The following is a 72,089-nucleotide window of genomic DNA, read 5'->3' on the forward strand; positions in this document are numbered from 1 at the left end:
ACGCCGCAGCGCTACCGCTCTGCTGCGGTCCGCTGTCCCAGGGGGTAGTGGAAGCGCAGGTTGGTCGCCTGGCTCCACGCTGCAGCCAGTCCCCAGGGAGCCCCCTGCCTGGGGACTCAGGACCATGTGATCAGCGGGGACCCACCGCGGGACCCCGCTGCTTACCTTTGTCCCCCTTGAATCCGGCCATGGTCCGGAACATCTGGGGTCACCGCTAGCTGTGACCCCAGATGCTCACCAGCATCCCCGGATCGGTACCGGCGTTCTGGTACCGGCGGGGGTGTAGGGAAGACAGCATGGCCGTCAGGACTGACTGTCCATGCTGTACATCCAGATGTGCAGCCACAGCTGCTTTGAAGAAAGCTTCAGGGGCTCTTCTAGCCCCCACTCCGACAGGTGCACCCGACTCCGGCCGGGCACCAAACTAAACTGAGGTGCCTTGGCTCGGGGGCGGGGTATAGGAGGGGGACCTAGTGCATCCTGGGAGGCTGAAAGCTTAACTCTTTGGTGCCCGATGACTGACGTCAAACCTATACCCCAAGGTATCCTGTGGATACCATATGGACCCTGAAGTAGAAATATAATTTTGGCAATTCGTTTTTCTGTTTCCCTTCAACCACAAGGTTCAAATGACTAATTCTGCCTGGGCTACAGCACTGGTGGATGGTGCAGTTTCTGGATGAGCACAGTCTGTGTGGAAAAAATAAATCAAACTTAAAACTTTTACAATCGATTAATAAGATATTAGGAGTTGCATCTGCAAAAATAAACACTAAAACACAAGCAGAGTATTTTGTATAGTCTCTCTCTCTACAAGTTCTGGGGCCAGATCTGCCTCAGTTCCTCCACATAGGAGATCTATTCCATCAGCAGACGTGGTCCCTCTCCAGTCTGCAAGGCTGCTTTGTGCTCCTCAGACATTTTCTCCTCACTTACCCCCTTTGTTTGAGAAGCACCTGTGGCAACCAGCATCTGTCCACAGCATTGACAGAATTTATGACTGCAGCCCACAACTGGTGCTTCCTGTGCACAGGTGTCTTTAAGGATTGTGCATTGGTGTCTGGAATTGTGCCTCATTGTGAGTTCTTACTTTGTGTTTCATTTCCCTCAAAGGAAAAATGGCCAATTTGATCTTCCGACCCTGGGTCCCCTCTTCTGTGGTATTGAGGACTGGATTTGACAGAAAAACTGCCACTTACTAAATACTACCAATTACACTGCTCTATTTCCTTCCAGTCTCTTATTTTCACCAATAGAACAAGATTTATCCACACTAGGTGTAGGTGAAGAATATCTACTTTGTAGTTTTATGTATGCCATTAAGCTCACTGCCCACCACTGTGGCACCTTACTAACCAACGTCAAACGAAACAGGATTTTGTTTTTCTTTGTACTCACACGTAAAGCAAAGCACTTTTTGATGATTATCGCCACAGATCTAGCAGAGGACTAGCAGCCTCAACTGAAAATATTTGTAAGAAATGTATATCTATGGCTACTTAATATAATATGTAAGGTGCAGCAATACGCCCTTCCTGTACTTGGGCTAAGAGCCTGATTCAGAGATGTACGTTTATCAGAGTTTGAATTTTGTTTGTGGTTCTGCAATCTCACTCGGAGACACACACCCCCCCCCCCCTCCCCCCCCCAAGCTGCAGCATGACTGACATGCTGCGTTTGTGGGGAGGAGCAGGGGTGTGCCTGATCACTGTTCCTGAAAACAGGGGGTGACGCCTTAAGGCCCCCCCCCCACCCACGGTGCGAAATAGCAGCCGATCCGACGGATTGGAACGATATCGCTACTATATCGTTCCGTGTGTGGGTATGATTTTAGTCAGAGCACCCTCCCGTGGGATCGTACATCGCTCCTCCAGATCTTTCTGCATGTTCTGTTGATCTGGGGGAGCGATATACAATCCCATGCAGTGCTATGCGGAAGGGGGGGGGGGGATGCCGGCATATCGGGTGGTCAGTCACCCACTCCACCTCATGTCAATCATCAGATCGGACGTCGCAAGGTGCATATGTATGGGGGCCTTTAGTTTTTTGGGAGGGACAAGGCAGGTGTGTGCGTTGGCGGATGCAGATTTCTGGCCTCTTGAACCAGCCAGGCCACGGGAAGCTTCAGCTAAAGAAGCATCCGATCGGTCCCAATGGCAGCGCTGATTATCCCAGCCTGTAACGTCAGGCACAGTGGTGGGATCACAAATGCAGTCAGGAGATGTCCGACATCTCATTCTGCATTTGCATCTGAGATACATGGCGCACATCCACTTGTGTGCAACTCTGCAAATTCGTCCATCTCTGAATCAGGCCCTAAGTGCGTAAATGAACTTCGCACATCACTGTTTTATGCCAAACTCTACATTAGCCCCTAAGACTTCAGGAGGATATCAGAACAGACAGATACTTTCTGGGATGTAGTGTTTCATTCCTAGGAAACAGTCTACCAACCAACAAACAAACAATTCTGAAAGGACTGTGTTTGCGCTTTTTGTCTCATCTCCACTGGCAGTGTATTACACAAGTGGTATGCAGCCTGTGGCACTCCATGTGCTGTGGAACTATAATTCTCAGCATGCCCTTCCACAGTGGAAAGGCATGCTGGGACATGTAGTTCCATAGCAGCTGGAGAGCCTACACCTGTATTACACTATTCCCATATTTGGGAAACTACATTGTGGATATCAAGACTTCCTTATGATATTCACAGATTTTATAAAAGGCTTCAAGTTAATAATTTGACACTGGTTTACAGCACTAGGCAAAGGTCTTTTTCGCACATGTTCACTAGTGTGTTGTGTATTCAACCTGCAGCAGGCTTCTCATCCAGAAACGCTTTGCAACTTGTTCACACAGTAAAGCATGTTTTTACCCAACACACAAGTCTAACATGAAGTGTCATCAATTACAAACAAGCCTCAGCATATGCAACTGCCTATTCTTCATGCAGTAATGCAACCACCTTCTCAAAGTATCATTTTATTATTACTTTTAGTTTCTACTATTTGTTATATGTGGCAGCCATTTACCAGATCACTTAATATTTTGATCCACATAAAAGGGTAAGAGAAAAAAGTAAAAAAAAAAACACCATCATAAATCATTTTACATGATAGAAAGTAAATAAAATATTTACTGACTTTAAACAATGCAGATCTGAAACCCCAGGATAACATAATTCCACCCAACCATGTGTTTGGCACAGGAGACAGTTAAAGTGTTTTGGTCTGCTATGTGGAGTAGCCCCCTATTAAATCACCATCCCATTTTAATAATCACCTTCTCATTATAAAAAAAAACAAAACAAAATAAAACAAAAAACACAGTAGAAACTTTGATCAAATGTCCGAATATAAAAAGAAAAGTGAAGAAAAAAATAATATATAAAAAAAAAAAAAAATTTTATCTTTTGTTAAATATTCCAGGTTATTTTTTAGAGGCAATGACCATTATAGGCTTAAAGACTTAGAATGCCAACACTTAAAAATACTTTTGTGGCAAACAATTGTACAGAATTTCATATTTAGACAAAATACATGAGATTGGATTGGATACCAGCGCGTTTTATGAATTTCATTCTTGCAGTAGTCTCCGTGAACATTCAAGTTTTGATGGCCATTAGCTCCCACTTTTCTCCATTCCAATAAAGAGGGGGAAAAATAAACTAAACAAAAACAAGCATTGGTGTATGAAGCCACAGACTTCCATCTCCCACGCAGAGACACCACAAAATTTCAGCATGTTCTGTTCTAGGTGCACTAGTCAAGTAACACTTTTCTTGCAGAACACTTTGAAGAATTCAAATATGCTGTAAGAATTTTTTTCCCTTCAGAGAAAGCGCCCATCTCTGGTTTTCCATGGTAAGACAGCATGTATTGGTGTAAAGTATATACAGATTCCATAATCACAGGGCACTTTAGTGAGGTCGGCTACTGCTAGACTCTGAAGGGTGCCTACTCCGGTGGTTGCTGTAACCGTTCGTATAGCTATTGCTCTGCCGCTTTGTTAAACCTCCATTTAAAATATCCTGGATGTGCTGAACAATCAAGTTGATGGCAACTGTTGAAAACAACAAATGTATGTTAATGAAATAAATGATTCCGTATAGCAATGTTCTATCTTTCGTCATAAAGTAGGTGTAAAAACGGTTTGACGCATTTGGTTTGAGATTTGAACTGGGACCAGTTCCTTGGAACATTACAAATCTGCTAATTAAACTTTACTATGGTAAGGGAGCAGAAAGGACCCCCAGAGACCACTCATGGCGGCCTTGTCATAGCAATGTGAGAAAACTCACCACAGAAGGGTCTTTACACAGTAAGAATAAACTATTTTTATGCGTTGAACACAATAAAAGTAAAGTATACTCTGAGAGCCTTCTGTGCTATACAAACCTTTTACAGAAACCCAGGATAAGCCACTACAAGACCTGTGCTGTACAGAAATTATCTGTAGACCTTAATAAGCATTACTTTAGGACAACAAAAACCCTGACTTTCAGGACACTAGTGAATGTGCCTATGGAAGTAAAGAGGTTAATATAAAAGTGTCGGGTGGAGGGGGTCATATATGCATTTCAGCGCATTCCACCAAACAAGCTGCTCCCACCCACCAACCTATTTATACAAGGCCACTTAGAGGATTAGTGTATTCAGCTCTGTGAGGACTGCCAAGGTCAGATCCAACACACAAGGCCCAACTATAATTTTTTTTTAATCAGGATGAATTGCAATCTTAGGGGTTATTGTGTCTTCCCAGCCTACAACCCATGGGCTCTGGACAGATGCCCAAAGAATGAACAATAACAAGGATGCCAAAAGTCAAAACAAGCTGGGAAATATGTCCTTGCACAGGACACTACCACGTCTCAATGTTTCTTCCATGAACAATATGCCCCATATTATAAAAGATGAAAAAAAAATTATTTTTGTTTACATGAACAGAACATCTTCATTTCCTTTTATTTATTTTTTTTAATAAAGACTACTGCTACTGTATATTCATCCCCCACTGGTAACTTACTTCTCCAAATATAAAATGATTGTGTAATATCCAAGTAAGACTGATTCTACACAAACAGGTTTTAATGTATAGTGCTGCATAAAACACTGGTGCATTATAAATAAAAGTTCATTGTAAGCACAAAACACAGGGGGCAAGTCCATATAGAAATAGGTTAAACATGAGGGATCTTGTACTTTTTAACCTTGCTAGTTGTACAACTATGAATACGACGCAGCAGCTCATCAAACCACCAGTGCTGAAAATATGCACTGTGGCCTATGTTAGTCTTTTATGCCTTGAGAAGCAACAATTAGCAATGTTAAGCTCCGAACCTTATACATGACACCCTTATTAGGAGTGGAGGTTAACGGTGTGCATGTCTGAGTTATAGCACTTTATTTTACCTGGGAGTTTATGATTTATGTCATGAGCTGAGAGAAAAGATAACTTTATGGAACTGAGCATTTCTACAGGAATCAGTTCATTTGAAAACTATTCCAAAAACTTCAGATTGTTTTGCCTCAAGACAAACATGAGGGTAACAGAAACTGTTACACAGCTGGCACATTAAAGTCTCCTCCGCTTCCTCTTGCTTTCTTTCGGGTGCAGTAAAACCATTGACGTAACCATTTATATTAACCATGTTAATTCTGATGCATCGAGAGGAAGAATTGAGGAAAGGAAGTTTAAATAATTTATGGTTGTAAAGAGACATTTCTACACGTGTTCCCACAATGTTAGCTACATGTACTGTATATTCCACCATGAATATCTTACCAACGGACAGCAGCCAGCTGCAGTTTAGATTGTTGTCCCTTTATCTGTTTTACACTTTTGTGAGGACTTCTTTACAAATAGTTGCACTTTCTAATTAACTAAGCATTAAACAGAAATGCAGGATGCAGATGACACAACCACTATACAAGGATATAATATTCATACAACATGGGCCATAAAACTTATGTAATATAGCTTTGCAGCTCACATGCAGGTTACAAAGTTAACACTAGTTCCACGAATGCTGGATGACTGCTATACTGTACTGTAATATTTAGGCCTGTTTTGCAACAAATAAAGTAGTGTTCACATACGGAGTCATCCACCAACAACAAGTAATGGATTGTCTGTCTGGTGAATAATTAACCTAAGTCTTTTTCTACTTCAGGGTCCATAGGGGGTCCACAGGGTTGACCTTGGGGTATAGGTTGGGAACCAAATCCGGGCACCACGCAGTTAAAGCTTTTAGCTCCCAGGATGCACTTGGGTCCACTCTCCCTATAACCCCACCCCCAGCCAGAGGCACCTCAGTTTAAGTTGTGCCTGGCCGGAGTCGGGTCACCGTTTAGTGCAGTGGGGAGCTGATTAGCAGCCCCTAAGCTTTATTTTTTCTAAGTACAGAGTTTTTTTTTATTTTTACTTTGGACTTTCAGAGCGGCAGCTGAGACGCCAGTACAGATCTGGGGATCTCAGCGGGACCCCAGAGTCTGTACTAGCCGGACTCTGCGGGCGCCCAGGACTGCTGCCGGATCTACGGGGAGCAGGTAAGGTCGCGGATCACCGCTTGCGGTGATCCGCGCATTTAATATGCAGTCCTGTGCCTCCGGTCTCCGGGGACAGACCGGAGGCGCCGGCAGTGGCGGCGGGCCCCCCATACCCCGTGTGTCCACTAGACCACCAGGGACTTACTGATCGGCGCTGGGAGCCGGCGTCTTGGGAGGTTAATAGCCGGCCAGGGGAGGAAGCTTTCCCTGTTACAGCGGCTCCTCCCCTCAGCTCAGCGCGCCTTTCAGTATGTATAGTCTGGCATCGCTGAGCTGCTTCCTCCGCGGGCCACGCTTCTTCTGAGGTCTCCAGCGGCCATTTTCTTGTGGTGCAGCAGCAGAGCTCCGGAGATGGCAGTGAGTCCAGTCCCCCTGCGTACCTCACCATCAGGTCAGTGTACACAGCGCTGTAGCCTTCCCAGACACTGAATCTGGGTAAGTTGAACGCAGTGTAATAGTGCAGTATATTATATGACATGTTTATGTATATATGTATATATCTGCATGGTATGTGACTTATGCTAGTGCTGACTGTCTGTATTCAATTCTCTCACCTGTCAGTGTATATCTATCCCTTTTCCTTATCTGCCCTAATACAGCTGTACTTAGGGTGGTTCTGAGACCTCACATTTATATACTCGTTGATATTTGTGAGGTTTGTCACATACTGTTGCGTGCTGCACGTTGCCACATTTTCGTTGGAACTGTGTGTTGCATACGCTGAAAATGGGTCCCTGCGGCTAATTTTAGCATCAGTCAGGACCAGTATAGCACTGCTTGATATTTCCGCCAAGATTGGTCAGATATGTTTGACCAGGAGATAGAGCGTTATACTGCACCCATTTTTGCTATCCTGCAAGTCATGTGCTGCAGGTGTTAGTGCGGAGGATTTGTTTCATAAAGGGTTCTGTGTGTGGCGTCATCTGGTGCCGGCCCCTTTCACGACCCCCTTGGGAGGTTTGTTTTCTCGGGATCCTCTCAATTGCGGATCGCCGGGTGGGCCCCATTGTTGTACCTCACTTGGGGTTACTTCACCATACTGCCCTTTTCATCTCAGGGTATCTCGCAGTTTCTTGCACTCTTCCCCTGTGACACAGACTATCGCTCCCTGCAGGGGGTTTTCGCAGTATATGAAATCCCCCTGGTGCCACCATAGTCTGTCATTCCCCTTGCAGGGATTCCCACGGCCACCCTGGGTGGATGTCGTTTTCTACGAAACGCAAATTGGCGTGGTTGACGCCCTGTAGTTACTTCCCAGTTGGCTCTGCGTGAACTGGATACTGTTTTGGGCTCTTTCCCTCTTACACAGGGGGAAGCCTATTTCAAGTATTATTATCCCTGCTTTGGGCTGGTGGCAGGTCCATTCTGGTTAGAGTGAATGTTGACCTGCACCTGTATCATACACCCTCAGTATTGCGTGCCTTCTGGTTCCCTGTTGCTGACTAGCGGGGGGATCGCATGGCGGGACTCTGGCTGTTGTCAGTTATGAGGTATTACAACAGTGTTTGGCCTCCTGTCCCAAATTCCCTGAGTGTCATCACGAGCCCCTCATGGGGTGGATGGGCGTGTTACTCGTCAGATTACAGACGTTACTATGCATCCCATTCCTGCGTGGTCGGATTCTTCTGATCCGTAGGTGCTATAGCATGGTTGGTTAATACTATTGCATACTGAGCTGATGCATTTGTAATGTTTTTTCCCCACCAACACGTCTGGGGTTCAAATGTATTTGGTCGCTCATGTAATATATGCAGTTGTCATAGGTGGACATGCCTATATTGGATACCAGTCTCCTAACTTTCAGAGTTCCGGCTGCGACAGTATCCTCCGTAATACCCTATGGCTGCGCTCTGGGAATGCAGAGGTGCAGATACCATCTATAGGGTAGATCTTGTTGGGTCCTGACCTTGACAGTGGCAGTACAAATTTCCCGCCTTCAGTTATGCCCACTACAGGGCCTCAGACTAAGTCTATTAAGTCTTTTTGTCCTCTGGGTCAGCCTAAAGGTCTGTTTCTTCAACCGAGCAGGCCTGGACTGCCAGCCGATCCTGCTTCTGAACCTACGGATATATCGTCAGCATGACGAGACAGGGCTACCACTGGGAGATGGCAATTTTCTCAGTTCGCCCGGTACTAGTGTCTAGTTGCGGCGGCTACGTGGGTAGGAGGGTACGCCCTCTCTTTGCTCAGGCGGCCTATTTCCATGTGATGGTACGCAGGCCCTTATTCGGACCCGAACAGGGCCTTACGAATCCAGAAAGCTATACAGTTGTTGGGGTAAGCGGAGCTAATTGGGCCATCCCCACTTTCTCAGCGAGGGACTGGTTGTTCTGCTTTCTTTCTGGTGCGGTGGCTGAATGGTACTCTTTGGCCTATTCTCTGTCTCAATTCCCTGAACCAGTTCCTAAAGCTACCTGGGCTCAGGAGGCAATCCCTATGCTCCATCATACTATGTTTGGAACCTGGGGACTTTATGGTATCACTGGATATACAGGACGCGTGCCTACGGGCACTTACAGAGACCTTGCCTCAGCATGGACTGAGGCTTGCTGTATCACAGCACTTACGGTTTTCGGGCTCTGCCTGTTGGGACTGTTCTCAGCCCCACAGGGGTTTACCAGCGTTTTGGATTTTCTGACAGTTCTTCTGTTCAGTATATCCCAATGCTCCTGTACCTGGATGGCCTCCTGCTCCTAGCAGGATCACCGGGGTACTTTACAGCCGGGTCAGGTTGACTGTGGCTTCTTCAGGGTGCAGAAGTTTAATCAATGGGCAAAAAGTCCTCCCTGCATCCCTCTCTGGGTATTCTTCACCTAGGAGCCCTTCTGGATTCTCAGAATCTGAGAATTCTTCTGGCGTAAGACGGCATCTCCACTCTTCCATTAGGAGTACATGGATGTCTGCACAGTCGACATATGTCTTTGCACTCTGGGAGGCATGGTCCGCTATTCAGTGTCTGCCTTTGGAAGGGTGGAATGGGCTTAGTTCCATTCCAGGCCTTTCCATAATTGGCTTATCTCCAGATGGAACAAGTTTTTTTCTGTCTGATCACTGTTCAAATGATGCTGCTCTCCCCGGAGGCAAGTCTGTCCCTTTTCGGGTGACTATGACCATCTCGTCCAGGGTATTCTTTGCTAAGGACAGTGTCTGGTTCGCATCCATTTCAGTGCAATTGGAGGTCTGTCGATTCCACCCTGTCAATTAACTTGTTGGAACTTTAGCCTGTCTTGGGCCTTCACTCTGGCATAGCCCTAGTTTCCCGGTGAACCTGAAAAAGTTCAGTCCGACAGGGTCAGAACAGTAGCTTCCTTTTTAGCAATACTGTTCGTTAGGTGGCAATGTCAGGTATGTCATACTTTCGGACATTGTCTGAGGGTCTCCTCCCGACCATCTCGACAGTGTTCATTTCAGGTGCTCTCCATTGGGAAGCGGGAGTCCTCAGCCGTTACGACGTGCATCCCGGGGACTAGTCTCTTCCCCAAGAGAGGTTTCATCTCCTGGTGAGCAGGGGGGGGGGCCCTCCTGAGGTGACACTCATGGCCTTCTGACTCTATCACACTATGGTGTTACAGTCCAACTCTGGGGATTCTGAAGCAACCTTCAGTGACTCTTTGTCGGTGAAGGTGTTCTTCCAATTTGCGTACCTGTGTTCTCCAGTCTCCATTATTCCTCGAGGGAAGTGTTTCAATCGAGACAGAGATGCTTTCCTGCTGGTGGCTCCTGATTGCCCCAGATGTCAGGGGTACTTGGTTTTTCGGAGTCTCTCCATCGATACTCCATTCCTGATGCTTCACTACCCAGACCTGTTGTCTCAGGGTCCTGGGGTTTGCCTTGGACCTGGGTCGTTTGTCTTTGACTACGTCCCTACAGTGGTCTTACGGCTTCCATGGCTTTGTCATCGTTGGAATGATTGGAGCACATGGATCAGCTTTTGCTGGGACCTACCACAAACTGTGGCAGCCATCATTCTTATGGTATTATACCTATCGATACGATCCTCTGGTGTCCAGGATTTCCAGATATTCTGGCATTCCTTCCGGCTGGCTTGGGTTTCACCCTCGGCCTGGCCTTCCTGACAGTGCAGATCTCTACACTGTCAGTATGATTAGGTTATGGAATTGCTCCGCTCTGATATCCAGTTCATCCTTTGGAGTGTTTTCTGGATTATGCCTCCATTTGTCCTCCCTAGGGACTCCTTGGGAGTTAGGAGTGGTTCTTTGTTAACTCCGGGGAAAGTTAATGGAACCGCTTGTTGTGATAGCCATTACATGGTCTATTGCTTTGGCTTTCTCTCTTTCTATCAGGGAGTTTATATCAACCAGGCGAGTGTCGGAATTGGGAGCGTTCTCATGTGGCTCCCTCTTCTGGAGGGCATCTTGTCAGGGTGTGAGTTGCTCTCACCCTGTGTTTCTTCTTAGTGATTTTCAGGTTCCATATTATTCTGGAACTTATGGTGCGGCCATTCAGTCCCCAGTCCTCTCGGCTGGTGTGGCCTCATTGACTGTGGTCCGGCCTCTGTGGATTTATGTGATCCATTCAAGTTCCTGACGGAAATCGGACTCCTTATTGGTGGTCTGAGATTTCTGGTTTTAACAGGAAAGGATGGCCGGCCTATGGCCATATGTTGGCTGGACGGCCTCGTATGTCTTCTTCAGGGGCCTACCCATGGGTAGGCCTTTCTGTTGTTGCTGCTTGTTTTTTCTCGGGCCATGTAACCCTCGTGGGTGGCTCGCTGTGGCGCCTTGGCTGCTTTGCCTTGCTAGGTGGCCACGTGGTCTTCTGTCCACACCTTTTTAAGGTTCTAGGCATTGTTTTCCTTTGCCTCTCAGGATGCTTCCTTTTTGGCGGCGGATTCTCCTCTCAGCACAGGAGCGTCCCCTCCCTTGGTTGAACTGCTTTGGGACATCCCCAAGGTCAACCCTGTGGACCCCCTATGGACCCTGAAGTAGAAAACAAGAGATATGGTAAGAACTTACCTTTGTTATCTCTGTTTCTACGAAGTCCATAGGGTCCACAGGGCGCACGCCCTGACGCACCTGGCTTCAAATGGGCTGTGTGACTGGTCACCGGTTTTCCGTCTCCCATTTCTGTGAGTATGGTTATCGAATGTTCCAGTTTTCTCTCTTTTTTTCTCCTCCTCCGGCCTTTGGCTACTTACAAACTGAGGTGCCTCTGGCTGGGGGTGGGGTTATAGGGAGAGTGGACCCAAGTGCATCCTGGGAGCTAAAAGCTTTAACTGCGTGGTGCCCGGATTTGGTTCCCAACCTATACCCCAAGGTCAACCCTGTGGACCCTATGGACTTCGTAGAAACAGAGATAACAAAGGTAAGTTCTTACCATATCTCTTGTTATTTTATATGATTTTACAGGCTAGCTGTAGTACATAAATGAAGAACCAGTGGCTTAGTTATCACTATAATTGTATTATAATACAAGTGATCTCTCTGCCTATAACCTTCCCCATGCTTACTCACCCAGGTTGTCAGCACCTCTGGGAATGATCACATCAGCATATTTCTTGGTCTGCCACAAGACAATTAGAGAAACACAAATTGGTGACTGATAAGTATTACATCCTAGCCAGTGTCTGGAAAAGTAGACAAATTATTTCTATAGAGCATTACTAGTCACTAAACAATGCACTTTAAAACCACTCAGCTAGTTAAGGTCTTTAGTTTCTATGGACATCTTTATTTTTACAATTTCTTTCACTGTAAGTGGGTAATGTTGGCAATTAATGGCATTAAAGCAATTCACATACATATAATAAGGCACAAGGACGTAAGGGACTTTAATAGCACGAGGTGATAATGCATCCACCTGTCATTAGATTGTGGCATAGAAGGGATGGGACACAGCTACAGATTTCTACAGCAGAAAAAATAAAGCAGGTTCTGTCACAGTTACAAACAAACAACTAACCGGCATATTAATGTACATTATACCTGTATTTATTAAGCAACATTTCTAAATAACCAACATGGCTGAGGACATTTTTTTTTTTTTTAATTTGTTAATTCAAAGTGGGATATAAATGTTGCACAAGAAATAAAAGAAACTATAAAACCCCAACACTGTAAAATCAAGGAGTCTGAAAAGGTTTTGCTCTTTGTTGTATACTCAGGGTTCTGTTTATAAAGTAATGATGATATATACTTTTACGATTAAAGCAATTCATGAACATGTGCCACCACTGAAATCACAGATTTCTTATGTACAGCTTTTAAAATCCGAGTTGACCGCATCCCACAAAGTATGTTATAGAGTGTGATCTATGTGCAATTAAGAAACATATGATAATCAATGGTTATCACAGGAAGAAAACTAATGCCATCTCAGGATGGCATTACTGTAGGTCCACTTACTTTAGCAGTGGCGTATGCACTACTCTTGCGGTTAAAAATATGAGATATGGTAAGAACTTACCCTTGTTATCTCTATTTCTACGAAGTCCATAGGGTTCCACAGGATACCTTGGGGTATAGGCGATGGCGGCAGACATCCAGGCACCACAGAGTTAAATCTTCAGCCTCCCAGGATGCACTGGGGTCCCTCTCCTATACCCCGCCCCCGAGCCTCAGGCCACTCAGTTTCGTAACAAGCCATAGGCCGGAGCAGGAGCAAAAAAGAGAGAGAAGACAGTCTGGAACACACAAGAATCACATTCTCACCAGAAGGAGAAACCGTTGACCAGATCAAAGCCCATCTGCAGTACAGGTGCGACAGGGCGGGAGTCCTGAGGAACCCTATGGACTTCGTAGAAATAGAGATAACAAGGGTAAGTTCTTACCATATCTCATATTTTCTACTTCAGGGTCCATAGGGTATCCACAGGATACCTTGGGGATGTCCCAAAGCAGTATCCTTTAAGGGTGGGGACGCTCCTGTGCTGTAAGGAGAATCCGCCGCCGAAAGGAAGCATCCTGAGAGGCAAAGGTATCAAGAGCATAATACCTTACAAAAATATGGACAGATGACCACGTGGCTGCCAATCACCGCTGAGGCGCCACGTCGAGCTGCCCACGAAGGACCCACAGACCTAGTGGAAGAGCTTTAATAGAGGATGGAACAGGAAGACCTGTGAATCCATCCTGCCAAAGTTAGCGTAGTGGCAGGCCAACCCTTTTTATGGAAACCAGAAAGGACAAAACCGAGAGTCTGATTTCCTAAAATGGACTGGTACGGTCAACTTAAATTCTTAGCGCCCATACCACAGCCAAATAGGCCTCACCAGCAGACAGGACTGGGGAAGTAAAGGCAAGCACTGCCCTGTTCCTAGGAAAGATGAGAAAAAGGGAGGTCTACATGACAAAGCCTCCCATTCTGAGATCCTACTGGCCAAATTAAGAGCCAGAAGGAATACAGTCCTAGCCGTAAGCCATTTGAAATCCACTGAGCCCAGTGGACCAAATGGCGGTCCTCAGAGAGCCCTAAGGACCACAGCCAAATCCCAAGGAGCCACAGGTGGAACAAAGGGATGCTGAATACAACGTACACCCTGCACAAAGGTGCGGACATCAGGAAGAGTAGCAATCCTACACTGAAACCATACTAACAGGGCAGAAACCTGCACCTTGAGGTAAGCAAGGCGAAGACCGTTATCTAAGCCCACCTGTAGGAAAGCCAACCTCTGGATATCCGGAATACCCGAGGAGCCTAGCCTCTAGGGCGACACCTGAAAGAAAGTATACCATACCTAATGGTAAATTCTTGCAGATAAAAACTTCCGAGCTCTTAGCATGGACAGAGCCCCTGTTAACTATAGAGCTGGAAAAACTCCTAGACCTTAAGAGGGCAGTCTCCACCGCCACACCGTCAAGGACAGACAACCCAGGTCTGGGTATCAGCCAGGATCCTGAGACAACAGGTCCGGGCGTAGAGGCAACAGCTTCGGAGTGTTAACTGAGAGGCTCCGAAGATCTGAGTAATAGTGCCATCTGGCCTACGCTGGAGCTATCAGCAGGAGCGTGCCTCCTTCTTGCTATTACTGGAGGAAGAAGGGTTAACGGAGGGACGAGGTACACAACTTGGAAGGTCCACTGGACCTACCTACGTCTATCAGAAGAGTCTCATCTCTAAAAGGCTCCATTTGTTCACCAGAAGATTGAACACCTCCTGATAAAGAGGACATTTCCCTGAATGCACGTCTTGACGGCTGAGAAAGCCTGCTTTCCATCTGAGGATTCCTGAATGAACACTGCCGATGACGGCATGGATATAGCCTTTCACCCATGCCAGAATTCGGGACACCATTGTTAGTGTCGCCTGACTTCGGGAACCTCCTAGGTGGTTTACATAAGCCATCATGATGGCGTTGTCAGACTGTACCTGCACGGTATTTCCTGTCCTGAATGCTGGAGAACCCTGAATACTGCTCAGAGTTCTCAGATGTTTATGGGAAGCGCAAAAACTACTGGTGTCCACCTGCCCTGGAACAAGTGTGGACCCGCCACTGCTTCCAAGCCACGGATACTGGCGTCCGTCGTCAGAAGGACCCTGTCCGCAATCCCAAAGGGGGTGCCCCTTGTTTAGGTGAGCTTTCTGCAGCCACCAGGCCAGAGAGAGACAAACCTCCGGGGAAAGCCTATTGACTTTATCCTATGGGGCAACCCATCCCATCCGGAGAGGATCAAGTTCTTTAGAGTGAAGCTGGGTACTCTCCACCATGTTGAACAGCGACATTCTGGAACCCAGGAACCACATTGCCAAGTGAATAGACACTCGGCGACTCTGCAGGCAACTGCGTACGTTTGCCTGTAATGCAGAGATCTTTTCCTCAATCACAAAGATCCTCAGATGTTGGGATATGGAGCATCCTCTGTGAAGAATCAGAGAGGACCATTTCCAGTTTATCAGTCAGCCCTAACGTAGCAACACAGATATTGTCCGTTGCATATGGCACTGAAGTATCTCTGGAGACCGTGGTAACAACAGGAGGTCACTCGGATAGGGTAACAAGCGGACCCCCTGCATCCGCAGGTGGGCTGCCATAACTACCATGACCCTGGTAAACCGTGAGGCGCGGAGGCCAGACCAAGGGGCAATGCCAGAAACTGGAAATGCTTATCGACCACTGCAAACCTGAGGAAAACACTGGTGTGCTAAGAAAAGAGGGATATTCAGGTAGTCACCCTGAATATATCCAACGACACCACAAAATTCCCAGGCTCCATTGAATGATGGAATGCAGGGTCCCCCTCCCGAACCGAGGAACCCTTAAGAATTTGTTGAAGGATTCGAGGTTGAGAATGTCCTGGTAAGACCCATTGGGTGTCTGTACCAGAAAGAGGATGGAGTAATACCTCGTTCCCCTTTGGGGCAACAGAATAGGTACTATAACTCCTGCCTGGAGCATAGAGTGTAACACCCTCAAAAATTACAGGGCCTTGTCCTGAATTGACAGAAGACCTGTAACGAAAAACCGACTGGGAGGCTTTTACCGGGAGGAAAGGACATACCTTCAAGAAAATACTTCTCTTACCCCAGTGTCCGTGGTGGTCAGACACCAGCACTGGGCGAACTGGAGAAGCCGGCCTCCAACTCTGGGGGCTCCCGAGAGGAGGCCCGTCCCGTGAGGCTGAAGGCTTATAGTCCAACTTGGGAGTAGGACGTCTTGTACTCCAAGCCTGTTCTTATGGCTGAGCAGATTTCCTGGCTACTGACTGTCTTGGAAAGCTGTATTTTAGACTTACCCTGGCCTCACAGGGCCGAAAAGAAAGTACCAGACCCTGATGGGACTGTAGCCGATGGCAGACACGCAGACGTAGCTGCTGCCTGCAGGGCCACAATTGCGTCCAGACGAGGGCCAAACAGGACTTGTCCCGTAAAAGGCAAAGCATTCCAAATGGAATCTGCGTCCTCTTTCCAAGAGCGCAACCACAGGGAGCGACAAGCCGCTACTGCTGCAGAGGAGATTCTGGAAAGGAGTAGGCTATATGTAAGACCGTCTCATTATGAACGTGGCAAAGTCTCTGAGAATCTGCCACTATCCACCTGCTCTGCTAGAGAGTCAGTGTGCAGAGATCCAGTTACCTACTCAGTGTTCCATGGCTCTGGCCCCCCAGCACACGGCCATAGCCGGCCTGGAAGCCCCTCCAGCAAGGGAATATTGGATTTTAGATATATTTGCACCTTGCAATCTGGAACCTCCTTCAAAGAGGACGTGGAGGGCATGGGCAACGTAGCACTCCTCACTAGGCGTGTAACATGAGAATCTACCCGTAAAGGTAACTCCCATTCGGAAATTTAATTATCCGCAAAAGGGGTATGCAAAAGGTCAACCGTTTTTGAGGCTGGAACCGCTTACCCGGATTTTCCACGCCTCCTCTAAATGATCCACCCGACCAGATAGAGGAATTACAGTGGCAACACCCTTATCCTTAAAGAAGGCATATTTGGATATTAATAACCAAAGCCGCACGGACTGCCCGTAGAAGGCCAGGTATATAGACTTTAGACCCAGACTACGCCTCCTTTGCACTAAGGGGCTCGTGTCTGAAAAAGTCAATAATGTCACTGTCATCAGACGTCATGTCTTTACCCGTCTGAGACCCGAAAGGCCGTTTAGAAGGCCGAAATGGTGACTCCCCCTGTAAAACATCCATCAGGTGCTATACCATTTGGACAATAAATTCACCCACACAGGCTCCTGGGAGACCTGGGGGGGGCGAAAAACAGGATACACTGGGGTACCATCATCTGTCAAGGGACCCCTGCATGGGATGAGACCACCACAGGCTGAGATAACCCCTATGGGGAAACGCAGGGGGCGTTGCCCACAAAGGCTGTAAGCATCTTAGCCAGCCGAGGGCGGTCCCCTTTTTTGTGCAGGCACAGTGACGGAAATGGGGCGTGATATATAATACAACATGCCCTCCATAAACCCTCAGCGTCTACATATCCCTCCGCTAACTGCACATGATATCAGTACATTATAGCTGGAAGAGGATATCCTCGTTCACTTTCCGACATGAGGAGTGTGAACGGAGCGTATGTGACCTCCCACACAGAAAAACCACGTTTACTGTGAGGTAATAAACACCCTGCGACACCGCACCGCAAGGGCTGTAGCAGAAGAACAGGGATAGGAAAAGGCTGACAGTCAGAAATGAAAGTACAGGCAAACAGCGCTAGCATTTAAGTCACATACAATGCACAGATAACATCCTGCATTACAAGCACTGCGATCAACTACACAGACCAGAGCCTGGTAGGAAACAGTGCTGCATACACTGACCTTAATTGAAGGAGAGGTATGCGGGGGACCCGGACCGCAATGGCATCTGTATCAGCTTCCAGCAGCGTATGCCATCCCCAGCACATGTAGTGAGAAAATGGCCACGGAGGAGCAGAGAGAAGGCAGGGCCCGGGGGAGGAGCGCTGACACAGCCCGCTCAGACCGCTGTGGAATGGCACTGTGCAGCGGGGGAGACGCCGGCTGTGAGACAGGGAAGGCGTTCTCCCCTGGCGTGCTATCAACCCCTGGGACGCCGCGCTGTACCGCACATGCTGCGGCCCGCTGTCCCTGGTGGTCTAGTGGAAGGCGCAGGATCAGTACCTGGCCCCACGCGCAGCCGGTCCCCAGGGAGCCCCCTGCCTGGGGACCAAACAGGACTGTGTTACCGGCGGGTGCCCACCGCGGGACCCCGCCGCTTACCTTGTTCCCCGTGCATCCGGCCACAGTCCAGGTAGCCGGGGATCACCGCTAGCTGTGACCCCAGCTACCTACCAGCATCCCCGGATCGGTACCGGCGGGGTGTAGGAGTGACAGCATGGACGTCAATACTGACTGTCCTATGCTGGAGCACTCTAGTTGTGCAGCCACAGTTGCGAAGAAATATTCAGGGGCCTTAAAAAGACCCCCCTCTGTACGGTGCGACTGGTCCGGCCAGGCACCTACGAAAACTGAGTGGCCTGAGGCTCGGGGGCGGGGTATAGGAGAGGGACCCCAGTGCATCCTGGGAGGCTGAAGATTTAACTCCGTGGTGCCTGGATGTCTGCCGCCATCGCCTATACCCCAAGGTATCCTGTGGATACCCTATGGACCCTGAAGTAGAAAGGAGCCAAGTTTTCATTGGGCATGCATGGTCTTTTGGCTTGCACATGCCAGGCACAGAGATGTGGGGTAATATTTACTGTGCATGTACATCTATTGCCCGCTAAGCATAATTTTAGCAAATTTTTACAAAAATGTGTCTTATCACTGCAAAATGCTGTTATTTTATAACTAGAGCCCCAAGTAGTTTTAAAAGTGCAAAATATTCAGGTGTTTCTCTACAATGTTGTGTTTTACTCAAGTCCATGGGTAATTTCAATAGCACTGTATTCTACGGATTTTACTATTACTAAAAGAAGGTTCTACAATAAATACAAATTTAAACAAAAGTAACAGTCTGTTCAATGGTTATATAAAATAATCTGCTTTACCCAGAGTGTAAAAATGTTCTATTACTATTTTATCATCAATGATTACTTCCATTTTACACTGAGGGGTCGATCCCATCAGGTGCGAGAGGGGAGAGCTGCCATTGCAACGGCGTAGAAAAGCAGGAAAGGGCACTTCAACTCGGCCAGGACATGTGTGCAGCTCTATGGGGCATAGAATAAACATCAGCGAGTCCGGAGGTGTCATAAGTGCGGCCAATAGAATCAACCCGATTGAATGAGATATCTGTTCATTGTGCCCAATGACCGGCATTGGGGCTTACAATACACATCTAATGCTTGACAATAGGCAATAGACAATAGGCGTTTACCAGTTTTGAATCAGTCTAATTGACCATTCTAAACAGTACTTACAGGCAGGCAGAATTCCTCAAAGGCTGGCTTCACAAAAGTGATGTACTGAGAAAGAACCTGCTCTAAATCACGACCTCGTTCGTTAATATCTCTTAGCACTGTATAAAGAGAAAAAGACAAACATGTAAATGAAAAAAAAAAAAAAAAAAAAAAAGGCCACAAAAGTGTGTTAGGACCCTTAAAAGGTTTATTTTTATTTTTTGGTGTAGACAAAATGCCAGGGCATGCTGGCACTTTTAGTGCACTTGTTCTTGTTCAACAGTTTTCGCTCTTTTTAAACACTGCACATCATCCACACGAATATGAACACCAGACCCAAAGCATCTGCAACAGATACACCTGCCAACAGGTGCGCAAGTCCCTGCAGGTCTGCCTCTGACCTAATTTATGTGAACACACCCTTACAGTAATCAGGAAGAGTTTGCACACCCCTTCCCTCCACACTATGCCTTTCCAGACGTAAAAGCGAGCAGATCTGTATTGTCCATACGCATTCCCTCTTTATGGGGGATGTCCAGTTCAAATTTGTATATTTATCCTACACAAAAGGCGTAAGCACCAATCTACATCAGCCTCAGAACATGGGACTGAGCAGATTTAAAAAACCACAACTTATTTCAGAGCTTTGTGGTATTCTGTTCCTTTTATTGACAAGCATAACATTACAGCAGGTAATCTGTATAGAAATAAAATGCTAGAGTATTCTTTAATAAAGAAACCAGAAATATATTACATAAAATACACAAATATATAAAATCTCAGCAAATAAAATTATATAATTTTTAAGCTTTCAAAACATAATGTAGAACTATATTGTAATGTTTGTTATGTTGGCTACTATTGCAACAGTTTATCAAAGTATTAACCCATTTTACTGTATTTAAGTTTCCTATTTAAAAAACACATTTACTTTTTTTTTTTAAACTGTTACATTTATGATTATTACTTTTTATTATATCTCCCATCGTGATAGACTATATAATAAAGCTTTCCCCTCTATTTTAGAACTATCGCCCAAGCACATTAAAAGGAGCACTCCCTGCTGTTTAAAAATTATTCCAAGGCTCCTATATCTCTAGCCCCACAGCCCCCCTCATAATGATCCCCTCCTTCCCTTCTGTGCTGATTAACAAATATTTTCCACTAAATATTACTTTGTTAGTTCTAGTTATACAGCGATGACCACTGCATCCCAGAGCTCTCCCCTGCTGTGTACAGCGATCACATCACCTTCAAACTCTTTTCATGCACCTCTCTCCTGCCACTTCCATGATATTCTGCAGGGAGTCTTATGCTGGGTACACATTAGATGGATGTGCAGACCTATCTATCTGACGATTAAGTGCATATACACTTACCAATCATACACCCGATGTGTCGGGCCAGACGTCACAGCTGGACGGGCATTAAAATGTGCCCGTCCAGTTGAGCTGTCACTCCGGGTCCTTGCCGCAAGTGTACAGGCGATCGGCAGGTCGCCCATACACACCAGCAGATGCACAGATAGATTTGCAGATATAATCAGCAATCTGCTGTGCGGCACAGCCGATGCGATATGTCTGGGAACTACCTCATTCCCAGACATATCGGGGATACACACCTGGCGATGCGCTCGCGATATCTCTGCTGTTCAATTGAACGGCCAATATATCGCCCAGTGTGTACCCAGCTTTAGTCTCCCATTGATTATAAATCTCAACCCCACCACAACATGCACAGGCTAATTTATCATGTCATTAAAACAGATTACTAAATTATAGACATCTTTTGACAGAAAGCTACACTCCATATTTTAACATTTAACTAGCACCTTCTAGAAGAGAATAGCTAGAATCTGATTGGTTGCTATGGGCAACATCTTCATCTAAAAACCCTCACTTTAGTACATATACCCCTTACAATGCATCTGCAGTGTGCAGCTATTGACAAAGCGCTTTTTAACCCGACTGGCAGTCGCGTATAGATTTAATGGAATATCCTGCACCGGTCAACTCTAGATGATCACTCACCCCTTCTTGATAGCCGTGTATCTGCATCCGTGTCCACAAACAATTTCATCTGGAACATGTCCCTGATGTCTTGCATGTAAAATGCCAGTATGCCTTCAAACAGCACCACATCAGCTGGATATACGGTGACAGACTCTTCTTTCCTTAAGGCAAGAAGAGATCAGTGAAAATGAGGCTTACAATAAATAAATAAAATGGCAAAGTTATATACATTTTTTATTTTTGGAATGTTTTTGTTTAAAAGGTAATGTCTTATGGTACACCTGACCACTAAAAAATAATGGTTTTATTTAATAAAATTGTTCAAAGTACTGTTAAAATAAACATTTAGTAATACAGCATAAAAAGAACAGTGAATGGGGCATATACCACAATGGGAGCAGTGATACAGCCGTACACAGAGGGAAGACCGAAAACTTCTGAAAATCTCAATTGTTCCAGGAAAGTCAGGGACAGGTTGCAATAAGTGACACAATTTTGCATTTAATATACATGAAGATGTAAAAATCCATCTGCCAGCACAATAAAATCTGCCTCTAAAGTCAGTCTTCCTATTACCTGGAGTGGGTAACAAAGTCATACACAGGAAGCTGGACAGTCTTCCCTTCCATGATCTCTCTGAGGGTCTTCAAGATTAGTTCATTGTCAAAGGCATCTGAATTAAAAAGGAATTAGCAATATTATGCAGGGACTGGGATTTTATTTATTTAAAAAAAACAAAAACAAAGTGGGGGGGGGGATGTGGACACATTTGAAGATCTGGCTAGAAGGACCAATCAACACAGATCACAAGCATTTCCTCCCATCGCAGTTTTATCCAAAATAACTTCAGTTCAAATAAGCTTCTGTTACATACATAATTGGAGAAAGTCACTAGAAACATTATATACAATCTACCAGGGCTGGATTTCCCGCTAAGCATCCTAGGCGCTCGCTTAGGGCCCCGGCGGAGACCCAAGGGGCCCGTGGACGGGCCCCTTTGCCCGAAGAAATTACTTGATTACAGCGCTCCCAGAGGAGCACTGCGCGAGTACCACGTGACATCATGACATCACGTGTTCCCGCCTCCACTCCCAGAGAGCCTCCGGGCAGACTATCACTGTGATACAGCTGCCTGCGCAGGCGCGCCGCAGGGCTCAGGAGGGTTCCTGGCGCAGACGTTGCTGCGAGACCTGTCCCCCGCTGCCGCTGTTAGACTTACCTGGTGCTGGTGGCTCCAAGTAAGTCTAAGTGGGGGGCTGTGATGGAGGGGGCTATAAGGAGTGGCTGTGATGGAGGGGGCTATAAGGAGGGGGAGTGAGATGTGATGGAGGGCTGTGATAGAGGGGCTGTGATGAGAGGGATATGGGGGCTGTGACAAGGTGAGTGAGGGGGGCTGTGGTGAGGGGTGCTGTGAGGGGCTGTGATGAGGGGTGCTGGGCTGTGAGGGGCTCCATGGTGGGGGGGAGGGAATGAGTGAGCTAGGATGAAGGTCCGCTGTGAAGAGGGGATATGAGGAGCGGTGATGGAGGTGACTGTAATGAGGGGGATTGAGAGGGGCTGTGAAGGAGAGGATATGAGGGTAGTTTGAGGGAGTAGGGCCCCAAACTGGTATCCTGCCTAGGGCCCCATGAGGTCTAAATCCGGCTCTGCAATCTACATAAAGGAAACATGCAATTTTGGTTTAATTCTCCTTTCAGACCTGCAAATAAGTCTCTATAAAATATTTGCGAAATATGAATTTGTCATTTGCACATTTTCAGTTATTATTGAAACAATATGATCAAAATATGAAATGTCAGTCTTACCCATGTCCGAACACTTTTACATTATATAAAAAAAGGTCATATAATATATATATTCTACATGTACAGTCCTGATGAAAAGGTCTTATGAACATCAGTACAGAATATCAACGTTTCAAGGTCCTATTTATTCAATAACGTTTTTCCACTGTTTCAACAAGGAGTGCCGCCTGTATTTTCTTTTTGGTGAGGCTATATAGCTTCACGCAAGAAGGAAAGCATGTATGTATCAATTTATAGGAGGGCACCCTCTATTTTACTTTTTTTGTCCCGAAAAAAAAATAAAATATATATATATATATATATATATATATATATATATATATATATATATATATATATATATATATATATATATATATATATATATATATATATATACATACATACATACACACACACACATATATACACACATGCATATTAGTTACGTCAGTCAGGTGCATAAATATTGGGGCATTGACAGAATTTTCATAGTTTGGCCTCTATTCACCACCACAATGACTTTGAAATGAAACAAACAAGATGTGCTTTAACTGCAGACTTTTGGATGTAATTGCCCTCAAATTAAATCTCAATCAGGTGTAGAAATTACAACGGTTTCTATATGTGCCTCCCACTTTTAAGGGGCCAAAAGTAATGGGACAAACTAAACAATCCTAAATCTAACTTTCACTTTTTAATATTTTGTTGCAAATCCTTTGGTGATGTCTATGCATTCCAGACTTCAGGCTGAAATTGACTGCAGACGCTGGGTTTCATCCCTGGTGATGCTCTGCCAGGCCTCTACTGCAAATGTCTTCAGTTCCTGCTTGTTCTTGGGGCATTTTCCCTTCAGTTTTGTCTTCATCAAGTGAAATGCATGCTCAATCTGATTCAGGTCAGGGGATTGACTTGGCCATTGCATAACATTCCACTTTTTAGCCTTAAAAAACTCTTTGGTTGCTTTTGCAGTCTGCTTCGGGTCATTGTCCATCTGCATTGTGAAGCGCCGTCCAATGAGTTCTGAAGCATTTGACTGAATATGAGCATATAATATTGCCCGAAACACTTCAGAATTCATTCTGCTGCTTTTGTCAGCAGTCACATCATCAATAAATACAAGGGAACCAGTTCCATTGGCAGCCATACATGCCCACGCCATGACACTACCACCACCATGCTTCACTGATGAGGTGGTATGTTTTGGATCATGAGCAGTTCCTTTCCTTCCCCATATTCTTCTCTTCCCATCACTCTGGTACAAGTTGATCTTTGTCTCATCTGTCAACAGGATGTTGTTCCAAAACTGTAATAGCTTTTTTAGATGTTGTTTGGCACACTCTAATCTGGTCTTCCGGTTTCTGTGGCTCACCAATAGTTTACATCTTGTGGTGAACACTCTATATCCACTCTTGTGAAGTCTTCTCTTGATTGTTGACTTTGACACATATACACCTACCTCCTGGAGAGTGTTCTTGATTTGGCCAACTGTTGTGAAGAGGTTTTTCTTCACCAGGGAAATAATTCTTCTGTCATCCACCACAGTTGTTTTCCGTGGTCTTCCGGGTCTTTTGGTGTTGCTGAGCTCTCCGGTGCGTTCTCTCTTTTTAAGAATGTTCCAAACAGTTGATTTGGCCACACCTAATGTTTTTGCAATCTCTCTGATGGGTTTGTTTTGATTTTTCAGCCTAATGATGGCTTGCTTCACTGATAGTGACAGCTCTTTGGATCTCATATTGAGAGTCGACAGCAACTGATTCCAAATGCAAATGTCCCACCTAGAATCAACTCCAGACCTTTTATCTGCTTAATTGATAATGAAATAACGAGGGAATAGCCCACACCTGTCCATGAAATCGCTTTTGAGTTGATAGTCCCATTACTTTTGGACCCTTAAAAAATGGGAGGCACATATAGAAACAGTTGTAATTCCTACACTGTTCACCCGATTTGGATGTAATTACCCTCAAATTAAATCTGAAAGTCTGTAGTTAAAGCACATATTGTTTGTTTCATTTCAAAGCCATTGTGGTGGTGAATAGAGGCCAAAATATGAAAATTCTGTTAATGTCCCAATATTTATGCACCTGACTGTATAATAAATCAGCACAATTAATTTTTCTGTACTCCACTTTCCTACACATCTAACGGCTCCAAAACTACAGATCAGGTAATGTATCAGATATATAAAGACATTGCAGAGAGTAGTGCTTTATTTGCGGTGATAGTAAGGGATAAGCATACTTGCCGACTTTGTATACATCCTTTCCGGACTGGTGACATAATTAGGCAAATCACCCCGTTTAGCCCTCCTCACAGACCCGCAAATTCCCCATTAAATCTCCCCATCATGCCCGCTTCAATAGGAAGTTGGCAGGATGCAGGAGCTCTTCCTACACTTCCAGGGTGTGCGGGGGATACCAAAAAAAAAAAAAAATCGGGAGCCTCCTGCGACTTCCGAGAGTGTAGGCGAGAATGTGGATAAATAGTACAGCACCTTTTTGTGGTATAATTTTGAATTCTTGTAGCTAGTGCTAGGAAAAAAAAAAAATTAAATAAAAATGTACATTTCAGATAAATAAGAAAAAAAAAAATTATATGTCTCTCTCTCAAGAGTATCTATAGTATGGATGCGGCTATAAATCTTGGAACAACTTCAGGACAGTACTGTAGGGATGGATATCGGAGGCACGGCAACAAATGATTGAACACGGCATCTATTCAGCTGCTGCTCAACTATGCAGAGCAGCGTGTGTGCTCCCGCCCCCACAGTGCCAGTCATCGGATGGGCAACAGAAAGCTGCATCCAATTGTTGGCAGCCATCAAATTCCCAGTATTCGATGGAAAAAGTACTTCCATCGAATCAGAAACATCGATGTTGCTAACCATCCTTAGAATACTGGCTTTTATCTGGAGTACCGGGCACATTTAATAGAAAGCACTGGTAGAGAGACTGCACACAAAAGGTGGCATGGCCTGCAGGGGCACTGAAGGAGAGTGCATCCGTTCCAAACATCTCTTAACTTCTAATAAATGAGCACTAAATGGAAAAAGGTAGCAGTAGCCATAAGTAATTTATCATTAACACTGGGTACATTCACAGAGATATTCATTGATCAAACATTATATACTGTCACAGAAAGCCAATAAGAAAAATATGATTTTTACTCAGCATAAAATCTTTCTTGGAGTCCATCTGGGGAATGCCATTACTTCTGGGTTATGCGTAGTGAGGTTTGGAGTCAGGCACTAACTAATTAAAACTGGCTCCCACCCCAATATAACCCCTCCCCTTCCACTAAAACCTCAGTCTATTGGTGCATACACACTGTCAGATTTTCTGTCAGATTTGAATGACAACGATTTTAAAAATCGTTCATATCTGACATGTGAGCCTGCAACGATGAACGATGCACGTTCCCGATTGTCAGATAACGATATCTGACATCTGATGTCTTTGCAGTCAGATTTGGTTTGATTTCATTCATTTTAATACTGCCTGAAATCGTTCAAATAGTTGGTAAAAATCGTTAAATCGTTCATCTGACAGATCTGACCGTGTGTATGCACCATAATGTTTAACAAAAGACAGAAAGACCCACGGACGAACTGAGAAACCAGAAACCAACAGGTAACTTGTATGAAACAAAAACAAGGGAGGGGATCCCAGAATCCCCCAGGTGGACTCCAAGGAAGATATTTTAAGAGGAGAGTAAAAATCGTATTTCCTTTTTCATCCATCTAGGGGATGCCATTACTTCTGGTATATACCAAAGCAAGCCTATTAGGAGGGGGGTTGGAACAGACTGCTCAGTGAATTTTCACACATTGTCCCACGCTACAAAAGTATGGAAGTGGTAACATTTTGTAAAAGTGTGTACGGATGACCAGGTAACCGCTTTGCACAGCTGCTCAACCGAGGCATCATGCCCTACAGCCCAAGAAACCCAAACAGCACAAGTCGAGTGGGCCCGAATTGGGGCTAGAACAATCACATTCGAGGACAAATATGCCTGCCGAATGGCAGAAGTGATCCCATAAGGCAGTGGATCCTTTCAAGGCTGGCCAGCCACTTTTTGGTGCATTAATCAACACCAACAGGGAATCCGTACGCCTCAAAGATGCAGTAAGCTCTAAGTAAATGTGTAACGCACGTACCACATCCAACAGTGCTAAGCAAGAAGCTTCACTAGTCACTGAATCCTGGCGAAAAGTTGGAAGGTCAATATCCTGGTTAATATGGAAAGCTGATAACACCTTCGGAAGAAAAGGAGGGTTTAGTGCGTAAACACTACCCTATCCTCATGAAGTTTACAAGAAAGAGCCGCTAACTTAGATACCCTTCTGGATGAGGAAATGGCCAAAAGGCAAACAACTTTCAAAGTGAGATTCTATAGATTCCAAAGGCTCGAACTGTGCATTTTAAGGTGCCTCTAAAACTAAATTCAAGTCCCAAGGAGGAACATAAAGGAGGTTGTATGCGAAGAACCCCTACAAGAAGGTTTGAACTTCAGGAATGGAGGCCAATTTCCTCTGAAACAGGATCGATGGGACCGAAATTTGTCCCTTAAGAGAGGACAATCTAAGACCCTTAACCAACCCCTCTTGCAGAAAAGACAAGAGACACTCGGAACCTTTCTGGTTTGAACTGGTGTCGTTCACACCAAGAAATATATATCTTCCATATCCGATAATAAATCTGGGAAGGTGACTGGTTTGTGAGCCTGTATCATGGATTTCACAACAGATTCTGAAAACCCTTTGGCCCTCAAGATATTGGATTCAAGAACCATACCGTCAAAGCCAAGCGAGGCAAAATCGGGGTGACGACATGGACCCTGAAGTAACAGATCTGGATGCAGGGGCAGACGATACGGAACATCTGCCAGCATGTTCCAAAGAAAAGTGTACCAATGACGGCGCGGCCAGTCTGGAGCCACCACAATGGCCGGCCGTGCTACTGATCGAATCCGCTGAATTATCTTTGTCAACATTGCCTGAGGAGGACAGATGTATCCCAGCTGGAACACCCAAGGCGCTGTCATGGCATCCACCGGAGATGCCTTAGGATCTTGGGACAGAGATCCGTACCTTGGAAGTTTATTGTTGAGATGAGAAGCCATTAGATCTATGTCTGGAGATCCCCATCTGGAAACTATTTCCGCAAATACCTCCAGGTGTAATTCCCATGGATGCGCACTGTGGTGACTTAAGAAGTCCACCTCCCAGTCGTCCACCCCTGGAATGTAAATTGCAGAAATAGCTGAACAACAATTTTCTGTCCAATGGAGGATGTGAAAAACCTCCCTCATTGCTTGCAAACTGCGTGTGCCACCCTGCTTGTTTATATAAGCAACTGTCGTGGCACTGTCTGATTGGATTTGCACCGACATATCTAAGGAGCCTAATACAATGCATACCAAATCACCCTTAATTCCAGTAGATTTATGGAAAGAGAAGCTTCCTGGACAGACCAAAGATCTTGAGTGCCCATATAGAACCACCACACCCCAGCCTGTTAGGCTGGCATCTGTGGCGACAATGGTCCAAATTTATTACTGACAATTGGCAACCCCTGTTCAGATTTGGATCCTGTAGAAGTGACTGACGGGTCTGCAGAGATTATCTGAACATCTGCCTGTTTAATTAGCGTCCCCACTAGGCTGTTTTAGCAGGGCGCTGCGCCCTGTTCTATATTTAAAGGGCAAAAAGCACCCCGCTGAAACAACCTGCGGTTACTCAAATACCTGGGGGTGGTGTGGCCAGGCACGCAGTCGGCGTCTTACTTCATTCAGGACGCTTGACGTCATCCTAGGTGTTACCTAGCCTCCTACGTTTCCATCCAGAGACCACAAAGCTCTGAAGTTACCGCGGCTCATAATGAGGACATCACAAACGGCATGCCTGCATGTGCAGCAGCGACGTGTCCTGGGGGCGTTCAACAAGCCTGTCTCTCCCACACAGCCGGCAGATGTTGCTGCTCTGTAATCCCAGCCTGCGGTCCTCCAGGAGGAACGGTCAGGGTTTGAAAGCGGCGGGTGCTGTGTAAGCCCGTGAAGGTGTGAGGCACGCAAGCCCTACAGCTGCAGCCACGTGAGTAATAACATGCCCAGCCGCTCTGCTTAAAAGCGGCGTGCTGTGAGGCAGTAAGTACAGGTTGAGTCTCCCATATCCAAATATATTCCAAAATACGGAATAATTTTGGCATGACTGAGATAATGAAACATTTGATTTTTGATGGTTCAATGTACAAAAACTTTGTCTAAGGCACAAACTATTAAAAATATTGTATAAAATTACCTTCAGGCTGTGTATATGAAACAAATTCATTATGTGTGTATATTTGGGTCCCATTTCCAAGATATTTCATTATGATATGCAAATATTCCAAAATACAGAATATTCAGTTATCCAAAATACCCCTGGTCCCAAGCATTTTGGATATGGGAGATTCAACCTGTACAGCAACAAGGTCTTTTACAGAAAAAAAAAAAACACAATGTATAAAGCTCACCTTTTTGCCAGCGGCCCCCTCAGATGTGTGTCTGGTATGGAGAAAGTCCCTAGGGACTATGTAGTTTGGCGACTCTCCCAGGGGCAGTCTTTAGAGTGAGATACAGGGTTACACATAAACCCAGAAGCAATGGCATCCCCCAGATGGATGAAAAAGGAATTATATATATATATATATATATATACACACACGCTCCAATATAATAAGAACTACTGAACAGATTTCCATGAAAACTGCATCATTTTGTAGTGGAAACTCCTAGAAATAACCTGCACTTTGTTTCATCTCCATCCTTCAAGCTAAAACTTAAAAATAACAAAAGCAAAGTTTGACATGATCAATGCAAGAGATAGGTGGGACACGCAGCCGGGAAGGGGTGGGGGGGGTGGGAAGGCTCTTTGGATCTGTATTCACTTGAATAGGATAGACTACATAACAGTTTGTGCAAAGGGCTCAGTGACATTGGTATGGGTGGTGGGTGAAGGCTCTGCTGCCACCAGTCTGTATAGTGCTGGTGGTCACGTGGGCCACTCCTGCAACACTGCCCCTACGCAAAGATACACCTAGAACACCTCCCTTTCACAAATCAGAAGTCTTTAGCACAGCACTTCTCTTATCACAGTGTATCTAAACAGTTCTCTGTTCCCCAGGTGATTTAGCAATCCAGGCTACCAGAGAGAAGCTAAAAACCTGGGATAGATAGAGATATCCCATCCAGCCAGTGTCCCCCCATGTATATCAGTGTATGTATTGCTGTGTGAGGTCCAATGTACAAGCTAGACCTATGGGGCCTCCTTGGAAATTTTGCTATAATATATAATCAGTGTTAAAGTTAGCAGGTACCATCTCCTGCACAGCAGACGAGAAATTACATACTGTAAGTCCAAGGTTTATGGAACAACTGACCCCAGCCAGCTTCATTAAGCAGGAAAATAAAATATCACATCAAAATACATACATTGTCTGTCCAGCACTAACTAAAAACAGAAGTCGTTCCTGTCTAAAGGTGCCCATACACCTACACGATTTCGGGCCGATTGCCCGATTTTCAATGAGTCATAAGATGGATCTTGTGAAAATCGTGAATTATTTTAGTAACATACGATCTGATGCGCGCTCCCGCAGCTCCTTATGATCAGATGTGTAGCACATCTTGTCCATTGTATCGTGTGCAGATCGTGCCGCTTATCTTGTTCATGCGATCCATCGTGCAACAATTAAAGTCATTTCAATGACTGTTTTTTATGAGGCTGTGACACAGGATCGCTCTTTACGACAGATCCTGTGCTAAAGAAAAACAACAAACATGTTGCCGGGACTGCCAGGGAGCTCCGGGGAATCGTATCTTATGCTGGTCGGGAAGGTGTATGGGCAGCATTACACTACAAAAACATAAGGCGTTTATACAAATCAAGCTCACTTGTATCCAGTAGCAGGTTCTCTCTCTCTGAGGGCAAGATGTACTAAGCATTGCATCCGTGATGCGGTACATCCAGCCTCTCATCGTGTACAAACCACAGTTGATTACCGCGGTATGTACCTAGAATATCGCAAACGACAGCTCTCCCGATAAGCGCTGTCCTTTGAGATGCCCCCAGTTAGGGGAACTTCAGGGGCTTCACACCCATTAGTCGCCCTGGCATCCTTCTGCGCACAGATGAACAATCAAGAATTGCTCATAAAATACTTAAAACCGGCTATGCTAAAGCACCAGGGGTTATGCGGGTTGGAAATGAAAATGGAAAAAAAAAAAAAAAAAAACACAAAACACACCACTTGCAGTCAGTGTAAAGCACGTCGGGCTATTTTACATTTTCACCTCCACAGGGAAGAGACTGCTTACAATAGCCACGCTTCATAAATGGAGCCCCAGGTATGGACTAAAATTAGCACATTTACTACATGATTGTGCAAACAGACATGTGCATAATATGTTACAAGCAAACACTGTAGAACACAGCCATGTACTTCATAAATAATGCTTAACACACAAAGAAACTGGACACTGGTCTCTGAGGCACAAATATACCATGCTGCATATTCACAAGGCATGGCCAATGACACCAATTATATATTGTGGCTGGTACACTACTATTCATTTTCTCTGCTTAGATTTGGTGGTAAAGCACTCAAATCCTATGTACGCACTTATTACACTTGGTAAGCATCACTGTTCTAGGCCTAAAGCAAGAAGGAGAAACAAATTAAGGTAAGGTAGAATTATCATTCTTTGCATAATGTCATTTACAAGGTGTATCAATGTATATGGGAAATAAAAAAAAAAAATCCACAAGTAGTATTTCTTGTTTGCACTGTTGATACATAACCATGGCAGGCTGTGAGGCAGGTGCAGCTGGTACTAATAACTTTTTTTTAATCTCACTAAAATAATTAGGTTAACAATTGTGCAGAGGTGGCAGCTAATTATCCTCATGTACTAGGGTTTTGTTATGCATTTAGGGGGGGGGGGGGGGGGGAGGAATTAAATTGTTTATACGCGGAAGCAGCTCCAGTCCAGAGTGACAGGAGCTATTCCATTGTTTGTAATGTAAGGGGATTAGCTGCGTAAAGTTGGATTTCTGCTTGCTCCTCAGGTGGCTGCGAGCAGAAATCCACTCTAAGTAATTAGTGCCGACGGCACTCGCACACAGCGTCACAATCAAATAGCTACTGTCAGTTTAGACGGGAGCTGCGACCATTAAGGAAAACAATTGAATTCCACCTTAGAGTAGTATACTTTTTTAAACAGATTTGCACCATGTGTAAATAAATTCCATAAACTAACATAACAGATGAGTAATTTAGCCATTCAATCAATTACATAATTTACGTAGTAACACTTGGCAGAGATTTATCAAATCTTGGAAAGGGAGAGTGATGGGGAGAACCAACCAAGCATCTACCAACTGTATTTTTATATCCAGTCCCCAGACATGAGGCCGAATGTAAGAGTTCAGATTTCTGAAACTGCCAAGATTTGGCGAGTTTGCAGTCACATTTGAAGAAACAACATTTAGTAAAAGCAAAAGCAGAAGAAGGCCTTACTAAACATCGCCGCCTTTAAGGTAACTGCTAACTCCACAATCTCAGCAGTTTCAGAATCCCGATTTGCCACTCCAAGGCTTAGCACATAGACCCCTTAGTCTTGTAGACCACACCTAAAGAAATACATGACAATAATTAGATAGATGTTCTCTAGTCCTCAGTGGTCATGAAAGAGGAAAAAGGGAGTCAAAACTAGTAGATAAGCTTGTCAAAGTAAAAGCAACAATCAGTACCTGACTCTTTAGAAAATGATTAGTATGTGAAATTATTTCCTGAACTTAAACCCGATATGGTAAAACAAAATTAAACAGGTGTCACAGACTTAAGTATATTTCTGGATCCTGAGAATTGTGGAACTAATAGACCCAGATAGCAAGATCTTATTACCATGTCCAAACTGTGAATGGCCACTAATCCAAAGGAATTAAATAGACCTTTTTCAAATGTCTCTTAAATACACACCAGTATAAATTAAGTGTCTTCATTACTGTTCACCTTTAGAACAAAAGGAAAGGGAAAAAAGTGAGGTCTTACTAAAAGCTGCATGCTTTAATTTTTATTAACCACTTGCCTGGCATGGTCGTATCAGATACGACCATACCAGACTGGGCTTTCCCTGACATGGTCATATCAGATACAAACCAGTCAGAAATGCCCACTAGACGGCTGCAGGAAGCTAACCTTCCCGCAGCCGCCTATGTCAGAGGGACCTGTTGGTCCCTCTACACCAGCGGCTCCCCCTTCTCTATGTCCCGATCACTGCTTGCTACAGTGTTTGGGCACCCGGTGGCTGCAGAGAAGAGCAGCCACCGGGGAAGTCAGCGCTGCCCTGTCTCCCCCTGAGTATTCCCCGGCGGCCAATGAGAGCAGCAGCCGCTGGGAAGTCAGCTTCGTTCCCCCTTTATGTTTATACCCCGGCAGCTCCAGAGATTCGAACCGCCGGGGAAGCCAGTCCTTTCCCTGCATTTACCCGGCAGCTACAGGGAGCAGCAGCTGCCGGGGAAGATCGCGCCACCTCCCTCCCTGTTTATACCCCGGCGGCTCCAGAGTGCCGAGCCGCCGGAGAAGCCAGCCTGCTGCTCCCCTGCATATACCCGGCGGCTGCATGGAGGAGCAGCAGCCGCCGGTGAAGGTAGCGCCGCCCCCATAGTCCCCAGCCGCCTGAGAAGCCAGCCTGCCGTCCCCCTGCATATACCCGACGGCTGAATGCTGGAGCAGCAGCCGCCGGTGAAGGTAGCGCAAAGCCTCCCCCCCTACCAAGCCAGCACTGGTCTCTCCCTTCATACACTGTGTACCATCAAGCATGCTTCCTTCAGCATGGAGGACTGATCATCAGTCTCCCCTGACAAAAATGTGATGGCCAACGATGGGTGAAACCATCGATGGTTCATAATTGTTCAACTCCATCGATTGTTAACCCACCGATGGCCATCCCTATGCAGAATCTCTGCTGCTCTCTGCATGTGGCTGCAGGGAAGGGGGGAGTGAGGGAAGGGGGGTGGTGGATGTATATGGTTCCAGGGAGTGGGAGTCGTGTATGTAGGTGTTAAGGAGGGATAAAATCTGGAGGGGAGGGGGGCTTAAAATAATAATTAAAAAACATTACACTACTGATTGGGGGTGGGAATTAATTTTATAATGGAGGCCTAGGACGAGATACCCCCTAGGTATATATATTTTTTTAAAGAAAATATTTAATACTTTTTAAAACTATATTAAATGGAAAAAAAAAAAAAAAAATTTCTGACCGGTTTTCCCCGTAAAAAATAGTCAGTTAAGTGGTTAAACAAATTATGCTAATCGTAAAATAGAGAAAAATATATAAATGCTGCTCAACAAGACTTTTCTAGAAGAATCCTCAAAGGAAAATACAAATTACCTTGCAGGCAAAGACCACCTTCTTGCGGTCTCCAAAATATCAGATGGTAAATTCTAAATCCATACAATGCAAGAATGCCACTATGCACAGCAATGAACGCTGACTGACGTTTCACTGTTTGTGGCTAGATCAAGGCAACCTGACTGATCTCAGAGCCTGGCTTATAAAGATGGATCAGTGGTCCTCAGGACCCCACATCCCAGGTAAACTAGCAGGTGCACAGGTGTAGCCATTACTCACTGACATTTTAAAAGATCCACAGGTGGAGCTAATGATTTTACTTGTGATTCTGTGTGGAGACCTGGAAAACATGCACTGTTTGGCCTATTTCACACGCGTCGGTTTTCACCGGCAGACTAAAAACCAGGCAAAGCCGGTAGTTTTTTTGCCGGCAATCGTGCCTTGCACATGCAGCAGCTTTGAGCAGTTTTTAATGTTGTGTTTTGGTTTTTTTCCTTCATGTATCAGGCATGCGCAGCAGCACAAGCTCAGAAAAGTCGGCCGTGTGAAAGGAAACATTGTAACATATACTTGACTGACTTGCAGTGATGGCACGACAGCTGTCCTTGTCGGTGGATATTCCCGACTGTAACATGGCGACCGTGCCGTCTAAAAGGACCCATATGTTTTCAGGCTTAATTAGAAATAAAACACGGCAAAAAAACCGGCCGTTTTTTTGCCGGCTGGTGAAAACCGGCATGTGTGAAATAGCCCTTTGGGGTCCGGAGGACAGAGTCTGAGAACCTGCGAGTTGAATGGATGTGCCTAGTAACCAATCAAAGATCATATAGTCACATTTACGTCACACTGGGCCAGATACAATTAGAAGTCTCAATTATCACACACCCTCAGGATTCCATTGAAGACTTTCCATTGGAATCGTAAAGTATTGGAGAACCCCAATTGATTCAAATGATCAAATTCGTTAGGTGTCAATGTATTTACATATACTACGTATATTCAGATATTATGTCGTGTTAAATAGCACAGGTTTCTTCACCGCAGCTTCATGCCAGTCTGTACAGAGTATTAAAATCATCACACATATACATACACACACACACAGTGTCAGGTGCATAAATATTGGGACATTGACAGAATTTTCATAGTTTGGCCTCTATTCACCACCACAATGGCTTTGAAATGAAACAAACAAGATGTGCTTTAACTGCAGACTTTCAGATTTAATTTGAGGGTAATTACATCCAAATCAGGTGAACGGTGTAGGAATTACAACGGTTTCTATATATGCCTCCCACTTTTTAAGGGGCCAAAAGTAATGGGACAAACTAAACAATCCTAAATCTAACTTTCACTTTTTAATACTTTGTTGCAAATCCTTTGCAGGCAATTACAGCCTGAAGTCTGGAACGCATAGACATAACCAGACGCTGGGTTTCATCCCTGGTGATGCTCTGCCAGGCCTCTACTGCAAATGTCTTCAGTTCCTGCTTGTTCTTGGGGCATTTTCCCTTCAGTTTTGTCTTCATCAAGTGAAATGCATGCTCAATCGGATTTAGGCCAGGGGATTGACTTGGCCATTGCATAACATTCCACTTTTTAGCCTTAAAAAAAACTCTTTGGTTGCTTTTGCAGTATGCTTCGGGTTATTGTCCATCTACACTGTGAAGCGCAGTCCAATGAGTTCTGAAGCATTTGACTGAATATGAGCATATAATATTGCCCGAAACACTTCAGAATTCATTCTGCTGCTTTTGTCAGCAGTCACATCATCAATAAATACAAGGGAACCAGTTCCATTGGCAGCCGTACATGCCCACGCCATGACACTACCACCACCATGTTTCACTGATGAGGTGGTATGTTTTAGATCATGAGCAGTTCCTTTCCTTCTCCATACTCTTCTCTTCCCATCACTCTGGTACAAGTTGATCTTTGTCTCATCTGTCCATAGGATGTTGTTCCAGAACTGTAATGGCTTTTTTAGATGTTGTTTGGCAAACTCTAATCTGGTCTTCCTGTTTTTGAGGCTCACCAATGGTTTACATCTTGTGGTGAACCCTCTATATTCACTCTTGTGAAGTCTTCTCTTGATTGTTGACTTTGACACATATACACCTACCTCCTGGAGAGTGTTCTTGATATGGCCAACTGTTGTGAAGGGGTTTTTCTTCACCAGGGAAATAATTCTTCTGTCATCCACCACAGTTGTTTTCCATGGTCTTCCGGGTCTTTTGGTGTTACTGAGCTCTCCGGTGCGTTCTCTCTTTTTAAGAATGTTCCAAACAGTTGATTTGGCCACACCTAATGTTTTTGCTATCTCTCTGATGGGTTTGTTTTGATTTTTCAGCCTAATGATGGCTTGCTTCACTGATAATATGAGATCCAAAGAGCTGTCACTGAGAGTCGACAGCAACTGATTCCAGATGCAAATGTCACATCTAGAATCAACTCCAGATCTTTTACCTGCTTAATTGATAATGAAATAACGAGGGTATAGCCTACACCTGTCCATGAAATAGCTTTTGATTTGATAGTCCCATTACTTTTGGCCCCTTAGAAAGTGGGAGGCACATATAGAAACCGTTGTAATTCCTACACCGTTCACCTGATTTGGATGTAATTACCCTCAAATTAAATCTGAAAGTCTGCAGTTAAAGCACATCTTGTTCTATATATAATATATCTATATATATTTATTTATTTTTTACACACACACACACACGTGTTACTGACACTGTAACGTAGCATATCACATGCAGATACACCCACAGAAGCACAGAGAACATAGGCATGCTGCATACCATTTTAATCAACAGAAGGTGCGTGGGCTAACTATTCACATCAGTGTGTGAATAAGACGCATTTGAAGGTAAAAAAAAATGCATGAAAGACGCTCAGCATTACCATGGCACACGGAGCTCCTGCATTAGTGACGCGACTTGTAGTGCATGGAGGATAGATGTCAAGAACACGGCTACAGATGTGTCCACATACAATACTCACATCAAACTTATTCCTGATCTTTTTCTACAGAGGTATCCTTGCTCATGTAGCCTCAGTACACCATGTAGTGTGATCGGTCTGGCATGAGGGAGTCTCTAGGTCCCGTGCAGCTCTGCTAGCATCAGGTGTCTTGGTCGAAAATGCATTTAGGTCGCAATACGATGCGACTAGGACGCACCAGCAGACTGCTGATTAATTTGACATGGCACCAATATATTATTTTATCATTTGAATATTCACAAGGATGGCTTTACCCTAATGAACTACACTTTTGTCTTTTTATCGGTTTTATTTTAGGTTGTATGAAATGGACTGAAGATCTGATTGTCTGGATTTGGGCCACATCATTCACCCTTTTATCCTTACATTGTTAATTAGTACCTCAGTCAATTTGAGTTAACCATCTGTGTTCAAGAATGGATATCCTTAAAACCTGGACTGTTAGTGTGCTGGGAGAACAGAGTTTAGGAACCACCGATTTTAAATGTTCAGTTGAATCAAAAATCAAAGTCTAATTTATATTAAAAATGGAACAAACAATGATGGATGCCAATTAGTGTTATCGCTTTCAAGTTATTTCAGAAAAAAATATTGGCTTTTCTTTTTTCATGGAAGAATACTAACAAATCTGCCCAAGTCTGTAAATGGTGACATATGGCCCGATTCAGCAAGGAATGCAGTTGCTTATACGCACGCAATCGGTCGATTAATTCACACCGGGCATGCATCGCAGTGCACGACCAGACGCTGCAATCAGGACAGCAATCGCAAACCTTTGGCAGAGCGATGGACAGGAAGTGCCATTTGTGGGTGGTGACTGGGGAAGGGGGGTGTCGGGCGAACGCAGGCGTGCCAGTGCGTTTCAACGCCGTTGCAGGGGAGTTCATAAATTATCCACTGCGATAGCAGATGCCGCCTGAGTCATAGCGTGCGCTGAAGTAAGCAATTCCTGAGTAAGGTCTGGGCTTCATTAACTGTCCGATGTTACAGATTGTTTCTCTTATATGTTGGCCAAGTATACGGATGGAAGAGGGCGTCTTTATGTTAGGCTGCGATCACAATGCGAAAGCAAACATTTACATGTCACCGCTGATATTAGCAACTGAGTTGCGTGCTTATAAGCAGAATAGCGATCCACAGTGAATCAAGCCCGTAGTTGAAAGAAACTAAAGATCATTCACACCATTAGCCAAAAGTACTGTTCTGGGCTGACCTGCACTCTCCTTCTCTGGTTGGAGAACTGCCTAAATAAGATCAGAAGTTATTAAGAGGATTGAGATAAAGATGGAGCAGGCATTTTAATGCACTAATGAAACCCCTTTTGAAAATGTGAAAATGCAATCAATAGGCATCTTACCTGGGTGGTCAAAGTTAAATTGACCTTTGAGTGCTCTGCTCTTCTGCTCTGGAGTCAAAATCCGATAAAAACTGTCCTGACTCAACATTACCACCTGCTTCTGATGGTGATCTACCTCATTTTGTCCCAGGAGCTGTACAATCTTTGAACATACAGATGACTGTGCAAGGAAAGAAAACATAAAATACATGATGGCTGATGGAATGACCCCACTATATCATATGTCAATAGTTCAAATAAAATATACATCATCCTATTTAATTAGTGCTATAAACAGTTAAATAATAAATTTCAGAGATCTGATCACACAAACTCTTAGGAGGCGATTCAATAGTTTCTAACTCCTGTCTAAACTGCACGGGAGCTATTAAATTTTTGCGCGACCTGTGCTGGTTAAGACGACCGCATTCGCGTACAAGCGCTGCACGGGATTGGCTGCGTTAAGAGTTTTTTCCCATGCCAAGTGCAGGGTGCACTCGCGACCACCCCACAAAGCCCTACTTTAAGCAAATATTTGCTCGTATCTCAAGAGGGTGCGAGCTGAAATCCACAATAAGTGCAGCCTCTGGGCTGGTTGCCGAAAACAATTGAATAGCTTTAGAAGGGCGCTAAACTCCCACAAACAATTGAATCGCCCCCTCAGACCATTTTAGGGCAGCATGTCTCAACTTCAATCATGTTCCCACAACAGACCATTTTTTCAGGATCTCTTTAAACATGCCAAGAGGCTTAGGGGTATATTTACAAAGTGACACATACTTCTCGCAAGGTTTAGCCTCAAAATATTAAGCAGCACTAATATATTAAGTACAAAGCATTCTGGGATTTGCGTTTTATAAGTGCTGCTTTAAATATTGAGGTCACTGAGAAGCAGTGGCTTGCAAAAGCCACTGCTTCAAAAATATATGCCCCCTTACTCTACTTGACCGGGTCAGTAATTGTTCTACCCTCTCTTTTCACAGATTCAAAGTCTAGGGTAGATTTGTACAAATCTAGATTCTAGGGGGTAAATTTACTAAAGTGCAGGGTTTTATAAGTGGAGATGTTGCCCATAGTAACCCAACAGATTCTACTTAACATTCATTTAGCACCTTCTAGAGGAGAATAGCTAGAATCTGATTAATTTCTATGGGCAACATATCAATTTCTAAAAACCCAACACTTTAGTAAATATACCTAGTAGTCAAGCTGAGCATCTAAATTGTCAAAACGAAGCTAGCAAAGATACAATCCTCTGCTCTAGGTGTCATAACATTTTTTCTTTAAGATAAACATACAATGCGTCTTCCAGAGTGAAGACTCTTTCAAAGGAAGTCAATAAATTCTAATATGATGTGAATATAAAGTTCTTGAGGGTTTGGGGGACAAAACTCTTGCCCTTACTTTCATACATACACTTCTCTTTATCTTCTGTAAAAGCAAAGTCTATGATGAATTCTTTTTACATATGGGCAAAGTGTTCCTGACGTCAAGCAGGATGCACTGACGCTTTAGGGGTCTATTCATGGAGCTGAGAAAAACCCTGTTCTGCGTTAAACAGGGCTTTTCTCCGCTTTCTGTAATTCAGAAAGCAAGTTACCGTGGAGAAGCGTGTCTCTTCTCCAGCGGTGCACTTGCTCCGTGCCCATATCACATCACCATACTATTGTATAGTATAGCTCCGCTTTCCGTTTCTTTTGCTGCATCGCATTCGCCTTTGCAGGATGGCGTAAGGAGGATACTGAGGGAAGAAGAGCAACGAAGACTGTTGTCTCCCCACCTCCTCCCCATTCTCTCCACCCCCTTCATTGATGCTGGCAAATCAGCTGCCTCCTCACCAGTATCTCCGCCCCCCTTCAGTGTCTGTGCACGGACCAGATGCTGTCATTTAAGCAATGGGTAATAAAGAGAAGAAGAAAAAAAAAAAAAACGACGCCGACCGGACCGCACCAACCGCATATATCACAGGTAAGGGTACATGAATCGCTACTTATCTAAGCTATAAGATCACATCGAACTGATGCGATCTAGTGATAAGTGACAATTCTGTACTGCAAATCTTTATGAATAGACCCCTTAGTCTTTGTGATTTTAAACCAAATCAGCACATTTTCACTAAGAATGTCCTGATAGTTGCTGGTAAATCCAAACCACCAAACTACTAGAGACAATTCCATTCTGTATTTTATAAAAATAAGAGAGTTCAAAACAAGAAACCATTATATTGAAACTTCTATAAAACCTATTAAACTGCAACAACAGATGTGTCCTCATCCTTAGCCTCCTTGCACGTTAAACAGCCCTTCTAATCGCACCATGCTGTGGCAAGACTCTGTAGCGCTGAGCGTCTTTTTATGTAACGCTTGCACAAGCAGCTTCTGCTGATTAAAATGATATGCAGCATGCCTATGTTCTCTGTACGTCTGCGGGTGTATCTGCATGCGAAACGCTGTTAGTGTTACAGCAGCTGACACTAACGTAGCTACCAAGGCACCCAGAGCTCCCGCGTTGTGTGGCACGACTTGTAGCGCATGAAAAAAAGATGTGTGTGAACATCTGTACAAGTCTGATTTTTTTAATGCGGATCGAGATTATATTTTCGATCAAAAAATTAAAATATTGCTGGGACAGTGTTGGGGATTGTACGCGACTCGGCCAGCTGGTTGACTCATGTATAGTGAAACCAAAATAAAGCAATTTGAATGCAGAAAACAGTAGTTTGCAGGAATTTATGATGTGCAAACACAGATGTTATTTTATAGAATGTACTTGATTAATGCTACCTCAAAGCTGATTGGTTGCTATGTGCAACTTGTACCCCTTTCACACAACATTGCAAAGTCACACCCAATATTTTGTACATGGGACCCGACTGAGACCCCTTTCAGGCTGGCGGCCCGACCCGGCTTATTGCCGGGTCGATGACGCCACCACGTGCCAAGCCAGTGGTTTAAAATGAGATTATCTCCAAGCACCGGCTCTTCCTATGCTGTGAACGGGTCCCAGGCTTAGTTATCAGTTCACACTGCATCGCTCATTACCCAGGTTAAAGTGCCGGGTCGCTCAACCCAGGTTATTTTAACTGTGCCCTTTCACACTGAGCAAGATCCCAGGTTGCTGCTCGTTCACGTGAAATAACCCAGGTTATTGCTGGCAGTGGTAAAGGGGTATCATTCACTGGTCTACCTCTCCACTCTTTACACTGCTTGATGTATCTCCCAGTTTTAAGACTGTCACCTAGCAATAGCTCCCACTCTACACCTACTGCTAGGTATGCTTCCTGCGTCTTGGGAAGAACTAAGAATGAGTAGTTAGGGACAATAATTACCATATTATTTTGCATCATATTGATGCAATATATACTAGTCTTATTTCAACATTCAGGAATGCTTAACTTTCCAGTGACTACCTACGATAAGCAGCCATCTCAGTGATTCAGCCAACCAGCGCGGAGACGGAAATATCGCGATTATGGAAAGTCTTGCGCATCACATACAGCTGTCGCTGTTACATCTCACTCTAATGACAGAAGTGGCTTTATGTATCCATTTCCATTAATTATAGTTCAGAAAATATTTGCTTTACAAAACACTTGTGTTCTGCTCGGTTTGAGGGCTGAACTATGGGACTGATTCAGACCCGGTCGCAAGCACTGAGCGCTCGCAACCGGGTCGATGGTGGCCCACAGCGCATGAAGGAGCCGGCTCCGTCGTGCGCATGCGCGAGACCCGGATAGCGACGGGCAATCCGTCGCTCCGGGTCTCGCACCAAAGGGGGCGTGCTGTCGATGTTGAGTGACAGCACACCCCCTTTGGTAGGCGGGCCGGGGGGTGGCAGCCCAGACGGAGGCGTTCCCATGAGAACGCCTACCGTTTGGGGCCGGCCCCACTGACATCATAAGTGATGTCAGTGGAGAGATTCCGGCTCTGTTAGAGCCGAAATCTCTATGGGGCTTGCGGCAACGAGACCCTACCACAAGGGTCTCGTCGCAAGCCCGATGGTCGCGACTGTCTTGACCATCGCGACCATCTTCCTAGCCGCTCGCTATAGCTGTGGGTGGTCACCCACAGCTATGCGAGCGGCCAGGAGGCCGTTCTTTAAAAAAAAAAAAAAAAACACCCCACATACACTTGCTGTTACATCATAGGTAATATTAAGATTTTGCAAGAGAACAGGTTTTTCTTTTGTTAACTTATCAGACCATCTCTAAAATTGTTGCCAGATTACATGTACAATGTAGGCCAACAGGGTCACAAGATGAGCACCGTTGTGAAGTTACAGTGCTCTGACTGTGCAGTATTCAATTCATTGCAGTATCAGTGCAGTTAATTTACAATAAAGTACAAATGACAAATGCCACTAGCAGTCTAGCAATAGTGTAGCACAAGCAAATAATCAAACTGCAAGAATAAACTGTAATGGTGCGTACAGATGTTACGATCAGTCAGCAATAACAATATCGCTGAGTGTTCGTCCTACACCTTCCTGATGTACTGGATGATTGTTATTGTTCATCCAGCACACCACCAACGATGGGCCAGTGATCCGCAATCAACGATCGCGAGTCCCTATGTAACCTGGTCGATATCGATCAGGTTGGCCTGCATGCACGGGTGATGGTCAATATAGTTATGGTCCATACGTGCCCGCGCATCGCTGTTCGTTTGAGGGTTGATAGGCATCAAGAAATGAATGATCTGAACAATAATGATATGGTCGATATTGTTCATTTTTATCGTACAGTGTATATGCACCATTAGCATCGAACTTAATGCTATGCAAATCTTACCACCAAAAGGAGAACAACAAAACAGATGGGCAAATAGGTTTATGTTCCAATTTCTCAAGGTTTGTTTTTCTGTGCACTTTGTACAGGTTGAGTCTCCCATATCCAAAACACCCCTGGTCCCAAGCATTTTGGATATCGGAATATTTCGTATTTTGGGATATTTGCATAAAATAATGGAAAATCTTGGGAATGGGACCCGAATCTAGACACAGAATGCATTTATGTTTTATATATACACCTTATAGACACAGCCTGCAGGTCATTTTATACTACACTGCTCAAAAAAATAGGGAACACTTAAACAACACAATGTAACTCCAAGTCATTCACACTTCTGTGAAATCAAACTGTCCACTTAGGAAGCAACATTGATTGACAATCAATTTCACATGCTGTTGTGCAAATGGAATAGACAACAGGTGGAAATTATAGGCAATTAGCACGACACCCCCAATAAAGGAGTGGTTCTGCAGGTGGTGACCACAGACCACTTCTCAGTTCCTATGCTTTTTGGCTGATGTTTTGGTCACTTTTGAATGCTGGCGGTGCTTTCACTCTAGTGGTAGCATGAGACATAGTCTACAACCCACACAAGTGGCTCAGGTAGTGCAACTCATCCAGGATGGCACATCAATGGGAGCTGTGGCAAGAAGGTTTGCTGTGTCTGTCAGCGTAGTGTCCAGAGCATGGAGGCGCTACCAAGAGACAGGCCAGTACATCAGGAGACGTGGAGGAGGCCGTAGGAGGGCAACAACCCAGCAGCAGAACCGCTACCTCCGCCTTTGTGCAAGGAGGAACAGGAGGAGCACTGCCAGAGCCCTGCAAAATGACCTCCAGCAGGCCACAAATGTGCATGTGTCTGCTCAAACAGTCAGAAACAGACTCCATGAGGGTGGTATGAGGGCCCGACGTCCACAGGTGGGGGTTGTGCTTACAGCCAAACACCGTGCAGGACGTTTGGCATTTGCCAGAGAACACCAAGATTGGCAAATTCGCCACTGGCGACCTGTGCTCTTCACAGATGAAAGCAGGTTCACACTGAGCACATGTGACAGACGTGATAGAGTCTGGAGACGTCAAGGAGAACGTTCTGCTGCCTGCAACATCCTCCAGCATGACCGGTGTGGCAGTGGGTCAGTAATGGTGTGGGGTGGCATTTCTTTGGGGTGCCGCACAGCCCTCCATGTGCTCGCTAGAGGTAGCCTGACTGCCATTAGGTACAGAGATGAGATCCTCAGACCCCTTGTGAGACCATATGCTGGTGCGGTTGGCCCTGGGTTCCTCCTAATGCAAGACAATGCTAGACCTCATGTGGCTCGAGTGTGTGAGCAGTTCCTGCAAGACGAAGGCATTGATGCTATGGACTGGCCCGCCCATTCCCCAGACCTGAATCCAAATGAGCACATCTGGGACGTCATGTCTCGCTCCATCCACCACACACTGTACAGGAGTTGGCAGATGCTTTAATCCAGGTCTGGGAGGAGATCCCTCAGGAGTCCATCTGCCACCTCATCAGGAGCATGCCCAGGCATTGTAGGGAGGTCATACAGGCACGTGGAGGCCACACACACTACTGAGTCTCAGTTTGACTTGTTTTAAAGGACATTACATCAAAGTTGGAGCAGCCTGTAGTGTGTTTTTCCACTTTAATTTTGAGTGTGGCTCCAAAACCAGACCTCCATGGGTTAATAAATTTGATTTCCAATCATAATTTTTGTGTGATTTTGGTGTCAGCACATTCAACTATGTAAAGAACAAAGTATTTAATAAGAATATTTCATTCACTCAGATGTAGGATGTTATTTTAGTCTTCCCTGTATTTTTTTGAGCAGTGTATATTTTTAATAATTTTGTGCATCAAAAAAAGTTTGTGTACATACATGAAATGAATTTATGTTTCATATACACCTTATACACAGCCTGAAGGTTATTTTAAATTATGTTTTTCATAATTGTGTGCTTTAAACAAAGTTTGTGTACATTGAACCATCAGAAGGCAAAGGTTTCACTTTCTCAGTCATGCTAAAAATATTCCATATTTCGGAATATTTGGATATGGGAGACTCAACCTGTAGTAGACTTAGCAGTGGGATTATTTGAGCTGTGTCCAGTTTTGGTTGCTCCAAGCTAGATATGCTATACTGATAGCTTTAAAGATTGCAAACATGAGCAGCTTTTGATTCAGGGATAGGCAATGTGTAAAGGGGGGTATCCACTAGACGATAAAGTTGAACGATTGAACGATAATGATAAAATCGTTCGATAATCGTTCAAACATCGTTTGAACATCGTTTGCAAATCGTGCAGTAATTGTTTCTAACGATGTACGATGCGCACTCCCGCTGGTCGTTTGATCGTCTCCTCCATCGACTGAACATGCAGGTCAATTTCACTTGATTGCTTACAAATCGTTTACACATCGTTTACACATCGTTCTCACTGAACGATCAAACGATGAACCACTATCTGCCCACTACAGCTGAAAGCTCTCAATCACAGATTGAAACAACATAGTTTATCGTTAGATCTTTTGCAAATCCTTTGCAAATCTTTTGCATATCTTTTGCAAATAGTTCAGAGTGGAAGATCAAATTTCAAGGGAAACTTCAAGGGAAAATCGTTAAGAGGTTGGACAGGGAGTAGATCGTCTAGTGGATGTGCCCCATAACAGTTTTAGCATGTCCTAACAGCAAAACTTTGGCAGGGCATACTGGGATGTGTAGTTTCACAGCAGCTGGAGTGCCACATGTTGCTAACCAGTTTTAATTCAGCCACTTTTCATGAACTGAGAATATATGTGCAGCACGGATGGAATATTGGTTAGCATTACTGCCTCTCAGCACTGAGGTTGTAGGGTCGCTCCCCTTCCCCCCTAACTGTGTGGAGTTTGTATATTCTCCCGATGCTTGCATGCATTTCCTTTGGGTACTCATTCCACAATCCAAAAAAAAACATACTGGTAGATTAATGGGCTGCTGACAAAAAAAATAAAAAGTTAACCCTTGTGTGCAAGTTTGTGTGTACATGATAGGCAATAGAATAAGCTCCACTGGGGCAGGGACTGATGTGAATGGGCAAATATCCTCTGTAAAAGCGCCGTGGAATATTTGTGCATTATATAAATAATATGGATGCCCATATAGGGGCTGGTGCAGAGTTCAGTGCAAGTTGGGTGTAATTTATCCAGCATTCCATGCACGGAAGTAAATGCGTATATTTGCCCTTGTACAGAATGTCCCTATTTTTGGTTTCACAGTCATCAATATCAGTGCGCACTTGATCAAGCACTATTCCTGGTGCAAAAGATAGGTCTAAAGCAGCCAATACACGGTGCAATATGCACCGTGCAACGCGACGGGGGGATCCAACGTAAGGCATATCAGGCGATCCCTACACATGATGCAATCGGGCGGCCGACCCAACCGCCCAATAAGCTGGCTCTAACCTCCGCATAACGCTGCATGGGATCGCACATCGCATCCCCACCCAGATCAACTAATCCTGCAGTAAGATCTAGGGGTGCGATGTACGACACCATGGGTGCGCGCTCTGTCCGATATCATGCCCATACACGGTGCGATATTGCAGCCAAATCCGTAATATCGGCTGATTTATCGCACCATGTATGGGCCACTTAACAGGTGGCATAATTATAACACATACAGTCAGGTCCATAAATATTGGGACATTGAAAGAATTTTCATATTTCGGCCTCTATTCACCACCACAATGGCTTTGAAATGAAATAAACAAGATGTGCTTTAACTGCAGACTTTCAGATTTAATTTGAGGGTAATTACATCCAAATCAGGTGAACGGTGTAGGAATTACAACGGTTTCCCACTTTTTAAGGGGCCAAAAGTAATGGGACAAACTAAACAATCCTAAATCTAACTTTCACTTTTTAATCCTTTGCAGGCAATTACAGCCTGAAGTCTGGAACGCATAGACATCACCAGACGCTGGGTTTCATCCCTGGTGATGCTCTGCCAGGACTCTACTGCAAATGTCTTCAGTTCCTGCTTGTTCTTGGGGCATTTTCCCTTCAGTTTTGTCTTCATCAAGTGAAATGCATGCTCAATCGGATTCAGGTCAGGGGATTGACTTGGCCATTGCATAACATTCTACTTTTTAGCCTTAAAAAACTCTTTGGTTGCTTTTGCAGTATGCTTCGGATCATTGTCCATCTGCACTGTGAAGTGCAGTCCAACGAGTTCTGAAGCATTTGACTGAATATGAGCATATAATATTGCCCGAAACACTTCAGAATTCATTCTGCTGCTTTTGTCAGCAGTCACATCATCAATAAATACAAGGGAACCAGTTCCATTGGCAACCATACATGCCCACGCCATGACACTACCACCACCATGCTTCACTGATTAGCTGGTATGTTTTGGATCATGAGCAGTTCCTTTCCTTCTCCATACTCTTCTCTTCCCATCACTCTGGTACAAGTTGATCTTTGTCTCATCTGTCCATAGGATGTTGTTCCAGAACTGTAATGGCTTTTTTAGATGTTATTTGGCAAATCTGGTCTTCCTGTTTTTGTGGCTCACCAATGGTTTACATCTTGTGGAGTCTTCTCTTGATTGTTGACTTTGACACATATACACCTACCTCTTGGAGAGTGTTCTTGATTTGGCCAACTGTTGTGAAGGGGTTTTTCTTCACCAGGGAAATAATTCTTCTGTCATCCACCACAGTTGTTTTCCGTGGTCTCCCGGGTCTTTTGGTGTTGCTGAGCTCTCCGATGCGTTCTCTCTTTTTAAGAACGTTTCAAACAGTTGATTTGGCCACACCTAATGTTTTTGCTATCTCTCTGATGGGTTTGTTTTGATTTTTCAGCCTAATGATGACTTGCTTCACTGATAGTGACAGCTCTTTGGATCTCATATTGAGAGTCGACAGCAACTGATTCCAAATGCAAATGTCACATCTAGAATCAACTCCAGACCTTTTACCTGCTTAATTGATAATGAAATAACGAGGGAATAGCCCACACCTGTCCATGAAATAGCTTTTGAGTTGATAGTCCCATTACTTTTGGGACCCAGCGTCTGGTGATGTCTATGCGTTCCAGACTTCAGGCTGTAATTGCCTGCAAAGGATTAAAAAGTGAAAGTTAGATTTAGGATTGTTTAGTTTGTCCCATTACTTTTGGCCCCTTAAAAAGTGGGAGGCACATATAGAAACCGTTGTAATTCCTACACAGTTCACCTGATTTGGATGTAATTACCCTCAAATTAAATCTGAAAGTCTGCAGTTAAAGCACATCTTGTTTGTTTCATTTCAAAGCCATTGTGGTGGTGAATAGAGGCCGAAATATGAAAATTCTGTCAATGTCCCAATATTTATGCACCTGACTAACTCTGCAATTCCAACACCCACCCTCTGAACTTTTTTTATGAAGTAGCAATAGCCAAGAACGTATAACGACTCCAGATATCGCTTCTGCGTTTCACTCTTGTTATTCAAAGCTGTATAATCTCTCTTCTGCCAAAGCAACCTTGGAAGAGTCACCCTTTCAAGTGTCTAAATACCTCCACAAGGTTGGCTTCCCCACTATCTGTGATAAAGACAGGGAATTCACGTTGGAGGAAATGGAGGCTTTAAAAAAATACACCCACTGCATATGATTTAGGATTGTTTAGTTTGTCCCATTACAATGTCACAATATTTATGCACCTGACTATATACTTTACCTACGGCCCATAGAAAGATCAAAGGTTCTCTTTCAGCGTGTGCGGATTACCAATGGCACTCGTCAGGGCTGTCCATTGTCCCCCCTCATATTTGTTCTATGTATGGAGCTCTAGCGATCCAATTTAACTCTGATATATCTGGGCTGACCATGGAAAACCGTGAATACAAGTTGGCTTTGTTCGCAGATGATCTATTGACCATTTTAACTAACCCATCTGTGTCCATTTCCAGTCAAATGAAGGAATTTTATGAATTCGGACTCCTTTCAAATTTAAAAATTAATTATTACAAATCTATTGCAGTCAATCTTACAGTTCCCCCAAATGTGGTAGAGAATCTGAAGGCCTCTTTTCCTTTCTCCTGGCACCTTTTGAGTATAAAGTACCTAAGGATTCTATTAAATAGGGATCTCTGCCGGTGATACTCGGTTAACTTCCTTCCCCTACTTGCAAGGACTCGAAGTGAGCTATGGGACTGGCGAAGGAGGTATTTTTCGTGGTTGGGTAGAGCCAGTATTATTAAAAATTAATGTAGTCCCGAGAAAACTATCTGCTTCAGACCCTCCTGATTTATATACCTAGGAGCTGGTTTCTGAACGTTAATTGTTTGGGAAGAGAATTTGTTTGAGGTGGGCGAAGACCTTGTTTCCGACATGATGTGCTCTTCCGACGTAGACATTTGGGTGCTTTCCAGTTACCCCACTTTCGTACGTACTATGAAGCAGTTTCTCTTAGTAGAGTTTTAGAGTGGTCTGGAACGGATTCGGACAAGCAGTGGGTGAGGATTGAAAATAAAGTTCTTCCTGTGAGTCTTGGGCTTGCATACCTACTTTCCCTTCTGTTGATCACCCCACTGTTGGTCCAACTCGGTCTTTATGGAAATCGATACGAAAGCAGCCTTGTATTTCCTTTGAGATCTCTCCTTTGATTCAAATTTTCTATAACCCTGACTTTCACGCTGGTAAGGCCCCTAGGTCTTTACATCTCTGGTTACAGGCCGGGGTTGTCAGTGACAGTCAGCTGGTGTCCTCATTTGGTACACATTCTTTTAGCCAGATCCAAACGACTTGGAACCTCCCCGCTTCAGAGATATGGAGGTACCTTCCCATTAAACACTCTCTCTAGCAAATCAATACGCGAGGCTTTTCCCAGACCCCCCCCCACCCTTTTAGAATCACTATGCCAATTCCAGGATAGTCTTCCCCTTTGGCTACCGAATCCTCAAAAGAAGATACTTTTTCCATGCTGCCCTGTTTTACGGCAGACTGGAAAGGGGACCTTGGCATACAATTAGAATCTAAGGAGTGGAGCAAGATCTTTCAGACCACTATGGGCGGGACGTACTAAAAGGAAAAATGCTGCAAAAATCCAATTTTCAGGGTTTTTACCGCATTTCCATATGTACTACCTATTATCAGTGTGGAGGGTAATGCCAGAAAAACCTTGCGTTACCCTATAGAAGCCTATGGGCTTCTTACCGCATCCCATACCAGACGCTTTGAAGTCGCCCAGCAATGGCCTTCACTCACCTGAGTGTTCTGGTCGCCGGCCCATGCTCCACCTGGGTCCTCCGGTTCCTCCTAATCTTCTTCTGGGTACAAGGAGGAGCCCGGGGCTTCCTGCACAGGTCACCAGCAAAAAGCTCCCATGGGCTCAGAAGGGGCGAGGTCCCATGGAGACCCCCTCACTCTGCGTTGGCGCTTCGCAAAAGGCAGCTCTTATCGCAAGAGCTGTCTTTTGCGATACTAATTGCATATGAGATTAGTAAGGTTGCGGTGACTGGCAGAATGTTCACTGCAACCTTAGTACATCCCACCCTATGTCTTGCTCAGATAGCTATTCGGTGGTGTAGAGTTTAAGGTACTTACACGCTGGTATCGTTGCCCCTCGATGGTTGCTAAAATGTTCCCAGGGGTTCCTGCCACTTGTTGTCGATGAGCCTTAGATGTAGGCTCCCCACTTCATATTAGGTGGGACTGCGTAGTCTTACGCCCCTTTTGGATTTAGTGATTTCCTTGTCTAGGGAGAAGCTGGGTCAGGGAGTTAGTTCAGAACCTGTGTTTTGGCTCCTCAATTTGATTATTGGCCCAGTGTCACCCTACAAAAATAAAAAATCACTTCTGAAACATTTAAATAGTGCAGCCAAAGCGGTGATCCCAGTTTATTGGAATCTACCTCTGCCCCAAAGTATAACTGAATGGTTCTCTAGACTGGAGTTCTACATGACTATGGACAATCTCATGATGTCTGGTGCTACTAAATTTAACAAGTTTTTAGCGCAATCTGAACCCCTTAGCTTTTGCTTAAAGATATCCCTGCAATAATTGTACAATGCCAGCGTGTGTTAACGATTTTGGTGATCTTAAATAAACTGCAAAAAAAAAAAAAGTAGCAGCAATAGCCAACTTTATTCTATGTATATGAACTATACCCATATATTCATTTTAACACTATTGAAAAACAAAATACAATGAAAAAGTGAATTCCAAACAGAGCAGTAAGCAGCCTCCACATTACTGTTGCTATGCTATGAAATATTTTGATGATAACTGAACAGATAATATGTAAGGAGTACATGTTTCTGCTAAAAAACCTGTAGCAGCAAGAAAATGGAAATAACTAACAATCCGAAAGTAAAATCCCTAGTATGCTAGTATGTGCAGATAGATCCAATCAAAAGCATATCATATTTTTAAACCCCCTCAACCCCCCCCCCCATAGCATCGGATTCGAGACCCAGCGCTTGCAAATATTTTTATGCCCGAAATTTAAATAGCCACAAGACAGGGCTAGTGAAAGCATTGCCCTTTTACATTTCAGCCATAAAACACGAATCGGAAGTGCCAGGTTTTAGACTCCGACACTTAGTAAATAAACCCCTCAGACATGAATCCTGAACTAAAAGAATCACACTAGCTTACATGGAAGAACCATTGTGGTTTTTGTAGTTGGTATGAATGAAATCTATCAAATATCAATAGTAGTACAGCAACATAGGGGACAAAATCTACTTATTTTTTCTCCTCTTGTCATCAACCTTAATCCCCTGCTAACTATAGAGCTTTTCTCTGCCACAAGGCACTCTCTTTGGAATTGTGGGCTCTCATCAAGTGGCAAGACTCAGGAGTGATGTGGCTAGCTGGGTGCTACCCTGTATGTGGCAGCAGTTGCGATATATACTGACCCAGCAAAATAGATTAACGCAGGGCTTGACAAATCCCGGGGGCCAGGTCGCCATGGCGACCAGATTTTGCTGCCTGGTGACCAGAATATCCAGGAAGGCAGGACCCACTTTTAATAAATGACTGGGTCCATCTCACAGGACACACTGCGCTGCAGCCAATCGCCATGCTGACTTTAGTTTCTCCTCAGCCTATTGCCATGCACCTGTAGTGTCTCCCACCCTCCCTGCACATCAGCGCACCATTCTGCTATTTGAAACCAGCAGCTCTTTGGCGGCACCTCAACATCCTCCTCCTCTGGCTCTGTACCCCTTCCCTGCCGGTCACACTGTGGCTCTGACGGCTGCAGCAGAAGCATTATTGCCCCCATTATGTTGTCGGTGCCGGGCTCCTCCAGCTGCCTGTGCTTCACCCTCAACTCCTCCAGCCAGCTTTCCGCATACAGGAAGCTGGGGAGGTGGACACTTCCCATGCCAGGAGGGAGTTGGAAGGACAAGCAGAGGCGCAGCTCATGCTGTGAGAGACAGCTCTCAGCAGGAAGGAGGAGGTAAATACTGTACCCAGAACTGCCTGCCCCTAACCCCTTCGTTGCCCCTAGTGATGACCCATCTACTATCTACCTTTACTACCTACCCCCAGCACTGCCTGTCTCTAACCCCCTCCTTGCCCCCAGTACTGCCCCAGCTGCTATGTACCCTCACCCCCTCCCTAACCCCAGCACTACCTGCCTTTAACCCCCTCCTTGCCCAGAGTACTGCCTCACTGTAATTAATAAGACTCCTGCACCTTGCTCCTTCAGCGCTCAGGTAAAACTCCCCAAGTGTGCCTCTCCCACCACCCCTCCCCAAGTTACACGTCTCTTCATATGTACTTATATAACTCATCATCCCACATATGTATGAATTTGGTCATACTGTGGGGCATACTATGCATGTTGGTTCTACTGTGTGGCATACTATTAATTTGGGTCCTACAGTCTGGCATAATATGGATTTGGGCAATAGGGTGTGGAATAATATGGATTTGGGACCTAGGGTGTGGCACAATATAGATTGGAGGCAGGTATGGGCATGTGGCAGAATCTGATGACCATGTGTGGTGGTCTGAAAGCATGTGGGGAGGTTGAGGGGCATCGATGGGGCACGCGTGTTCTTATATTTTGGTAGTGAATGATGGTCTGGCTCCTAAACTTTTACACTGGCTCCTAGATTTTACAAAAATTTGTCAAGCCCTGGATTAACACACCTGTGCACGATTAAAGAAATCCACAAAAACATGAACTTTCGGTGGTACTTGAGGACAACACCTTTTCTATTCTGCTTTTCTAGTCCAACAATGCTTAATTCATGTCACAATGCCATCCTGAGTTGGCATTATGCTTTTCTCAGAGCAGTGTACTGTTGCTTTATGAAAAGCGGAAGGGTCGCTTTCCCCATACTTAAACATAGGGAAGCAAAAATCAGCCGAAAATACCACGAGATACCACAGAAGAAATCAGATTTCTCTGCAGTAACGTGATACATGAATAGCTCAAAGCTGTGAAAAGCACTTTTAGCACTGGTATCGAATTATACATTTTAAATAGAGCCCTAAAATTCAAGCCATATCAGGTGTACTGCCATTTGGAAACCCACACACTACATAAGCTTCATCTAAGGCCCCGAATTTAGTTGTATGCAGTTTGCACTGCTGCCATGTCCAAAGATGAATAGTATATGAAAGCAAAAGACACTCAGTGGCGTCAATATGGGGGTGCAGGATGCACCTGGGTGTCACCTTCAGAGGGGGAGACACCAAAATGACAGCTCCTCCTCAGTGACAGGAGCTGGGTGCTGCAGTGTGACATTCTCCTGCAGCACTTAGCTCCTGTCACAGAGGAGGAGCCGACAGAGCAGGCACTAGTCTTCGGGGGCAGCCCAGCACCTCTGAGGATGATGGGCACGCCCCCTGATTGATGGGATAGGGATGTCCCACAAGGCCACATCCCCTTTGTTGGGTCACACCCCCTTTTCTGGCACACAGCTCCACCTCACAAGTGGGGGGGGGGGCACGGGAGGATATGCAGTGCGCACCGGGTGTCACCACACCCAGTGACGCCTCTGGAGCGCTCACTTCTGTCATTGCAGTTCCGAGTGATGCTTTCGATGATGCAGCATTCTATCACCATCAGTCATCTGAGCAAGCCTAAGCTTGTGTAGTTCCACAGCAGCTAGAGGGCCGCATGTCGAATACCCCTGCTCTAGAGCCTTCAAAACTACCCTCCTTCGCGGGCCATACTAGGATCTCCTCTGTTCCTCATGTCCATTACCAGAGTGTCATACTCACCTCCTCCCTCTCCTTCACTCCCCAACTCAGTCACTCTTCCATCATCAAAATATCTACAAGACTAGACCCTAGACAAAGTTACCAGGGGGGATATGTATCAAGAGAGATAAAGTGGGGAGTCTTTGAAATGAGAGCTATATGCTGATTAGTTGCTTTAGGAAACTACTCCACTTTAGCTCTCTCCAAGGCTTGATATATCTCTCCCATTGGTAACTTTCTGGGCAGGGGCATATTAAGAGCGGAGGGGGGCCCCCTCCTCTCTCCATGGCGCCCAGCAGCGTACTGACCACAGCAGTAGACTCTGGACACTGGTCTGTGCCCGGAGTCTACTGCGCATGCACAGGTCCCTAGGAAGATGGCGGTCATCTTTTTCCCGGTGATTTCCCCACTGTGCATACAGAAAACGCCAAATAAATGGACGCGGTGGCCATTTCCCATGCATTTAGTGCAGCACTGCAACAGCCGACGTGGGACTTTGCCCCTGCACCCATTAAAAAAAATAGGTGCAGGGGCAACCAATATAGATACGCCCGTTTGTGGGTGAGGAATGGTCTAGTCCTGGAGATATTTTTATGATGGAAGAGGGACTGGGACCTTGACTACTACAGCCCCTTTCTATCTGGCATTCTTCTCATCTGCTTATACCCACTTCAATTCATTCTTAACCTGCTCTTCCTTTTGCCACTCTGTAATGTTTTGCAGAGCTGGGGGCAGAACCAGACTCCACATTCCTGAAACCACTTCACATTCATCTGCCTCTTCTCCATTACACCTCCAAATCTCCCTCTCTCTCTGTCCAACCATGGACCATCACATAAATTCTCCACTAACTGCCACATCACACTAACACCTCCAGAACTTGTCCTGTGCTGCTCTACACCGATAGGACACACTACAATGTCTATTCAGACTACCCACCTATCTGCAATGGTTCTTAATTCATCTGTTCAAAGCTTACCAGTCTAATTTATAAATCCAATTACACCTATTGTTCTCTGAGCCACTCATTAAATTGTAAACTCTCATAAGCAATGCCCCCCTTTAACTTGTTTGCTCCCAACTCCTCCATCTGTGTTTTGTTGGTTCTTCCAAATCTCCTTTACAATACCTGTTATACGACCTGCCTATAACATCTTAAGCACAGAATTATGCTACCTGTGTCCACCACTACCTCCCCACTGTACGGTTCTGTAGAGTCTCGTGTTGCCTTATAAATAAAAGATAATTGGTCCCATATAAAATAAAATACCAATACACTGTACGAGAGAGAGAGAGAGAGAGAGAGAGAGAGAGAGAGAGATTTTAATAATAGAGAGTTCCCCTCCCTGCTATATACATACTGAAAATAATCTTTTATAGGAAATAAAGTGAAACAAAAAGTCTCTCCATGAGCCACCTGCCGAGGGTACCAGGAGGGGCCCAGTGCTACTCAGCATTGAGGCAGTTATCTTTTTGTATGGTTGTCCAAATGGTTTTCTCCCCTACCAGTATCTATAAGTTCCCCAGTTTACTAAAAAGCAGCTGTTTGTCATGCAGTTTACCCAACTGATGCTTCGGACATAGGATGTCCGGTCTATAAATTGTGATAGTGGCATTAGCCCTGGTAGATTTGATTGATTTAGCCTTTAGTAAATGACACATACAAGGGGCTCGATTCTATTCTACCCTAAGGGCAGAAAACAGCATCACGCCTGGACTTTTGCTCACATCCCCGGAGGGGTGCGAGAAGGAATCCTTAAATCGGGCTTAGCAGCGCGGTGTATTGAATAGCTCCGGGAGCTCACTCCCGGCGCTATTCACATCACATAGAATAGGATCGAGCCCAATGTGTCCTTCTACATCTTTGCTGCAGTCGCACTACAAACCCCTCTCAGCGCTTCACAACCCATGAGACTCTGCCAGGCAGCACCATGTGTCTTTTTTGCGCTTGTTTGCCGAAAATGCGTCTAAGTCGCAAGGACGCACCAGCAGACTGTGCTGATTAATTTGATATGCAACACTTTTATATCTGTGTGCGACAGAATGAAAAAAGCTGTGGCTGCTACATTGTAGCACTTCGTAAACAGGTTCATGCACACAGATATACAAGTGTCACATATCAAATTAATCAGCACAGTCTGCTTGTGCGTGCTAGTAACATCGCATTGCGACTTGGACACTTTCGGCAAAATAAAGATGCCCTACGCTAGCAGAGTAGCAGATGAGCAAAGCGGCAAAAACCCTGTGGTTAACCTGCATTTTAATTTGGCTCCATATACAGTTAAGCAGAAGATGAGGTTACCATGAGCAATCTGCATTGCAATAAGACAAAATAAAAATCACAACTAAAACATAATTCAACAGGATCACGAATATCCCAAGACCCAGCTCACCCTAACTGGGCCGCTAGGACAGAAAGTGTGCAGTAAACGGAGTTCCTGAATGGATTTGCAGATATTGTCAATTCAGGAGTATTGTTGACTATTTACATACAGAGTATTAGCATGAATCTTCTGGCCAGCTGGCAGTGCTCTCTTCTCCGTTCTGCTAATGATTGGCTGCAATCTGGTAACTGGGAGATTTTATTCAAGAAATAAGATGACCCAATTGGATTATTTTCTTCCATCATTACATATAGTTATCCTAAAATAGTACATGGATTGGTCAATTTAGATTCTAATGAGGTTTTTTAAATCAAGACATAAAAAAACACCATCTCCTAGAGGAAGTGACCCATCACAATTTACACCATAACCATATCTGGGGAGCTTAATGGACACCTGCATTGACTCCAGCACAAGCAGTACAGGCAACAGAGCGGCCTCCAGAACAAACATTAGCTATACAGCTTGGATAGATCGAAGAAATGCATGGAGCATGGAGTCTAACAGTGATTAAGGCTTGTGACTAGGCACTTAGAATGAAATATGAGGCATGACTAAATATGCCACTATAGATGGTACAGCAGCTAAGATGTTAACGCTCGCTTCAGTCACATCCTTTGTCTGCACAAAAGCGGAGGGAGTCTGTAGGGTGGTGGTGGGTAAAGACTTGACCCAATTCCACAGGGCTGTAATATCATCACATATATATGTAATGAGACAACACAAACTCAGGCTCTGCCTTGCTCATTACAAGTAGCATGTTCTTTAGCAAAAGGTCTCACGGTGTACTGTTACTTTAATTACTAATACTTCAAAGGGGGGAATAAGTGTTTTGCTCAGCAATAATTAATGGGTGCCCGAACAACGGAGTAATACAATTGTTTTAGGCCCAATGATTATTGCACTTGCCATGCCAAAACGTACAGGTTTAGCCACGTAAAGCAGCTAAAACCGTCTTAAGTCTTTGTTAGGGTGCCCAAACAAAACAGATTTTTTTGCACATTTCTGCTTGCCACCCCAGGAGGCTGTGAGCACAAATGTGGGCGCCAGTGGCTCTCACACCCGAGCAGAGAAACAACTAAATAGCTCTGCTGGGCACACCCTCAATAAAAATTGGAATATGACATAATATCTGTCAATTTACTAACAGAACTACATATTCCAGAATGTTAACCAAAATTAAGGAGTCTGTAAAATCAAATTAGCAGAACTAAAAATCCAACGTTATGAAAATTATTTATTATCATAGATCTCTGAAGAGACTATAAAAGCAGAAATAACAGGACTGAGGGCACGCTGGCTGCTGGGAAGCGCGGCACACGTAGCGTCACACTGGCAATAAACTATTAAATACAAGGCCTCATTAGCCCAACAAACATCTAATTACACCTAGATAGAACTACATCATTCTAGAATAACAGACTTTCAAAAATGAGGAAAGGGACGTGTAATGCAGTAACGTGTATATGGGGCACAGGTAGGTTCATTTAGTATACAGATAAAATACAATTGTCCACTAGGAATAAAAAAAATTATGAAGGGTCACTACAACTTCCATATAGGACAATGAGGGGTTAACACAATCCTTCTAGCTACCGGATGCAGCATGTAACACGTTAGCAGAGGTTGTAGGCTGTCACCCACGTCAAAGCAGGTCTATAGTGGATGGATTACTGGAATTTATAGATTATAATATCACGGATTCCATGACCTACAATACAAATAAGCGGCGTCATCCGTCCGGGCTCTCTATTCCATTATATAGTATTTATTAACGTTTCCATCCTGCTTACAGAATACGTGCATGGTGCTTTGGTTATAGGAGGGTAAGACACAACAGAGTGTTATCTGCTCATTTATCGCCCACACAAATTTCCACTGGAATCCCCATTCTTTATTCTGGGGAGAATTGTACATCTACTCTCCCCATGTAATATTGTAATGTGACATTGGGATTCCCCATCCATTGTTCTGTAGGACGCAGAGCTGCTGCCGCTATCTGACCACCACATGCCGTGGCTGCAGCGTGGGGAACATGCGCTCCTCTCCACTTCCCCCGGGCCAGCCACGCGGTAACCTCCCACGGGAAGCGGAGAACGGAAAGGACGACCACCACATCCGCACACCTCCGGGGCAATAGGCTAATTCATCTGCCAAATAAATCCCCCCTCCCACGTCTCATTACCGGAGTCACAGCTGCTGCCGCACACAACTCATCCATACACGCAAGTGCGATAGGCGTAACTTATTCCCATGTCGCTACTGTCATTGGGCACGGAAGAAACAGACACTCACTTTGCCGCTGGCAGTGCCCCCGCTGACTCCGATCAGGAACGGCTGCCCGTTGTGCGGCGTGTGGTTGGGCAATGCCTGCTCGCTGTCCCCAGCCATGCTGCTTCCCTGACTGTATGTATGTCTGATCCCTCCCTCCGCTCTGTGTCTGACTCACGTCTCCCTGCTATTAGTGCGGCTGCTCCACCTCTTCATCATGATGCCCTGATCTCTTATTTGAGGAGTCGGTGGGGGCTGGATTTAGCCCCCGGCACAGTTCCCCGATGCAAGTGTAGGCACAGTGCCAGGGCCAGCTGCTGGTGCTTATTGGGTGCCAGGATTTGGACTCTCTCAGTCAGACCCTCCTCCTACCATAGAGACTTTTCGGTGACAAGTATTTGATTTAAAATAGCGGCTAATTTAAATTTGCCGGAATAAGGGGGTTAAGGTTTACAGTTTTATAAGGTTATTTGCAACGATTTCCAAATAACTAGATATTATGAATTGTAAGCCTTTATGTTATTTTTATTGTATGTGTTATATATTACTATAATCAGGTGTGTGATCTAGCATTCATGTAATCTCCTCTACCAACCTGCATACGTGGATGTTACAATTGTTATTACTAGTACTGTATTTCTCAGTCAGGTCAGTGACAATTAAATCAAGTTACAAGGTGTATACAATAAATGTCATCTCTTACACAAATTTGTACATTACCGGGCACAACAATATTTTGACATGAAAATAGGGTGGTAATGTGGGCATGGGCACCAGATTTTGTCATCTTGAATAAGCTGTAGTTGTGCAAGGGTTAACAAATTTCACACTTGGAACCCACAGAAGGTGGTCGCTTACTATACATATGACCCACTTGCCATTTGCCTTGACCAGCAAGGATTTAGGCATAAATAATTTGGTAAAGCGGGCACAGCCACCAGATTTTGTCATTTTGCATTAGTAGTTGTGAAAAGGTTAAATAGCCTTAGTCAATACATTTGACACTTGGAACCCACAGGGGGTGGTCACTTTCATATGATCAAATTGCCATTTGCCTTGACCAACAAGGAGAGACTGAAGAGAAGTTGGTTGTGGTCAAAGGGCCTGATTCAGCAGTGCAGGCTAGTTCAGTGCACACATGCAGAACAGGTCTGCGATCCAACTGGCACGGGTCTGCGATCTGACTGGCAGCATGTGCAGAACAGGTCTGCGATCAGACTGGCAGCAAACTGTAATTAATTGACTGTGTGCTGCCTTTTGCAGTCTGGGAGGGGGTGGCTATGGAAATGGGAGCATGTCGCTGCCGTTGGGGGGGAGAGAAGAGGCCAAGATCTCTGTCGGCTGTTGAAGTTTTTCCTGACCTCTTTCATCTGCGGCAGCCGGCTTGATGCCTCATGCGGCATTACCATAATTGCAAGGATGGAATTGCAAAGCTGCTTGCGTGAGGTCCAGAGAGTGGGAAAACCAAGTTTAAGAGAATAGCAATAGAGCAGAAGAAATAGAAGACAAGGATAAGGGAGTATGCATCATAGTGGGTTAGAGATGAAGTTCATTGGGAGAGACCAAGGGAGGAAGTAAGTGAAAGAAGTTCACTTCCTCCCAGGGACGGTTCTCCCGTTACGCATGGCACGCAGCTGCGTAAGGCACAACATAGTGAAGGGCGCCTCAGCTGTGTACCATGCGGGCTGCGGGCAGACTGTGTCTCTGTGACACAGCTGCACCGCGTGTGTAGCGCTGACCAGACGGAGTTCGGTCAGCGCTATACAGCACAAATACACAGCCTCCGGCTCCGGCAGCTGTGTATTTGCTTTAGCAGCTGATGAGAGTCAGACAGACTCTCATCGGCTGCTCCCACTGCCAGAGCCGGACATCTTCCGGCTCCCGCAGTGGGTAATGGGAGTGATGTCATGATGTGGCGTCACTCCCATAATGCAAAGCGGCGGACGGAGGAGTTGGTATCGGCGGCGGGACCAGGAGCGGGTTTCAGGTAAGTGTGTTTTTTTTTATTTCTATTACGTCTCTACTGCGGGGGAAGGTGGAATACTACTAGGGGCACTACAAGGGGGGGATTACTACTGGGGACACTACAGGGGGTAATACTACTGGGGCACTACAGGGGGGGAATACTACTGGGGGCACTACAAGGGGGGGGGAATACTACTGGGGGCACTACGGGGGGGGAATACTACTGGGGACACTACAAGGGGGGGATTACTAGGCGAGGAATACTACTGGGGACAATACAGGGGGGTAATACTACTGGGGGTACTACAAGGGGGGGAATACTACTGGGGGCACTACAAGGGGGGGATTACTATTGGGGGCGCTACAAGGGGGGATTACTACTGGGGGCACTACAAGGGGGGGCTACTACTGGGGGCACTACAAGGGGGGTTACTACTGGGAGCACTACAAGGGGAGATTACTACTGGGAGCACTACAAGGGGGGGAAATACTACTGGGGGCACTACAAGGGGGGGATTACTACGGGGGGCACTACAAGGGGGATTACTACTGGGGGCACTACAAGGGGGAGACTACTACTGGGGACACTACAAGGGGGGGATTACTAGGCGGGGAATACTACTGAGGACAATACAGGGGGTAATACTACTGGGGGCACTACAGGGGGAGAATACTACTGGGGGCACTACAGGGGGGGAATACTACTGGGGGCACTACAAGGGGGGAATACTACTGGGGGCACTACAAGGGGGGGATTGCTACTGGGGGCGCTACAAGGGGGGATTACTACTGGGGGCACTACAAAGGGAAGCTACTACTGGGGGCACTACAAGGGGGGGCTACTACTGGGAGCACTACAAGGGGAGATTACTACTGGGAGCACTACAAGGGGGGAAATACTACTGGGGGCACTACAAGGGGGGGATTACTACTGGGGGCACTACAAGGGGGGGACTACTACTAGAGGCACTACAAGGGGGGGGACCACTACTGGGGGCACTAAATAAAGGGCACTGCATAGGGGGTGGGAGTACTACTGGGGCACTATATATGGGGAATACTACTGGGGGCACTGCACAGGGGAGACCACTACTGGGAGCACTGTAAAAGGGGCACTGCATAGGGGGCGCCAAAAAATATACTTGCTTACCAAAAAATTTGGGCTAGGGCCGGCCCTGCTTCCTCCCTTGTATGAGTGGGCTTGTATGAGAGTTGGTTGGTCAAAGGATAGGAAATAAGTGAACCAGGTAGCTAATGGAATTGGGAAAAAAGACCTGGAGGACGATAAATTACAGAAACACGAAGATGTAGATGAGGAAATAGATAGGGATTTATATGGGATTAGGAGCAAAGCTACATAAAGGAGCAAATCTGGACCTTGACAAATCATCGTGCAATGCAATGAGTGCAGTGGTGTATCTAGGAGGAGTAGAGGTGGGCACGTGCGCTGGGCACTGTCGGACCCAGCGGCGTCCCCGCCGTCCAGGGCAGTGCGGTCCGTGACACTACACACTACAACAAACACGCCGCTGCCATCAGTGGTGTGTTTGTTTTAGCGCCTGCAGCCAATAAGAGTCAGACAGACTCTTATTGGCTGCTGCACCCAAGGCCGGAGCCAGGCTGAAGCTCTCCCTTATGGTACCCGCAGTGGGTGAAGGGAGAGATGTCATGACGTCTCTCCTATAGTGCTGAGCAGGAATGGAGGAGCAGACGGCGGTGAGCGCAGGAGCCGGAATTCGGTTAAGTATAATTATGTGTGTCTACCGGGCACTACTACTGGGGGCACTGTATAAGGGGCACTACTGGGGGCACTGTATGTATAAAGGGTACTGCATAGGTACTACTGGGGGCACTACTGGGGTCCTGCTTAAGGGGCACTACTGAGGGCACTGCATAAGGGGTACTACTGGGGACACTGTATAAGGGACACTACTGGGGGCACTGTATAAGGGTCACTAGTGGGGGCACTGTATAAGGGGTACTATTGGGGCCATTGCATTATGGGAAACTACGGGGGGACTATAATGGGCATTACTGGGGGCACTGTATAAGTGGCACTACAACTGGGGGCATTGCATAAGGGCCACTACTACTGGGGGTACTGCATAATGTGCACTAACACCTGGCATTACATAAGGAGAACTGTTTCGGAAAAGCGGATTTCACATCCGCATGGGCATAACTGTACACGATACTGTGTCAGCATAAACATGTAACTTTCCCTAAATTGGTGTGTAGCATCTGTTGTATATGGATAGATGACAGAACTCTGTGTTGGTATAAACATTTAACGTGCCCTTGTAAATTGGTGTGTAGCATTCTTTGTATGTGTATAGGTGACAAAACTCCTCTGAACTAATTCCCTTTTGAAGACGAGACAGAGATTGTAGGAAGTTCTGTCTTCCTGTCTCAGCCATAAATGTGTTCAATTGTATGTGGCATATAAGAAAAATGTTTGTGCGACATCTATTCTGGCCCTTGATAAGCCGTCATTAAGAGCTCTGTGTCTGTGTTCTGTGTAGGGTCAGAGATCCTGACCCCCTGTGGTTATAACCCCACAGGGGGTCAGGCTTACAGGCCAACGAGAGACAGACCAACCAGCAAGGTGTCGAATCTCTCTCCTAACCTCTGAGCGTCAAACAGGAGGGAATGAGCAGTTACCTAACCCCTGCTCAGGTGACCAAGAAACCCTGTGTTACAGTCGGGATGCAGTCAGGAAGCCGACGGTCAAAATGCCGACCGCCGGCTTCCCGACTGTCTAATGACAGGCATCGAGACCCCGACGCCTGTCATTTTACCTACGCTGGGAGCCGGGCTCCCGGCATACCGATCAAAGGTAAGCCGGGCTAGGGGGAGGGTTAGGTTAGGGGGAGTTAGGGTTAGGCACCCCTCGGGAGGGTTAGGGGAAGGGGGGGTTAGGCACCCCCCCGGGAGGGTTAGGTTTAGGCAGCGGGGAAGGGAGGGTTAGGTTTAGGCACTTAGAGGGGGGTTAGGCACTAGGGAGGGAGGTTAGGGTTAGGCACCTCTAAAGGAGGGTTAGGGGGGGAGGTTAGGTTAGTTAGAACTTACCTTTAGCGTAGTCTGGATCTTGCGGCGTCGGGATTTCATACCGATTCCGTTACAGTCACCTAAACAATGGAAGGGTTAAACTATCCCAAGGGAGGGGAGTGACCCAGAGCAGCCTGTGAAATGGAATAAAAATGTGTGTGTGATAGGAAACATTGTTCATTCTGAGAAAGGCTATCAAAATGTACAGCTGATCCAGAAATCTACATTGGGACGGCCTCATCCCAAAACCATTCAGTCCAACGGAGTGGTTTGTTCTGCTAATTTGTTCTTTTTAATTTATTTCTGGAACTTGTGAGTAATTGTGTGATTCCTTTACCTTAATATATTCTTGTAACTTTTTGTAACTAAGCTTTGAAGATATTCTTGAATTAAACATTAATTCTAGTTCTAGACCTGTGTTTTTATGACTCAAGGCCTCATATCGCTCATGTTGCCTATTTTTCTAAGTATTGATAATTGTGTGTGCAGGTGGGAGCAGAAGCTCACCTTATGCTTTAGCATTATAGTTTCTTCTGCTGGTGGCTGTTAACCATACGTGCTGAGGTAACCTGTCAAAGTCACGGGTGGCGATTCTCAGATTGACGTATCTGGAGGGTCGGTTCGCATGATGCGAGACAGGCACTACTACTGGGCACTGCATAAGGGGCACTACTACTGGGGGTACTGCATAAGGGGCACTACTACTGGGGACATTGCATAAGGGGCACTATTACAGTGGGCATTGCATAAGGGGCACTACTACAGTGGGCATTGCATGATGAGCACTACTTATGGGAACAACTACTGGGGCATTGCATAAGGGGCACTACTACTGGGGGCATTAAGGTGCATATGGAAAGGAAAGTTCCCAGAGTGACGAGAAAAGGTGGTGTGTCATGTTGTTGCCCCCATTTTCATTGGGCACGTGCGCCTCAGGCACGTGCACATAGTTGAGGGCAGCCTACGTTTTTTTTACTCTTGCCATTGGCTCCAAATACCCTAGTTACGCCACTGAATGAGTGCAAATGCATTTATTTATTTTGCATGTAGGGAAATTCATACTGGACAGGTTTATTTTTACACTGAAATTTAGAATTGGGCTGGGACATACCACTTTCACACTTTTTTGCACGCCTGCAGCGCAGCATGGTATTGTCACAGTACAAATGTGCTCCTTTCCTATTCCTTCTTTTGCTTTGCTCCGAAAGGTGCGTACACACGGGACGATGCTCCCTGAACGAACATCGTCCCGTGTGTCCCCGGCAGTTTGTCCCCTGAGCACAAAACACTGAATGAAATCAAGAACAATTTCCTTCAGTGCCGGGCTCCCTCCCTCATCCCCGAACATGTCCAACCTGACAATATCGTCAGGTTGGACAGGAAGTTCGGACGATGAACGAAAATTACAAACGGGAGCGCACATTTGTAGTTTTCGTTCATTGTTATACCTCAGAAACTGAACGATTTGTCGTTAACGACATCGTTAACTACAAATCGTTCAAAAAAATCGCCCCTGTGTAGGCACCATAACTCTGATTCAGTCATACAAAGGAAAGAAAGGTTCTGGGCTATTACTCAGAAAGTGAAGCTTGGAGTAAGTAGACGCCTACTCCTCTACCCTGTCTGTCTCTAAGGGGTATAATTATTAACCTCTTCGCTGCTGAGGGTTTTCTCATGCTTGTGCTGAGGCCATTTTCTGATGACAGTCCAGGGGCGTATCTATAATGGGTGCAGGGTGCGGGCCCACACTGTACACCCTGCACCCATATTTTTTATACTTACATCTCCGTAGCCCCGCGTCGACTGTAGCAGCGCTACACAAAACCCCTGGAAAAGGCTGCCATTTTTTCTGCGTTTTGTGCATGCGCAGTAGGGAAATCACCAGGAAAATGTCTGCTGCAACATTTTCCGGTGACCTGCGCATGTGAAGTAGACTCTGGGCATATACCTTGTTTTTCAGAAGAATTTCTAACACGTCCATAAAAATGTAACCGAAATTGGCAAAGAAAGTGTTTTGTTTTACAGTTTCATAAAAGGGAACCAAAACCAAATGTGATTTTTTTCCTAGCCTTATAAGCACCACAAAGACATATTTTGTGGTTCTTGTTTTGCCAATAATCCACCTTTCCAAAATAGTAAAAAGTGGGATTCTGGGGGTCATTCAGACCCGCTCGCGAGCACAGGACGCTCGCAAGCGGGTCGATGTTACCCCAATGCGCATGCGCACGACGGAGGAAGCTCCGTCGTGCGCATGCGCGAGACCCGGACAGCGACAGCCAAGCTGTCGCTCCGGGTCTCGCACCAAAGGGGGCGTGCTGTCGATGGTGACTGACAGCACTCCCCCTTTGGTGGGCGTGCCGGGGGCGTGGCTGCCAGACGGAGGCGTTCTCATGGGAACGCCTACCATCTGGGTCCGGCCCCACTGACATCACTAGTGATGTCAGTGGGAGTGATTTTGGCTCTGATAGAGCCAAAATCACTCCAGGGCTTGCGGTCACCGAGACCCTACCGCAGGGTCTCGTCGCAAGGCCGATGGTCGCGATGGTCATCTTTTTGGCCGCTCGCATATGCTGTGGGTGGCCACCCACAGCTATGCGAGCGGCCAGGAGGCAACTCCATTTTTAGGTAGGAGGGCACTGATTCAGAGCGAGCGCTCTGGTCAGAGCGTCCGGCTCTGAATCAGGCCCTCTGTGTGTAGGATTTGACAAAAAAATCTGTACCTTAATGAAAATGCGAATTTAAAAAATGTTTTCGCTGTTTCGGTTTAAATGCTTCAAACATATAGGAAGAGTACGGTAGCCCAATTAAACCTATTTTAAAAACTAGACAACCTACCACATTAAATAAGGGTTCACTTTTTTTTATTTGGCACAAGATGGGGGAGAAAAGAGCTTTAGATCCCCTTTCCCCGTCAGTGGAAAATTTATTTTTTTTGTTCACTAGACAATAACTACTAAGGGGGCACATGGTTTGAAGATACGACTCCCCTCTTTCAAGACAGGGTGCTCCCATGTGTTTGCAGGCTTGTATGGGGGAGATGGGGAACAATATGCCCTCCCTTATCTATGGAAAACAATTTTTTCCTTAGCGCTGGACAATATTAACTGGTGATCACTACTAAGGGTTCACATAATTAGAAAGAGGGGACTCCCCTCTTTCATATGTGGGAAACCCCACATTCATAGGTGCAGATATGTGCATGATATGGTATGTATTGCCCTCCCACCCATATACAGTAAATGGCTGATTTCCATAGCGCAGGGCAATATTGTCTGGTGATCATAGGTGCATGCGAGCAAACGTCATTGCTCCGGGTCCATTTCTAGTGACCCCCAGGACTCCCCATTGGTGATTAGTGCCGGCGGGGAGAAGGTAAGTAACCGGGTGGGGGGGGGGCACAATTTTCTGCGGATGGCAAGTCTCACTCGTCATCTGCCGTTTTAAGGTACTGTATATGAGGATGGCCAACCCCACTCGTCCTTTGCAGCGAAGGGGTTAAGTTGAAATTGTGGGAAAGCTAAGGATTCCCAGAATTTAAAATGGAGGGACCACTTTCTCTGCAAAACATTCAGGAGCTTGGTAAATCCAACAGCCTAGCATAGAAACCTATGGAGGATGCTTTGCGACCACAGCAGATATCAGAGATAAATCCTGTTTATCCTTAGATGGCCTCACATGCATTAGACATGTTTGATTTGAACCCGGACGTAGAGTGATGGCCTAGTGTATCACTCTGCGTCCAGCTCTTCGACGAGAAAGGCTCTTATACAGCAGATCCCGTCTCTCCCAGCAAAAGCACAATGCTAAATTCCAGCAACAATAGAAATTTTCGCTTTGCAAATTTAGGCGGATTGTAATATATAAGGCCCTAAGTATGGGAGTGTAACTGAAGGAGAATCCCTCATAGAGGTTTTATGAATAACACCCTATGCTAGTGATAGACCTGTACAACCAGACCACATATTTTCATTTATAGCAGTCATCTTTCCCTTCAAATCATTTATGCTTACCAGCACAAGGATGCAAGCAGGACTTCAGCTTGGGTAGTAAGGTTTATCACAATTTGGAACTATGATAATGAATTAATTGGCCATACTAGTCAGATATAAGTAGAGATGTGCGGTTCGGTTCTCCAGAAATCCGAATCCACCAGAATTTCGTGAATCCGGGTAAATCCGCGTCGCGGTTCTAATCTCCTGAGGAGATCCTGGTAAATCCGGGTCACGGTTCTGATCTTTTTGCGTTTCGGGATTTCGGATTTTAAATCCGAATTTTGGGTTTTGGATTGCATAAATTACATGATTTTAGCTGTTTTTAAAACTTTTAATCTATTTTTTATTTAAAAAATCCAGATCCAAAACCAAAACACTTGAGGGTGGTTTGCAAAACTAAATCCTGATCCAAAACCTTGAAGGAGATACAGATCCAAAACCATAACACGGGGGTCGGCGCACATCACTAGATATAAGGTACACTTCAAATTAACTAGGCAATAGGACAGAAAACAATCTATATATATGAGGTATAATATCAGAAAAATGAAGGTAGTACTACAATAATGCAAATTGCAGACCCAAGGTAATATTTTTTGGTAATAAATAGCACTGGCACAAGGTTCTGCAGCAGCACATCAGAAACTAAATAGAGGGTATATGAACATAAAACATCATCAGATTATAGAACAAAAACCTCTGACAAGTAGAGAATATTATATATTTCACAGTAATGTGAATAACACGATTCCACAGTAATAAACATGGTCAAACAATCCCTAGTCAAAGGGTTAGAGACAGAGAAATCTATAACTTTTCCAAGGATTCGAACAGGCAGCACAAATTCTTAATCAACAGTAAAGCCAAGGTCATAACATAATATGAGCCACCGTGGTCTAATTTCCAGAGCGAAATATCATACTGGAACACAAAAGTTCCTGGCGAGTTTGCATGAAACCACATTGTAGTGGCACATTGTAGTGGCCCAAGTACACATGCCACAAGATAGTGCTGCCCTACACACATTATGCCACATTGTTGTGCCCGATACACCTCATGCCACATTGAAAATCAGAAGCCACTTTTTCAGGTTATTTGCTGCATCCAGGGGCGGATTGGGCCACCGGGACAGCGGGCTATTTCCCGCTGGGCCGGTTCCATGCTCCCATCTGCGGGCCGGCTTACAATGCCTCCTGGGCTGGATGGAGGCTGCCGCGATCAGAGCTCCGCTGAGCTCTAACCTGGCAGCGGTTCTATGCTAGAAGTATAATGGCCGCGGGAGGGCTGCTGCGCATGCCCAGCAGCAGCAGCACCTCCCATGGGCCTTTGCTGTTTGCTGCGCACGGAGCGCTCTGGGACCGGGAGCTCCTGCAGCATGTTGTTGTCCCCTCCAGGTCCCACCGACTCCTTCCTGGTCAGCTGGGGCCCTCCTCCTCTTCGCAGCTGTGGTGACAGTTGCAGGATCCCTCTCTGAGAGGCAGAGCGGCGTGCACGGTCCTGGCTGTCACACTCAGTTCAATGATGCAGAGTGGAGCGCCTGCCCTGGAACATCCTATGCTGGAGGACACACACCAAGCCACTGTCTGTCTGCTGAAATGTAAGTTAAAACGCTGCTTAAAATATATTAAGGGGGGGACTGATGAACAGAAAATATATGGGAGATGATGGGTATAAAAGATATGTAAGTGGAGGAGGTGATCTCTGATGGGTGTAAAATATATAAGGAGTGGGAGAGGTGATGGGTATAAATTATATAAGGGCTAGGAGGTCATGGGTATAAATTATATAAGGGCTGGGAGGTGATGGGTATAAATTATATAAGGGCTGGGAGGTGATGGGTATAAATTAAAATAAGGGCTGGGAGGTGATGGGTATAAATTACATAAGGCCTGGGAGGTGATGGATATAAAAAAAGGAGTAGGGGAGATGATGGGTATAAACTAGGGGTGTGCACCGGCCACTTTTCGTGTTTTGTGTTTTGGATCTGGATCTTTCTTCGTGTTTTGGATCTGGATTGGTTTTGCCAAAACCACCCTTCCGTGTTTTGGGTTCTGGGTTTTGTGTTTTGGATCTGTATTTTTTTTTTAAAAAGCATAAAAACAGCTAAAATCACAGAATTTGTGTGTTTTTCTGCTCCTATGCTATTATTAACCTCAATAACCTTAATTTCCACGCATTTCCAGTCTATTCTGAACACCTCACACCTCACAATAGTGTTTTTATGTCCAAAAGGTTGCACCAAGGTAGCTGGATGACTATGCTAAGAGACACGAGTGGGCGGCACAAACACGTGGTCCATCTAGGAGTGACACTGCAGTGGCAGACAGGATGGCAGTTTGAAAAACTAGGCCCTAAACAGTACATAATTCAAAGAAAAAAAAGAGGTGCAAGATGGAATTGTCCTTGGGCCCTCCCACCCACCCTTATGTTGTATAAACAGGACATGCACACTTTAGCAAACCAAACATTTCAGCGCCAGGGTCTGCCACACGACTGTAGCTGAAATGATTGGTTCGTTTGGGCCCCCACAAAACAAGCTGGCAATTAATCTGTCCCTGCACAAACTGGCTCTACGGAGGCAAGATGTCATCCTCATCCTCCTCATCCACCGATTCCTCACCCTCTTCAGTGTTGTGTACATCCTCATCCTCACAGAGTATTAATTCTTCCCTGCTGGAATCCACAACCACAGGTCCCTCTGTACGTTTTGGAGTATGGTCTCCCTGGAAGAGTTGATAATTCATTTTATGAACATCATCTCCACATTTTGTGGAAGCAACCTCCTATGCCTTTCACTGACAAGGTTCCCGGCTGCACTAAACACTCTTTCGGAGTACACACAAGAGGGGGGGCAACTCAGGTAAAATAGAGCCAGTTTGTACAGGGACCTCCAAATTGCCTCTTTTTCCTGCCAGTACAGGTACTACTTGGATGCTGTCACCGATGTAATCCTTTAACAGACAGACGCATGCTTGTCGCTGCTGCTTTGAGGATGCAGGTGCGGCTACAGCCCACACAATTCACAAAGACAGAAAAAAAAAGAAGAATTTTTTATTTTTTGTGGAGCGCACTTTGAGGGTTACACCACCCTTTAACAGACAGACGCACGCTTGTCGCTGCTGCTTTGAGGATGCAGGTGCGGCTACTGCGCATACATTTCACACACAAACACAGAAAAAAAGAAGATTATTTTATTTTGTTGGAGCGCACTTTGGGGGTAACACCACCCTTTAACAGACAGACGCACGCTTGTCGCTGCTGCTTTGAGGATGCTGGTGCGGCTACAGCCCACACATTTCACAAAGACAGAAAAAAAAAGAAGAATTTTTTATTTTTTGTGGAGAGCGCTTTGAGGGTTACACCACCCTTTAACAGACAGATGCACGCTTGTCGCTGCTGCTTTAAGGATGCAGGTGCGGTTACAGCCCACACATTTCACAAAGACAGAAAAAAATATATTTTTTTTATTGTTTGTGGAGCGCACTTTGAGGGTTACACCACCCTTTAACAGATGGACGCACGCTTGTCGCTGCTGCTTTGAGGATGCAGGTGCGGCTACTGCGCATACATTTCACACACAAACACA

The 72,089-nt window shown here is 45.3% G+C and overlaps 1 protein-coding gene across 1 annotated transcript; it reads right to left on the minus strand.

Moving 5' to 3' along the window:
* Window positions 1-2,966: 2,966 nt before the first annotated feature.
* LOC148512082 (uridine-cytidine kinase 2) lies at window positions 2,967-59,718 on the minus strand. The gene is made up of 7 exons (XM_088482233.1): window positions 59,523-59,718; window positions 38,885-39,044; window positions 21,914-22,010; window positions 21,356-21,498; window positions 19,347-19,444; window positions 12,023-12,071; window positions 2,967-4,062 (listed from the first exon to the last, which is right to left on the minus strand). Exons 1-7 carry the CDS (start codon window positions 59,616-59,618, stop codon window positions 3,920-3,922), a joined length of 786 nt encoding a protein of 261 aa, XP_088338359.1. The 5' UTR covers window positions 59,619-59,718; the 3' UTR covers window positions 2,967-3,919.
* Between the last annotated feature and the right edge of the window lie 12,371 nt (window positions 59,719-72,089).

The sequence above is a fragment of the Taudactylus pleione genome, unplaced genomic scaffold, assembly GCF_031769625.1.
Source record: "Taudactylus pleione unplaced genomic scaffold, aTauple2 ptg000283l, whole genome shotgun sequence".
NCBI lineage: Eukaryota > Metazoa > Chordata > Amphibia > Anura > Myobatrachidae > Taudactylus > Taudactylus pleione.

Coding starts and splice junctions, on each gene's coding strand:
- LOC148512082 (XM_088482233.1), bottom strand. CDS start 59,618: ATGGCTGGGGACAGCGAGCAGGCATTGCCCAACCACACGCCGCACAAC. Junction 19,445..21,355: donor TACACGGCTATCAAGAAGGG/GTGAGTGATCAT, acceptor CTCTTTATACAG/TGCTAAGAGATATTAACGAA. Junction 12,072..19,346: donor TTGAGGAATTCTGCCTGCCT/GTAAGTACTGTT, acceptor GTCTTGTGGCAG/ACCAAGAAATATGCTGATGT.